General features: G+C 48.0%; 1 protein-coding gene and 10 non-coding genes across 11 annotated transcripts; all 11 read right to left on the reverse strand.

Annotated features, from left to right (window-relative positions):
• Positions 1-16208: 16208 nt before the first annotated feature.
• LOC120973061 (small nucleolar RNA Z107/R87) lies at positions 16209-16312 on the reverse strand. Its single transcript, XR_005767184.1, has one exon. It is a non-coding gene; the product is annotated as a small nucleolar RNA Z107/R87 (small nucleolar RNA).
• A 128-nt stretch (positions 16313-16440) lies between these two features.
• LOC120973098 (small nucleolar RNA U31b) lies at positions 16441-16526 on the reverse strand. Its single transcript, XR_005767218.1, has one exon. It is a non-coding gene; the product is annotated as a small nucleolar RNA U31b (small nucleolar RNA).
• Positions 16527-19974: 3448 nt separating this feature from the next.
• On the reverse strand, positions 19975-20151 carry LOC120973029 (small nucleolar RNA Z112). The gene has a single exon (XR_005767156.1). It is a non-coding gene; the product is annotated as a small nucleolar RNA Z112 (small nucleolar RNA).
• Positions 20152-20209: 58 nt separating this feature from the next.
• LOC120973066 (small nucleolar RNA snoR77Y) lies at positions 20210-20290 on the reverse strand. Its single transcript, XR_005767189.1, has one exon. It is a non-coding gene; the product is annotated as a small nucleolar RNA snoR77Y (small nucleolar RNA).
• Positions 20291-20331: 41 nt separating this feature from the next.
• Positions 20332-20427, reverse strand: LOC120973047 (small nucleolar RNA snoR31/Z110/Z27). The gene has a single exon (XR_005767170.1). It is a non-coding gene; the product is annotated as a small nucleolar RNA snoR31/Z110/Z27 (small nucleolar RNA).
• A 41-nt stretch (positions 20428-20468) lies between these two features.
• Positions 20469-20561, reverse strand: LOC120973102 (small nucleolar RNA snoR31). Its single transcript, XR_005767221.1, has one exon. It is a non-coding gene; the product is annotated as a small nucleolar RNA snoR31 (small nucleolar RNA).
• A 50-nt stretch (positions 20562-20611) lies between these two features.
• On the reverse strand, positions 20612-20707 carry LOC120972935 (small nucleolar RNA R30/Z108). Its single transcript, XR_005767068.1, has one exon. It is a non-coding gene; the product is annotated as a small nucleolar RNA R30/Z108 (small nucleolar RNA).
• An 89-nt stretch (positions 20708-20796) lies between these two features.
• LOC120973059 (small nucleolar RNA Z107/R87) lies at positions 20797-20899 on the reverse strand. Its single transcript, XR_005767182.1, has one exon. It is a non-coding gene; the product is annotated as a small nucleolar RNA Z107/R87 (small nucleolar RNA).
• Positions 20900-21087: 188 nt separating this feature from the next.
• LOC120973097 (small nucleolar RNA U31b) lies at positions 21088-21170 on the reverse strand. The gene has a single exon (XR_005767217.1). It is a non-coding gene; the product is annotated as a small nucleolar RNA U31b (small nucleolar RNA).
• A 7072-nt stretch (positions 21171-28242) lies between these two features.
• Positions 28243-29223, reverse strand: LOC120972801 (uncharacterized). Its single transcript, XM_040398325.1, has one exon. It carries the CDS (start codon positions 29221-29223, stop codon positions 28243-28245), a length of 981 nt encoding a protein of 326 aa, XP_040254259.1.
• Positions 29224-29511: 288 nt separating this feature from the next.
• Positions 29512-29607, reverse strand: LOC120973027 (small nucleolar RNA Z43). The gene has a single exon (XR_005767154.1). It is a non-coding gene; the product is annotated as a small nucleolar RNA Z43 (small nucleolar RNA).
• Between the last annotated feature and the right edge of the window lie 41879 nt (positions 29608-71486).

The following is a 71486-nucleotide window of genomic DNA, read 5'->3' on the forward strand; positions in this document are numbered from 1 at the left end:
GACTATCGGTTTGTCGAGTCTTTTCTTGAAAACTCTCAGCTCACGTGGTGTATACATTCGACCGTTGGTGATGGTCGCTCCTCCCTTTGTCCCGTGTGCATTACACCAAAATGTCTAGCACACGGGAACAAAGGAGAAGCGACCCCCACGACAACAGTCGGGATTCTTCGTCCTCTCATATATATATGGTGGAACTCTCCCTCACTGATTCCTCTCTGACATTTGCGACCGTCGGTGATGGTAGCTCCTGTTGGGAATCGTAGCATAATTTAAAATTTTCCTACGCTCACCAAGATGCATCTATGGAGTGTACCAGCAACGAGGGGAAGGGAGTGCATTTACATACCCTTGTAGATCGCGAGCGGAAGCGTTCCAATGAACGTGGATGACGGAGTCGTACTCGCCGTGATCCAAATCACCGATGACCGAGTGCCGAACGGACGGCACCTCCGCGTTCAACACACGTAAGGTGCAGCGACGTCTCCTCCTTCTTGATCCAGCAAGGGGGAAGGAGAGGTTGATGGAGATCCAACAGCACGACGGCGTGGTGGTGGATGTAGCGGTTCTCCGGCAGGGCTTCGCCAAGCTTCTGCGAGAGAGAGAGAGAGGTGTTGCAGGGGAGGAGGGAGGCGCCCAAGGCTGTAGTTTGCTGCCCTCCCTCCCCCCCCACTATTTATAGGACCCCTGGGGGGGGCGCCAGCCCTTGGGAGATCAGATCTCCAAGGGGGGCGGCGGCCAAGTGGGGGGGAAGGGGTGCCTTGCCCCCCAAGGCAAGGGGGAAGCTCCCCCCTAGGGTTCCCAACCCTAGGCGCATGGGGGGCGGCCCAAGGGGGGCGCCCCAGCCCACTAAGGGCTGGTTCCCTTCCACTTTCAGCCCACGGGGCCCTCCGGGATAGGTGGCCCCACCCGGTGGACCCCCGGGACCCTTCCGGTGGTCCCGGTACAATACCGGTAACCCCCGAAACTTTCCCGGTGGCCGAAACTTGACTTCCTATATATAATTCTTCACCTCCGGACCATTCCGGAACCTCTCGTGACGTCCGGGATCTCATCCGGGACTCCGAACAACTTTCGGGTTTCCGCATACATATATCTCTACAACCCTAGCGTCACTGGACCTTAAGTGTGTAGACCCTACGGGTTCGGGAGACATGCAGACATGACCGAGACGCCTCTCCGGTCAATAACCAACAGCGGGATCTGGATACCCATGTTGGCTCCCACATGTTCCACGATGATCTCATCGGATGAACCACGGTGTCGAGGATTCAATCAATCCGTATGCAATTCCCTTTGTCAATCGGTATGTTACTTGCCCGAGATTCGATCGTCGGTATCCCAATACCTTGTTCAATCTCGTTACCGGCAAGTCTCTTTACTCGTACCGCAATTCATGATCCCGTGACTAACGCCTTAGTCACATTGAGCTCATTATGATGATGCATTACCAAGTGGGCCCAGAGATACCTCTCCGTCACACGGAGTGACAAATCCCAGTCTCGATCCGTGCCAACCCAATAGACACTTTCGGAGATACCCGTAGTGCACCTTTATAGTCACCCAGTTACGTTGTGACGTTTGGCACACCCAAAGCACTCCTACGGTATCCGGGAGTTGCACGATCTCATGGTCTAAGGAAAAGATACTTGACATTGGAAAAGCTCTAGCAAACGAAACTACACGATCTTTTATGCTATGCTTAGGATTGGGTCTTGTCCATCACATCATTCTCCTAATGATGTGATCCCGTTATCAATGACATCCAATGTCCATAGTCAGGAAACCATGACTATCTGTTGATCAACGAGCTAGTCAACTAGAGGCTTACTAGGGACACTTTGTGGTCTATGTATTCACACATGTATTACGATTTCCGGACAATACAATTATAGCATGAACAATAGACAATTACCATGAACAAAGAAATATAATAATAACCATTTATTATTGCCTCTAGGGCATATTTCCAATAGTCTCCCACTTGCACTAGAGTCAATAATCTAGTTACATTGTGATGAATCGAACACCCATTGCGTCCTGGTGTTGATCATGTTTTGCCCTAGGGAGAGGTTTAGTCAACGGATCTGCTACATTCAGGTCCGTGTGTACTTTACAAATATCTATGTCTCCATTTTGAACACTTTCACGAATGGAGTTGAAGCGACGCTTGATATGCCTGGTCTTCCTGTGAAACCTGGGCTCCTTCGCAAGGGCAATAGCTCCAGTGTTGTCACAGAAGAGAGTCATTCGGCCCGACACATTAGGAATCACCCCTAGGTCGGTAATGAACTCCTTCATCCAGACTGCTTCCTGTGATGCCTCCGAGGCTGCCATGTACTCCGCTTCACATGTAGATCCCGCCACGACGCTTTGCTTGCAACTGCACCAGCTTACTGCTCCTCCATTCAAAATATACACGTATCCGGTCTGTGACTTCGAGTCATCCAGATCTGTGTCGAAGCTAGCGTCGACGTAACCCTTTACGACGAGCTCTTCGTCACCTCCATAAACGAGAAACATATCCTTAGTCCTCTTCAGGTACTTCAGGATATTCTTGACCGCTGTCCAGTGTTCCTTGCCGGGATTACTTTGGTACCTTCCTACCAAACTTACGGCAAGGTTTACATCAGGTCTGGTACACAGCATGGCATACATAATAGACCCTATGGCCGAGGCATAGGGGATGACACTCATGTTTTCTATATCTTCTACCGTGGTCGGGCATTGAGCCATGCTCAATTGCACACCTTGCAATACAGGCAAGAACCCCTTCTTGGACTGATCCATACTGAACTTCTTCAATATCTTGTCAAGGTATGTACTCTGTGAAAGACCAATGAGGCGTCTTGATCTATCTCTATAGATCTTGATGCCTAATATATAAGCAGCTTCTCCAAGGTCCTTCATTGAAAAACACTTATTCAAATAGGCCTTTATACTTTCCAAGAATTCTATATCATTTCCCATCAATAGTATGTCATCCACATATAATATGAGAAATGCTACAGAGCTCCCACTCACTTTCTTGTAAACACAGGCTTCTCCATAAGTCTGTGTAAACCCAAACGCTTTGATCATCTCATCAAAGCGAATGTTCCAACTCCGAGATGCTTGCACCAGCCCATAGATTGAGCGCTGGAGCTTGCACACTTTGTTAGCATTCTTAGGATCGACAAAACCTTCCGGCTGCATCATATACAATTCTTCCTTAAGGAAGCCATTAAGGAATGTCGTTTTGACATCCATCTGCCATATCTCATAATCATAGTATGCGGCAATTGCTAACATGATTCGGACGGACTTTAGCTTCGCTACGGGTGAGAAAGTCTCATCGTAGTCAACCCCTTGAACTTGTCGATAACCCTTAGCGACAAGTCAAGCTTTGTAGATGGTCACATTACCATCCACGTCCGTCTTCTTCCTAAAGATCCATTTGTTTTCTATGGCTCGCCGATCATCGGGCAAGTCAGTCAAAGTCCATACTTTGTTTTCATACATGGATCCTATCTCGGATTTCATGGCTTCTAGCCATTTGTCGGAATCCGGGCCCGCCATCGCTTCTTCATAGTTCGAAGGTTCACCTTTGTCTAACAACATGATTTCCAGGACAGGGTTGCCATACCACTCTGGTGCGGAACGTGTCCTTGTGGACCTACGAAGTTCAGTAACTTGATCTGAAGCTTCATGATCATCATCATTAACTTCCTCCCCAGTCGGTGTAGGCACCACAGGAACATTTTCTCGCGCTGCGCTACTTTCCGGTTCGGAAGGGGTGACTATCACCTCATCAAGTTCCACTTTCCTCCCACTCAATTCTTTCGAGAGAAACTCCTTCTCCAGAAAGGACCCGTTCTTGGCAACGAAGATCTTGCCTTCGGATCTGAGGTAGAAGGTATACCCAATAGTTTCCTTAGGGTATCCTATGAAGACACATTTTTCCGACTTGGGTTCGAGCTTTTCAGGTTGAAGTTTCTTGACATAAGCATCGCATCCCCAAACTTTTAGAAACGACAGCTTAGGTTTCTTCCCAAACCATAATTCATACGGTGTCGTCTCAACGGATTTAGACGGAGCCCTATTTAAAGTGAATGCGGCAGTCTCTAAAGCATAGCCCCAAAATGAGAGCGGTAAATCGGTAAGAGACATCATAGATCGCACCATATCCAATAGAGTGCGATTACGACGTTCGGACACACCATTTCTCTGAGGTGTTCCAGGCGGCGTGAGTTGTGAAACTATTCCACATTTCCTTAAGTGCGTACCAAATTCGTGACTTAAATATTCTCCACCACGATCTGATCGTAAGAATTTTATTTTTCTGTCACGTTGATTCTCTACTTCACTCTGAAATTCCTTGAACTTTTCAAAGGTTTCAGACTTGTGTTTCATTAGGTAGACATATCCATATCTACTTAAATCATCAGTGAGAGTGAGAACATAACGATATCCTCCGCAAGCCTCAACACTCATTGGACCACACACATCGGTATGTATGATTTCCAATAAGTTGGTTGCTCGCTCGCTCCATTGTTCCGGAGAACGGAGTCTTGGTCATCTTACCCATGAGGCATGGTTCGCACGTGTCAAATGATTCGTAATCAAGAGACTCCAAAAATCCATCTGCATGGAGCTTCTTCATGCGCTTGACACCAATGTGACCAAGGCGGCAGTGCCACAAGTATGTGGGACTATCGTTATCAACTTTACATCTTTTGGTATTCACACTATGAACATGTGTAACATCACGTTCGAGATTCATCAAAAATAAACCATTGACCAGCGGGGCATGACCATAAAACATATCTCTCAAATAAATAGAACAACCATTATTCTCGGATTTAAATGAGTAGCCATCTCGAATTAAACGAGATCCAGATACAATGTTCATGCTCAAAGCTGGCACTAAATAACAATTATTGAGGTTTAAAATTAATCCCGTGGGTAGATGCAGAGGTAGCGTGCCGACGGCGATCACATCGACCTTGGAACCATTCCCGACGCGCATCGTCACCTCGTCCTTTGCCAGTCTCCGTTTATTCCGTAGTTCCTGCTTTGAGTTACAAATATGAGCAACCGCACCGGTATCAAATACCCAGGAGCTACTACGAGTACTGGTAAGGTACACATCAATTACTTGTATATCACATATACCTTGGGTGTTGCCGGCCTTCTTCTTGTCCGCTAAATATTTGGGGCAGTTCCGCTTCCAGTGACCACTTCCCTTGCAATAAAAGCACTCAGTCCCGGGTTTGAGTCCATTCTTTGACTTCTTCCCAGTAACTGGTTTACCGGGCGCGGCAACTCCCTTGCCGTCCTTCTTGAAGTTCTTCTTACCCTTGCCCTTCTTGAACTTGGTGGTTTTATTCACCATCAACACTTGATGTTCTTTTCTGATCTCCCCTTCCGCTGATTTCAGCATTGAATATACCTCGGGAATGGTTTTTTTCCATCCCCTGCATATTGTAGTTCATCACAAAGCTCTTGTAGCTTGGTGGAAGCGACTGGAGGATTCTGTCAATGACCGCGTCATCCGGGAGATTAACTCCCAGCTGAGACAAGCGGTTGTGCAACCCAGACATTCTGAGTATGTGCTCACTAACAGAACTGTTCTCCTCCATTTTACAGCTGAAGAACTTGTCGGAGACATCATATCTCTCGACCCGGGCATGAGCTTGAAAAACCAGTTTCAGCTCCTCGAACATCTCATATGTTCCATGTTTCTCAAAACGCTTTTGGAGACCCGGTTCTAAGCTGTAAAGCATGCCGCACTGAACGAGGGAGTAATCATCAGCACGTGATTGCCAAGCGTTCATAACGTCTTGGTTCTGTGGGATTGGTGCATCACCTAGCGGTGCTTCTAAGACATAATCTTTCTTGGCTACTATGAGGATGAGCCTCAGGTTCCGGACCCAATCCGTATAGTTGCTGCCATCATCTTTTAGCTTGGTTTTCTCTAGGAACGCGTTGAAATTGAGGACAACGTTGGCCATTTGATCTACAAGACATAGTGTAAATATTTAGACTAAGTTCATGATAATTGAGTTCATCTAATCAAATTATTTAATGAACTCCCACTCAGATAGACATCCCTCTAGTCATCTAAGTGAAACATGATCCGAGTTTAACTAGGCCGTGTCCGATCATCACGTGAGACGGACTAGTCAAGATCGGTGAACATCTCCATGTTGATCGTATCTTCTATACGACTCATGCTCGACCTTTCGGTCCTCCGTGTTCCGAGGCCATGTCTGTACATGCTAGGCTCGTCAAGTCAACCTAAGTGTATTGCGTGTGTTCCGAGGCCATGTCTGTACATGCTAGGCTCGTCAACACCCGTTGTATTCGAACGTTAGAATCTATCACACCCGATCATCACGTGGTGCTTCGAAACAACGAACCTTCGCAACGGTGCACAGTTAGGGTGAACACTTTCTTGAAATTATTATAAGGGATCATCTTACTTACTACCGTCGTTCTAAGCAAATAAGATGCAAAAACATGATAAACATCACATGCAATCAAATAGTGACATGATATGGCCCATATCATCATGCTCCTTTGATCTCCATCTTCGGGGCACCATGATCATCTTCGTCACCGGCATGACACCATGATCTCCATCATCATGATCTCCATCATTGTGTCTTCATGAAGTCGTCACGCCAATGATTACTTCTACTTCTATGGCTAACGCGTTTAGCAACGAAGTAAAGTAATTTACATGGCGTTATTCAATGACACGCAGGTCATACAAAATAATAAAGACAACTCCTATGGCTCCTGCCGGTTGTCATACTCATCGACATGTAGGTCGTGATTCCTATTACAAGAATATGATCAATCTCATACATCACATATATCATTCATCACATCTTCTGGCCATATCACATCACATAGCACTTGCTGCAAAAACAAGTTAGACGTCCTCTAATTGTTGTTGCAAGTTTTTACGTGGTTTGTAGGTTTCTAGCAAGAACGTTTCTTACCTACGTATGACCACAACGTGATTTGCCAATTTCTATTTACCCTTCATAAGGACCCTTTTCATCGAATCCGTTCCGACTAAAGTAGGAGAGACAGACACCCGCTAGCCACCTTATGCAACTTGTGCATGTCAGTCGGTGGAACCTGTCTCACGTAAGTGTACGTGTAAGGTCGGTCCGGGCCGCTTCATTCTACAATGCCGCCGAAACAAGAAAAGACTAGTAGCGGCAAGAAGAATTGGCAAACTCAACGCCCACAACTACTTTGTGTTCTACTCGTGCATAGTAACTACGCATAGACCTGGCTCATGATGCCACTGTTGGGAATCGTAGCATAATTTAAAATTTTCCTACGCTCACCAAGATGCATCTATGGAGTGTACCAGCAACGAGGGGAAGGGAGTGCATCTACATACCCTTGTAGATCGCGAGCGGAAGCGTTCCAATGAACGTGGATGACGGAGTCGTACTCGCCGTGATCCAAATCACCGATGACCGAGTGCCGAACGGACGGCACCTACGCGTTCAACACACGTACGGTGCAGAAACGTCTCCTCCTTCTTGATACAGCAAGGGGGAAGGAGAGGTTGATGGAGATCCAACAGCACGACGGCGTGGTGGTGGATGTAGCGGTTCTCCGGCAGGGCTTCGCCAAGCTTCTGCGAGAGAGAGAGAGGTGTTCCAGGGGAGGAGGGAGGCGCCCAAGGCTGTAGTTTGCTGCCCTCCCTCCCCCCCACTATTTATAGGACCCCTGGGGGGCGCCAGCCCTTGGGAGATCAGATCTCCAAGGGGGGCGGCGGCCAAGTGGGGGGGAAGGGGTGCCTTGCCCCCCAAGGCAAGGGGGAAGCTCCCCCCCTAGGGTTCCCAACCCTAGGCGCATGGGGGGAGGCCCAAGGGGGGCGCCCCAGCCCACTAAGGGCTGGTTCCCTTCCACTTTCAGCCCACGGGGCCCTCCGGGATAGGTGGCCCCACCCGGTGGACCCCCGGGACCCTTCCGGTGGTCCCGGTACAATACCGGTAACCCCCGAAACTTTCCCGGTGGCCGAAACTTGACTTCCTATATATAATTCTTGACCTCCGGACCATTTCGGAACCTCTCGTGACGTCCGGGATCTCATCCGGGACTCCGAACAACTTTCGGGTTTCCGCATACATATATCTCTACAACCCTAGCGTCACCGGACCTTAAGTGTGTAGACCCTACAGGTTCGGGAGACATGCAGACATGACCGAGACGCCTCTCCGGTCAATAACCAACAGCGGGATCTGGATACCCATGTTGGCTCCCACATGTTCCACGATGATCTCATCGGATGAACCACGGTGTCGAGGATTCAATCAATCTGTATGCAATTCCCTTTGTCAATCGGTATGTTACTTGCCCGAGATTCGATCGTCGGTATCCCAATACCTTGTTCAATCTCGTTACCGGCAAGTCTCTTTACTCGTACCGCAATGCATGATCCCGTGACTAACGCCTTAGTCACATTGAGCTCATTATGATGATGCATTACCGAGTGGGCCCAGAGATACCTCTCCGTCACACGGAGTGACAAATCCCAGTCTCGATCCGTGCCAACCCAACAGACACTTTCGGAGATACCCGTAGTGCACCTTTATAGTCACCCAGTTACGTTGTGACGTTTGGCACACCCAAAGCACTCCTACGGTATCCGGGAGTTGCACGATCTCATGGTCTAAGGAAAAGATACTTGACATTGGAAAAGCTCTAGCAAACGAAACTACACGATCTTTTATGCTATGCTTAGGATTGGGTCTTGTCCATCACATCATTCTCCTAATGATGTGATCCCATTATCAATGACATCCAATGTCCATAGTCAGGAAACCATGACTATCTGTTGATCAACGAGCTAGTCAACTAGAGGCTTACTAGGGACACTTTATGGTCTATGTATTCACACATGTATTACGATTTCCGGACAATACAATTGTAGCATGAACAATAGACAATTACCATGAACAAAGAAATATAATAATAACCATTTATTATTGCCTCTAGGGCATATTTCCAACAGCTCCTCCTTTCGTTCTCGAGTGCATTACACCAAATTGTCTAGCACACGGGAACGAAGGAGAAGCTACCCCCACGACAACAGTCGGGATTCTTCGTCCTCTCATATATGGTGGAGACTCGACAGACTTACAGTCAACCCGAAATATCGTTTAATTATCTTTCTAAAAGAGGATTTGGCTGGTCTCACCTCGATGTCGGAGGGGGCGGTGACGGGGACGACGGCGGGGATGATGGAGGGGCCGGGGGCTCCTAGATTTCCGCGAAAACAAAAACCCTATAAGTTATCAACTAATCATAGTGCTCTCCAATTTTAGCATTCAAAGTAGGATCGGAGTAGTTTTCCACTTTGAGCATTCAATAAGCAAAATCAAATCACAAAGTAAAGTAGTATTCAAATTAGGATGCATTCAATTATAAGCAAAACTACATCATCTTCATGCGTCCGTACATCGTCGAATATTATCACTAATACACCTCGAATACTATCATACATATAGCATCGCTAGTACAGCTAGAACAGTAGAGCCCGACGGGTATCGGCGCGGGCGGTGGACACCCAAAGGGACGGAACCATCACAGGATCATGGCTCCAGTGAGATCCCTGAAGAACCTGCCAGGTATTGTCGAACCTGCCCTCCAACGCAACCATGTAGCGACGGACGTGCTGGTCCTCCTCGCTGACACGGTGACGTACCACCTCTGCGGTGTCCGGAAGCCTCGGCACCGTCACTGGCCCACGCGAGCGCCCCCAAACAAGGATCGGGTCAACGACGGGCTGGTTCCTCACCAACCTACGCCCACCGGAAGGTAGCACCTCCCAAAACCAGCCCGGCGGAGCCCAGTCCCGGACATGGCCCCTCTGATCAAGCCGGCCTCCTCCGCCGAGTCGACGACGAGGATGCGGGATAGGCATCGTCGACGTCGATGCGGGAATAATTGCTTTAACTAAAAAAACAAACTAGTTCTATTAATTTCCTTGCTAAAAATAAACTACTTCTATATAGTAAAATAAACTAGTTTTGTTAAATCAACTAGTTCAACTACTAATTAAGCACTTACTATAAATAAAATAAAGTAGTTTTATTAATTAATCAACTAGTTCAACTACTAAGCACTTACTATAAATAAATAAAATAAAGTAGTTCTTACTAAAAATAAACTACTTTTATATATAGTAAAATTTAATAAAATAGTTCTATTAATTAATCAACTAGTTCAACTACTAAGCACTTACTATAAATATATAAAATAAAGTAGTTCTTACTAAAAATAAACTACTTCTATATATAGTAAAATTTAATAAAATAGTTTTATTAAATCAACTAGCTAGTTCAACTACTAAGCACTAACCTAAAATCATATAGCTACATTATATTCATACATACATAGTTCTATAAAATTGTATGAACATTATATTCATACATACATAGCCACATCCATTCATCATATAGCTACCACATACATATATATATATATATACATTATATATATGAAAAAATGCAATGAACAAAAAAATAATACAAATTATATGAAAAAAAATAAACAAAGCCGTGGCGTGGCGGCGGCTCACATCGGGCCACGGAGGGCGACGACGTGGGCGGCGGAGGGCGACGGCATGGGTGGCGAAGGGCGACGGCGACTGCGGCGGGCCGGGGGCGGAGGGCGACGGTGACGTACGGGCGACGGCTCGGGGGCGCGCGGCGGAGGCTGACGGCAACGGCGGCGGGGGGCTGAGGACGACGGCGACGGGCGATGGCGTGGGCTCGGGGGCACGGGCGACGGCGGCGGGGCAGCCTGGCGGCGTAGATCGAGCTCACGGCGTCGTCGGGCGGGGGGAAACTGGCGATGGAAATCTGAAAATTTCCTAAGTGCTGCTTATATAGCAAAGGCTTTGGTCCCGGTTCAACGCACAAACCGGAACCAATACCCACCCTTTAGTCCCGGTTGGTGGCACCAACCGGGACCAAAGGCCTCTTTTCACCAGCGCTAAGGGCGGGAAGCAGAGGGCTTTGGTCCCGGTTGGTGGCACCAACCGGGACCAAAGGGGAGCATTGGTTCCGGTTGGAGCCACCAACCGGGACTAATGTGCTGGCGCGGTGCGGTGGGAAGTTTAGTCCCACCTCGCTAGCTGAGAGAGCTCAGCGCCTGTTTATAAGCTGCGTTGCAGCTCAGGTGCTGAGCTCCTCTCTAATATGCAGGCATTACATGCCTACCTTTGTCACTGCCATGTTGGGCCTATTGGGCCTGCGGGCCTGCATCCTGGCCCATGTGCAGATGGGTTTCTAGTCGTATGCAGCCGTGTGGCCCATTAGGCGGCGTTTTTTTATTTTTTCCAGTATTTTTTTTGTTTTTTGAATTATTTATTTTCTTTTGATTTTTGCTTTATTTTTTATTCCTTTTGCTTTTAGCTCAGAATAATTATAAACTTTCTGTTACTCCATTAGTTTCCAAATTTAAATAGTTTAAATTTTATACGAAAACTCGTCTGTTACAAAGGGATTTCGTTTTTTAAAACTTATTTGAACTCCTTACTTTCAATTGAACTCTGAAAAGGTTGAAAGTTGGCATGATATCATCATTTCATCCACATAACATGTGCAAGAAAGTTGAGAGGGTTACGGCAAAAACTGGATGCACTTCGTGTACAAAACGGACAATCTCTTTCAAAGTATCAGGATTTCATCCGGAAACTCGTCTGCTACAAAGGGATTTCATTTTTTAAAACTTATTTGAACTACTGACTTTTTGTGTGTTCAAAATGCACCATTCAAAGCCACATCATCATTTTTCAATCCTTTGTGACTTCATTTGTTATTTTTCATGCATTTACTAATTATTTTGAGCTATAAGACCCTAAAATTGAAAAGCATTTCAAATGAACTCTGAAAAGGTTGAAAGTTGGCATGATATCATCATTTCATCCACATAGCATGTGCAAGAAAGTTGAGAGGGTTACGGCAAAAACTGGATGCACTTCGTGTACAAAACGGACAATCTCTTTCAAAGTATCAGGATTTCATCCGGAAACTCGTCTGTTACAAAGGGATTTCATTTTTTAAAACTTATTTGAACTACTGACTTTTTGTGTGTTCAAAATGCACCATTCAAAGCCACATCATTATTTTTCAGTCCTTTCTGACTTGATTTGTTATTTTTCATGCATTTACTAATTATTTTGAGCTATAAGACCCTAAAATTGAAAAGCATTCCAAATGAACTCTGAAAAGGTTGAAAGTTGGCATGATATCATCATTTCATCCATATAGCATGTGCAAGAAAGTTGAGAGGGTTACGGCAAAAACTGGATGCACTTCGTGTACAAAACGGACAATCTCTTTCAAAGTATCAGGATTTCATACGGAAACTCGTCTGTTACAAAGGGATTTCATTTTTTAAAACTTATTTGAACTACTGACTTTTTGTGTGTTAAAATGCACCATTCAAAGCCATATCATCATTTTTCAGTCCTTTCTGACTTCATTTGTTATTTTTCATGTATTTACTAATTATTTTGAGCTATAAGACCCTAAAATTGAAAAGCATTTCAAATGAACTCCAAAAAGGTTGAAAGTTGGCATGATATCATCATTTCATCCACATAGCATGTGCAAGAAAGTTGAGAGGGTTACGGCAAAAACTGGATGCACTTCGTGTACAAAACGGACAATCTCTTTCAAAGTATCAGGATTTCATACGGAAACTCGTCTGTTACAAAGGGATTTCATTTTTTAAAACTTATTTGAACTCCTGACTTTTTGTGTGTTCAAAATGCACGATTCAAAGCAGAGACTGATTTTGAATGGTGCATATTCAACACACAAAAAGTCTGTAAAGATCGCCAACCCCAACATAAAAAAATGAGCATAGATGCGCTTATAGAGAAAATTCAACCTAGATTCATAATAAATTTCTATTAATTTCAGAGAAACTCACTGTGAATTTAGGCCAAATTCCCTGTATAAGGGCATCTATTTTCATTTTGAGAGGGGCTCAACAAGGCAGAGAGGGACGTGTTTTTTTTTTCTCTTTTGCTTTATTTGTTTTGTTTTGTTTCTACTTACAACAAAAAACTTATTTATTTTATTTCTAATTACTTATGTATTTTACTTTAATTATTTTATTTTTATTTATTTTACTGCTGCTATTTTTACTTAATTTATTACGGTTTATTTATTGTAGTTACTATAGTTTATTTTATTTTATTTTATTAAGGTTTATTTAGTTTTATTTATTTTATAAAGGTTTATTTATTTTATAAATATAAAAAAATGAACATAGATGAGCTTATAGAGAAAATTAAACCTAAAATCACAGTAAATTTCAATTTACTGTGAATTTAGGTGAAATTCCCTGTATAAGGGCATCTATTTTCACTTTAAGAGAAGGTCAACAAGGCATAATGGGACGGGCTTATAAACTGGTGTGAGCGCCCTTCGGTTGGCGAGGTGGGACTAAACACTGGCCGCAACTAGGACCAGCCCTTTAGTCCCGGTTCATACCACAAACCGGAGCTAATGTTTGTGATCCAGGAGCGTGGCCCATTGATCCCGGTTTGTACCACCAACCGGGACCAAAGGGTCCGGACGAACCGGGACCAATGCCCCCACGAGGCCCGGCAGGCCCCTGGCCGCACGAACCGGGACCAATGCTCACATTAGTCCCGGTTCGTGACTGAACCGGAGCTAATGTGAAAACTGTCCTGTGACCTAAGCCCTGTTTTCTACTAGTGCTTCCCCCTCTTGTCGTCTCCAGAAGCGCCTGGTAACGAAGGTTGACATGCTTTGTGTATGGTGGAGGGGCAATTCTCCGGTTGCTCTGCATGGCCGTGGTGTTGGGGGTCGGTGGCGGGCACACATCTTTGTGGCTATGGGTTGCACAATGGAGGTTCAGGCAACGACATGTTTGTGATCTCCTATGGGCGAGCGACAACAGATGCAGTATGCGGGGCCTGATTTGTACCCGTTCGAGCCGGTGCATGGTATGGCCTCCGACTCGTAGGCGTGACCTTGGTGCTTAGATACAAGTGAATAAGACATGTCGTACTATGCACCACTCTAAGTGAATATTTGAAATAAAGTCGCACCTACTATTTACTCTATATATACCAGATGTGTTAGTGGTGACATATGACCCATGTATCCAAGCAAACAAATATATGTTGTTTCATTATCTGTTCATCCAAACTTCATATCTCTAAGTGAGAAAAAACTTGTTGTAGTTTCTATTCTTATGTGGTCATGCTTTAGGGATGAGCGGCACTGGGAAAAACAAGTCGATTATGTTTCTTTAGTTTGCTTTACACCGTGGTGCATTCTTTCACCACTACCTGCAGCCTCTAAGCACTATAGAAAATGGGGAGTTCTGACTACTACTCATGATTTGCCGTAAGTGTACTAGCCTATTGAGTGATTATCATCTATCTCACCCACCTAATTGTCAGAAGCTGGCACACAATAATAATAGACCGTGTGATCGAGTTTTACAAATGTCAAAACAATGGGATCCCATAAGAAAACACCATCTACGATTTATTATGAAGCAAAAAAAAAAAAACCAAACTCAACCCACTAAAACGAAAAGGTGAAGAATAGCCCATATCAAACTCACAATCAAAATGGTTAGATGGAGAAAAATGACATGGCAAGGCGCACATACCCATGGTGCTGGAATGCTACAACCATCCTTGATTGTCAACGATTGCAAGAGTTCCACGAGAATCCTGAATTTCTTGAAACTGATGCAAGTCATACTATTTTTCCCCTCTTTACACGCACTAGAGATGTGAGTGGTGACATGACCAATGTAGCCAAGGAAAGAGACAGAGACATGCACATTATTTCTTTGGCTTCACAGACATGCTTCGTATCTTTAGGTGAGAATCACAATTGTTATTCTGACGTGATCATATTCTGAGGTTATGACATTAAGAAAAGTAGTTCAACTGCAAGAGGATCACACATTGTGCAACTTGATTATGTTTCCATGATTCACTTCACTCCTTGATGGATCCTTGGACTAATCCTACAACCTCTAAGTTCCCTAAAAATGGGGGGTTGTGGTTGATCCTCATATTCTTCACTTGACGCGGACGCCTATCATTGAGTGATTGTTGTCTGTCTGCCTACAAAACCATTAGAAGCCAACATGCAATCAGTATGTGTAAGGGCCTATTTGGTATGCAAGATTGGTAGTAATATAAAAACCATAGGATTGGATGTCATTGACTCATTGTCATATTGAATCTTACAAGAATTGAAAACACCATGAATCTATAATACATCTTATTTTGTTGCTCTGCTGAGAAAACACAAGAATTCTTGTTGTTATGGAAATAACCTTCGACGTGGGGTATCTTTCATATCCTGTGTTTTGTGTTACTTCGCTCAATTTTTTAGAGTATTATTATTGCCTTGTTTGATTTTAGTGTTTCTTTTAATTGTTTTATTTGGTGTTTCCGTTGGATCTTAAGTCATAGAAAGTCCTCTAGCTATCCTCTTCCAATCATGTGGCCCAAATATTTAAATATTTTCCAACTATCATGTCATGTGGGTAGATTCCAAAAATATTTTTTTCAATTTAAAAAAAAGAGGTTTGAAATAAAAGTATTTATATTTTCGAAACAATAGTTAATTAAAAATTATTTCTGAGGTATATTATATATAAGATTACTATTCCTTAAAAAAGTAAGTTTTTAAATTATTTATTAAAGTTCCTTTTTGAAAAATCCAGAAATGGTATTTATAGGGTTAACATATTTATTTTCCTCTAAAATTTCCTTAAAAAATTTACAAACATTATTTATGCATTTTCGACACCCACATGAGTTTTAGTTTTACCCCATTGTCATGTCAAAAAATATAAACAACTAATTCACCCTCTCTTTTTTCTCTCGCGACCAAGACTTCAATTTTTTTGCTTACTCAATAAATCTGCACTGAATTAAATCATATTCCGATCATGTGCCATGGTTGCATGATAAGGAGATGACGGGCCATGATCTTCAATGCTAGAGGATGAGGAGCCAACTACTTTCCTACGTGACATCTTGTGTTTCTGAGTTGTCATCATTCCATGTATTTGTGGTTTGTGCTTTATCTATAAAGTGGGGTGAAAGTCTTTTTCGTGAACTATATATGTCCTCCAAAGCAAATAAACAAATAAAATACAAAAAGGCGCATGAGATATTAGATGTCTCTGTTCAGCGGGATAAGCTGCATCAAAATCAACTCCTGAGAGAAAACTTGTGATTTGGAATGTTGTGCTTGAATATTTGCAAATCATCACTGTCAACATCCAAGGAAAAGAACAATTCATAAATAATACACGATATCTTAAAATAAAATCCCTATTTTATTCTGATCAACTAACAGTATAGAAGTTAGCATAGCACCCTACTGTGTAGTCATATTTTCATCTACACAGTCAGATACATAAGTATGTCAATCAGCACAGATCCACCCAGGCAGAACCTAAGACTGGGCGACAAATATGAACTCGTCATTCTCATATTTTCATCTACAGAGTGAACATCTTTTTATTCAGACCCATCGCTCCCGTGTCGCTCGAGGGCGACACCAGGGCGCCCCCAACCCTAGCCGCCCGGATCCCATCTATCACCACTGCGCCGCCGCCGCCGGCAGCCGTAGCCGGCGGCGGCGACCGGACGGGCGCAACTCCTTCTTCCTCTTCCTCTCCAACATCCATGGATCTGATGAGTCAATCTTGGTGGTTCTTCATCTCGTTCTCACGGGCCTAGTGCTTGGGGCGCCGCCAGCGCTGATCTGCCGCTGCTACAAGGCTGCCCTTGCGCTGCCGCTCCAGGAGAGGCGACCGGAGCTCCGCCACCTTTTCGATCTGCCCCAACACTACCTGCCCGTCCATGTGCTCGCGCTAGGCCTCCGTTGGTGGCGTGCTGCACTTGGCTCCCACGGTGCTGCCGACAATGGGCCGGTCTTCCGCACATGAGGTGGCCGCCGGCGGCGCTACGGTCCGTGGCTTGGTGGTGGCGATCTAGATTCGATTGGCCGAATGATGGTGACTGCAAAATGCAGGGACTTTCTATGGCTCCACGACGGTGGTGATCAACAAAAGATTTTTGGGAGGTTCATCTCTTGATCCGGTATTCGCCGGTGAGATATAAATTATGGACGATGACTTGAGCAAAGGAATGGTTGTACAGTGGTGGCGATCACATTGCATGTAGCCGCTGAGATAGTGAAAAAGTGATGGCGACAACACATGAGTGATTTCGATGGTGGTGCTACTCGAGCACCTGGTCTTGAGCTTGGGGGCGAAATCCTAGGTCAACCGAGAGTGGTTATGCCTGGCAATTGCGATGTTTTTTTACGTTGTTACCTTGTTGAAGGCATTGCTCGAATATGCTCGGACTGCTTCTTCAGGGTGAAAACCTAGATTCTGACTTTATGGTTGGATCCGGTGACGGCGACACTTGAGTGTCTCTCCCTTCCTGAAGGCGTTGCTGTTGAAGAACCGCGTTGTCCATGTGATGTCATGAGATAGTTGGTGCGGATATGGTTGTTGTTGTAATTTGTGGATCGCACATCAGATCGCTTTGGGTTTTTTTTTCTCGCCTACACATAGCTTTGGTCTTATATGACTTTGCTAGTTGTGGGCGTGTTTTTTGCGTGCGTGTGCGTTGGTGTTGGCTGTGTGCATCCTAGCTATAAAGAGACCGAGTGTATGCTCATTGTTTTATGTATCTTCTTGATGCTTCATTTTGAGCCAATAAAATTCACTCGTCATTCTCATAACTACAATATAGCCAATTCACAATCGGGTAGCTATGTTCCTCTATCATTCCAACCATATGTACTATGTTTTATCTCAATCTGTGTCATCTTATACTCTACGTAATGGTTACAGCCGGCGTGACATGAAAGTTCTGAACGGATTTTAGTTGTCCAACAATTTGCTAAGAACTTATCTCTTGCAAACTGACTCAATAATATCAAGGTTAGAGCATCTCCAACAGCCGCCCAAAAAGAGCTCCGCGCGCAAAAAATTTATATTTTTGGGCGCCGAACAGCTCCAACAGATACTGCAAAATATTATGCGGCTAAAAAGTTTTGAGCACACGCTGAAAAACGCTATTGCGCGCAGCATATTTTGGGCTCCGGATTGCGCGCGCTTCATAATTTGCACTGCGTGCTTTTTTGGGCGCGCGTTTTTGGGCGTCTGCTAAAGCAGTGTTGGTCCCGACGCAATAAAAGTGCTACAGTGGCGCGCTATAATTTTTATTGGGCACGAATTTTTTGTGCGGCTATTGGAGATGCTCTTCGCGAGGTTTCAGTAGCTAGACAAGTGATGATGGTTGAGGCGGCTTCAACGACGAGCATGCGCACTCCGATGAAAACACTAGATCTCTGATCAGGCTATGTCGACACATGTCTGCGTCGTTTTCTTCTGTTGGTGGTGGCTTGAAGCTTGGCTTTGGGAATGAAAATCCTGAGATCGACCTAGGGTTGGACTCATCATCATCGATGCACTTGCGGCGATTCCTTCTTCAAGGCTTAGCGTAGGAGTTGTGTATTTCCCGTTTTGTTTCGGTTATTTACCTTAGGGTTAGTGGTTGTATGGTGGAGTTACCGTCACGAGGCATGTCGGGTTTCTTTTCCAGGTCAAATGAGTAATATATGGTTGTGTAGATCTCCCGATGTAGAGGTCAGGGGTTATCCTCCTTTTCGAAAAAAGTAAGAACATAAAGTTTGATGATGACAACTGATATATCATGTTGAGTGAATTTTCGCAGGATTGCTCCAAATCCGAGGAAAAAAATCTTCAATTTGGGATATAGTTTCTCATATGCAATTAGAATTGAAACTACACAATCAAGCCATGCTAAAGACTTTTGTTCAAGTTCGCAGTTAGTCATCCAAACTACAAAAGGGGGAGAGACAAAACCTGTCAGTGCATCCACGAGCCGGCTATAAAGATAGCTCGAACCAAAACGAGCTTGGCCATCCACGGCTGAGGCGTAATGTCCACACCATCAACACCATAGTACAAGCGTGAAGATCCATGTAAATTGACTAGCTTATAAATATGCAAAACCAGCACGATGTACAAGCGAAGCGCCCAGTGCATACAAGTTCACGCCAAATACAAAAAAAAACACAGCACATTAAAGTACCAGCGAAGCACCGCGCAAGGACCCACTAGTCATATTCTGCTCACAAAAGAAATCGCAATCACATCGCTCAAAAGACCGCACAACACAGGAAGTGCCTAGTCTCTTCCATTGCTATTGCACGTCTCAACCCAGCATCTCCAAGATAATGTAAAGTCTCCTAATACCCTTATTGCTTGCCTCAGATAGCTATCCTGCAATTACTAACATTAGCTCCCTTGGAATAGTCCACTGAATGAATTCTTACGGAAGGGAAGAATATCAAACAAATTACTCCTGACAAGTCATGGGGCTTGTTTGGTCCAAGGTCCCCATCTCCCCCTCCCTCTGTTCTTTTCTGGACACGGGCTGGAGTAGCGCCCCCATCTTTCTCTATCTCTTATCACATCTGGACACACGTTGGCGTAGTGCCCCTTGCTCCTACACTTATGGCAAGTAACTAAAGCCTTTCTCTTCATGATGATTTCCTGGACAACCTTCTTCATTCCTTTCCTCTGTTGCTGAACCACTTCTTGTGTCGTGGTGAGTAGACGACACTGGGCTGGATTGTGGTTAGTCCCTTCACACATGAAACAGGTGACTTGCGTAGTGGGACATTCTTCACCCAAGTGACTCGCTTCACAATAGGGGCATCCATCTTGGTGTTCCTTATCGGTGTGTCCTATTTCTCCACAACTTGTTAGCTAGTCGTAACAAAATTTAATCACAATAAACAATTCAGTAGACCGACCAAAATACAGTCTCAGGTTACTACTAACAAAAAATGAGATACGATGCAAAAAACAGAGCAAACAAGATCAAAGAGAATCCCTCAGAGACCCGCTTAAAATCACGCACACAGCTCAACCAAACCAGCTGCAAATGGATATTCCAGCCCACAACCAACAAAGGTTATGGGTGAAGGACACTTGCAGTGGAGAGAAGCAGCTGTTGTTTACAGTGTCATACGACACTTCCTATGGTCTGAGAATCTTCACCAGGATAATTTAAGAACGGACAAAATTAACTATATAAACTATACTAGGACCAGAAGGTATTGGTATTAAGCCTCAGAAAGCCGCAAAAATATCGTCATTCAGAATCTGACGGTAATTCCAACAAAAAGCTAATCATCATGTGCTTCAATTGCATTATAGCTCAAAATAAAATCGATGGAAACAAGACGTATCATCAGAATATAAATGCCTTCGCATTCACAGGTAAATAAGCACTGTTTCAGAAGGTGTCCTAAGATTGTTTCAGTTTCATCCCATGATACTAACGGAATAAAGAAACAAAACAATGGAAAAGCTGATCTCTAATGGATTCAGTTGCAAAGATGACATCATACGGGTGGCTCAAGCAACCCTCGGATCAAGTGTTGGATTATGCATCAATACCTCCTCACAATCCAAACAGATCTTGTAAGAAGCAAACGGAATAACAGTGAAGAAAGATACATAGTTGCTCAGTGGTGGCAATGTTTAATTGGTTCGATTCTGCTAGCGATGTCGTCAATGCTTTCAGAAGAGGGGGCTTGTTATCCTCATCGCAACTAAGTCCTCCAAAGCAAACACACACATCAAACACAAAAAGACACACGAAAGGGGAAAGAACAATGGAGGGCAGACTAACAAAATCAGGTATCAGATGGCTCAGTTCAGTGGGATAATCGGCATACAATCAACTCCTGAGAGAAAACCTGCAATTTGGTCTGTTGAGCTTGAAAATTTGCAAATCGTTACTGCCATCATCCGAGGAAAAGAAATATCCAGAAAGAATATCGAACCAAATGAGAAAGGTTCACACTAATCATCAAGGCTTCACGAAAGCACAATATCTCAAAAATAAAATTCCTGTTTTATTTTGAACAACTAACAGTACCAAAGTAAGCATAGCACCATACGACCACTATGCAGTCAAATTTTCATCTACAAATTGAGATTCACAAGTGTGTCAATCAGCACAGATCCACCGAAGCAGATCCTAAGACTGGGGCGACAAATATGAACTCATCATCCTCATAACTACAACATAGCCAATTCAAAATCAGCTAGCTATGCTCCTCAATCATTCCAACTATACCTGCTCTGTTTTATCCCAATTTGTATCATCTTGTACTCTACATAATTATTACAGCTGGTACTACATGAAAGTTCTAAAAGGATTTCAAATTGTCCAACAATTTGCAAATTGCTATCTTACAAACAGGTTCTTAGTTTATATATTTAAAGAATACCCAGAAGACATCTCACAATGACGTCAAGCAAAAGTCAACGGAAAGGAGCTCATTAAGGAAGTAGCGATTGACGATCATATTGAGCGAATTTTCGCATCAATGCTCAAAATCCAAGCAAAAACAAGAACTGCAATTTTTTTTTGAAATGGTCACCGGGGGGGGGGGGGGGGGGGGGGAAGGCTCCCCACCTGAATATATTTCAAACATAGCAGAAGAGTACAGAACTCACATGTTTTGTGAGGAGAGGAAGTCACGCCACAGCCCTGCGTGTTCCTTTAGGCTCTCGGTTTTGAGCCGAGGAGCCCATATAGTTATGTCATCAAGAATAGCTCTAATGGAATCAGCAGTGGGAAGGTCTATTCCTTGGAAGACTTTTTTGTTCCGTGCGTCCCAGATCTTCCAGAGGATGATTAGGAACATGAAGGAGCGGACTGAAGTTGGCAATGCAATTGGTAACCTCGTAGAGAAAAGGTCACTAATAGGCGTAAAGCACGGGCGAATGGAGGTAGCCTGCCAAATGCCCCGAGCAGCCGGGCATGAAAAGAACAGGTGCTCGCGATCTTCAACCTGGTGAGAACATCTTGGACAAGCTTCAGAATCGAGGATGCTTTTTTTATGCAAGTTCTTCCGGGTGTTGAGGCGGTCGAGGTAGAAGAGCCATCCGAAGATCATAACCTTTTTTGGCACTTTTGAGTCCCAGATGGCGGCAAGCATGGGATCGGAGAGATGATCCGAGAGAGCCGCATATGCACCCCGGGTTGAGAAGGCGGACCCGTTGAGCAAGCGACGAGTGTCCGGAACCTGCGAGAGAGCATAATCCTGCAACAAAGAGTTTAGAGAAGCAAGTTCTGCGATCGCAGTAGTGGTTAGCCGATTACGAAGAGCAAGTTCGATCCCTTCCTGCACAATTGTAACTACCAAGGCATTTTGATTTGTATGGTGGGAAAAAAGGGCTAGGTAGACTATAGCCAGAGGTTCTGGCTTTAGCCATCGATCTAACCAGAAGAAGGTGGAGCAACCGTCTCCAACAGTACACTGGGAAATCTCTCTCAAGCTCTGTAGGTGTTTGTAAATAGTCTTAGCAAGAAAGGAGCTGTTCTTGCCAAAGCCAATGTGAAGAGGTGAGTGGTACAAAACCCAGTCCTTCCAAGGGAGGGAGGTGGAGTGTAAAAACTTGTAAGCAAATTTCAGCAGTAAACAAAAATTTTGTGCGCGAAGGTTTTTAACACCCAAACCACCTGCATCTCTAGGAGTGCACACTTTATCCCAAGCAACCAAGCATTTAGCTCCAGAGCAGGTTTCATCGTTGGACCAGAAGAAAGTGCGTCTACGTTTATCAATTGCTTCAATAACCTGGACGGGCAGAGAAAAGCAAAGCATAAAATACGTGGGGAGACTGTCTAGGACGGCAGAGAGGAGAACTAATTTGCCACCACGCAAGAGGAGTAGGGCACACCAGCCAGCCAGATATGTGTCGCATCGGTCGATGACAGGCTGAAATGCAGAGGGCGGCAGCTTATGCTGGGAGAGGGGTAGACCTAGGTAGGTTTGAGGAAAGGAGGAGATGTTCGTTCCAAGGTCAGAGGCCATTAGAGCGGCATCCTGCGGATCCACATTAAGGGGGATGAATGTCGTTTTGGTGAAGTTGATTTGAAGGCCAGTGGCTGCGGCAAAGGCGTCTAGGATGTGTTTGAGGTGCTTGGCTGCGTTCGTGGTAGCTTTAACGATGATTAGAGTGTCGTCCGCATATTGCAGAACAGGGCACGGGAGGTGGGGACACAGGGGGTGTAGAAGAGTACCATCCTTGTGAGCGTGAATGATCATTTGTTGTAGAATGTCGGCCATAATGATGAACAGGTAAGGTGATAGGGGGTCACTTTGCCGGAGTCCGTTCTTGCATTGGATCCACTTCCCTGGGATGCCATTAAGCATAACAGCGGTCGATCCAGTGGTAAGCAGAGATCGGATCCAGTCACACCAGCGAGGTGGGAAGCCCCTAACCTGTAAGGTGTGGAGGAGGGAGGACCAACAGATTGAATCGAACGCTTTTCGAAAGTCCAGCTTGACGACGATGGCTGGAGCCTTTTTCTTGGCGCAGCAGTGAAGAATGTCAGCGGCGTAGAGGAAGTTTTCCGAGATATTGCGACCAGACAGGAAGCCAGTTTGGTCGGCGTGGACCAGAAGAGGGATATGGGCTTTAAGTCTGTTGGTAAGGAGTTTGGCAACACCTTTAATAGGGCAATTTTGGAGGGAGATGGGGCGAAAGTCATTTGGGGACCTGGCGTCATTATTCTTCGGGAGAAGAATAATGAGGGCTCGGTTGAGGCAGGAGATGTCCGAACTCAGGGCATGAAAATCAACGAAGAAGTTGCGGATTTTTCCTTTAAGAATATGCCAAAATTTCCTGTAGAACCCAGGGCCAAAACCGTCCGGGCCAGGGCTAGCATTTTTATTCATGGATAAGAAAGCCTCAGAAATCTCGTCATCTGTGAAAGGGTCATCGAGAGAGCGAAGTTGGGGAATAGGTGACGGATAAAGATCTAGGAGGGAGAAGGACCAAGTAGGTTGAAAGGCAGTGCCGAGAAGGGAGGTGTAGTAGTCAGAGAGGATTTTTGATTTAGCGTCATGAGAAAAGGACTCAGAGCCGTTCGCCTCCAGGACCGTGATCTTATTTTTGCGAAGACGGGCAGAGGCCGAGGCATGGAAGAATCGAGAGTTTTCGTCTCCTTCCAGCGCGGTTCGGACTTTCCCACGTTGGATCCAGTACAACGCCTTTTCACGAAGAGTGCGTTGTAGAACTTTGATGATAACCCGGCGAAGCGCAAGCTCGAGGGGTGATAGAAAGCGGGATTCTTCAATGATATCGAGAATAGATATAACTGTTTTGCAATTCTTTTCACGAGTGTTCAGAGGAGTAGCAGAGCGTCTCCACCTTTTAAGATCGGAACGCATCCGTTTGAGGGCGGCGGCAAGGTTCAGGGCGTGGTTGGAACGAATATGGGTCTCAGCCCAAGCTGTTTGAACGATGGTAAGGCAGGCCGGTCGAACGGCCCAACTATTTTCGAAGCGAAAAAGAGCGGGACGAGGGATGATGGTGTCTATCGTGATTAGAAGGGGAACATGATCGGAGATATAGCGGGTTAGTGAAGCGATTGTGGTGTTTGGGAAGAGGAGATCCCAGTCAACATTAATGAAAACTCGGTCTAATTTTTCGATGGTGGGCTGATCCCTCTTGCTCGACCAAGTGTAACAGCGGTCAAGGAGAGGAAGCTCGATTAGCCCATGAAGGTGGATAAAAGCGTTGAACATGTCAGCTTCAGATTGCTTGAAGTTATGCGTGTTTTTGTCCGATGGGCGCCGTAGGAGGTTGAAGTCGCCCAAGGTAAGCCAGGGGGTGGGCGAGGGGGGTACGAAGGAGGCAAGCTCAGACAGAAAATCCTGTTTGAGGGCATGGTCAGTGGGAGCGTAGATGTTTGTTACGGCGAGCTTTTGAGGGGAGGCAAGGCAGGAGATCGTAGAAGTTTGGGAGAAGTGGCCGGCGTCCGAAGTGAGGAGAGTAAACTGCGAGGATGAGAAGGCCGAGAGAATGCCTCCGGCCGAGCCCGTAGCCGGTAGGGTGTGGGTAAGATCGAGGTGCTTTGGGAGAATTTTTTTTGTAAGGAGTTAGTGATAGAGCTGAGTTTAGTTTCCTGAAGGAAACACGCATGAGGGTTAATGGCGATGAGCTCAGAGAGGACGTCCGAGCATTTTTGACTTTGGCCAAGACCACGAACATTCCAACAGCAAAAGTTAAACTTGAGGCCATTCATTAGCTAAAGGTAGGCACCAAAAGTCCAGGTTGCGAACAAATGTAACAAAAGGATCGAGAATCAGCTCGCCCATGCATCCATGGGATCGAGTGAGAAGTGCTGGAAAGGGAAAGCTAGGAATTAAAACATTGCCTAAAGGGCAGATACGGCCATAACAGGAGGGGACTAAGCGGTTTTGGCGAGGAACCGGAGTCCATGGCAGTGCAGCGTCGATCACGGCGTCGGGGAGGACACCTCATCGAGCTCCTGCTGCTCAGCACCGCAAATGAGCGCAATCTGGGCAAGGAATGCAGCATCGTGCACCGGCTCGTCCGGCGTGCTGGTGAGGCCGGACTCGTCGAGGGCCACGACGAGCTCGGCCGTGGCCTGCTGCAGGTCGAAATGGCGAGCCTTCGCGCGCATGGCCTTGGTTGTCATGTCTACGAACTGGCCCCCTTCCTTCTCGGCGAGGCGACGACTCCTACGAAGCTTGGCAGCATCGGTAGCCCTCTTGCCAACACCCTGGGTGCGGTGGACGGTGGCCTCGTGGTCGTCGGAGTTAAGCGCAGCAGAAGCCGTGCCTGAACAAGGAGTGCAAGTAAGTAAGATTGGGCGGGGGGGGGGGGGGGGGGGGGGGCGTGGGAGTGGGAATGAGCGAGTCTAGGAGGTTACCGGAGAGTTGAGAGAATTCTCCTTCGTCAAGGGCCAACGAGGAGAAAGAGTTGGACACCTCCATAGTGGGCGAGAAGGAGTCGTCAGCGTTGCCGGCCAGGTGGTCGTCAAGGCCGGTCTCATCGTCGTGCACCGCAGCAGGAGGCAGCAGCGGCCCACCGACGAGAGGCTGGAGGAAGTTAGCTCGAGCATGCAGAGGCTGGTCAGCGGGGGGTGGTGGTGATGGCTCGCGAGGCGATGGGGGTGGCATGGCGTTGACACCATGCAGACCAGCGCAGGGGCCGATGTGACCGCGGTTCCAACGCCAGGCGCCGTGGACATGCGGCTGGCTAGGAAGTTCGTCGTCGCCGTCGGCATCAAGGGGGACCGGTTGGTCGTCGAAGATCGCCCAGGTTTTGACAACCCGGAGCTTGACGTCGACGACTTGAGCGGGCGGAAGACGGAGGATGCATCCTTCCGGCGTGACGTGGTCGCCTTCCACGCGGAGGAAGGCCCGCATCACCGTGAAGTCTCCGGCGTTGAGGCAGTTGTTGTCGACGCAGCAAAGCACCCCAAAGTGGCCGAACACAAAGTTCGCGCCGTTTGGGTGCCAAAGCTCGAGGGGGTAATTCTTGGCCTCGAGCTCGACCAGGCGGTCGTAGCGGGTGGTGGCGCGGTTGTCGGTTTCTTCGGGACGGAGGAGGGTGATCTCGATGCCGGCGTACTTGGCGGGGAAGTGCGCCATGGTCACCTCTCGTTCATCGTGGGAGTCGAAGAAGAGAAGGGCCGCACAGCCGGTGGTGGCTGCGAAGTGGAAGGAGGGGTGGCCGGCATGGTGCTCGATGGCGAGGCGGATGAGGTCGTACGGCTCGAGCATGACGTGATCCAAGTGGGCAAAGGCGAAGTGGCCCACGTCGTGAAGGAGGCCGGACGGGACGAAGATGTCCGGGTACGTGGAGTGCGCGCAGCCGGGCGATGATGCCGAGGAGGACGAGGGCGAACTCGAGCGCACAGGCCACGAATGGCGGAGGCAGCATCGGAGACGCCGTCGCCAGCACCCTCGCCCGGGATGGAGGTGTGCCTCGGAGGGGGGGAGCCGCGCTGAGACGGCGGGGCGGAGTCGCCGTCGGAAGACGCAGAGCGGGGGGAGCGGGGCGAGGTCGAGATGGGGCGGAGGAGGTTGAGTCGGTACGAGCCGATCCAAAGGACGTCGTCGTTGTTGTCGGCCATGGCGGTGCGGCGGTTAGGGAGGCGGAGGTGTTGGAGTGTTAGTGGGAGGTTTGAGGAGCACTGGAAGCTGCGGTGGCCGGAGCAACCGCAGCGAGAGCAGCGAATTGGGTCTCTGCAGGTGTTTACAAGGTGGTCTCGAGCGAGGCAGCGGAAGCAGAGAGGCCGGGAGCGGATGCGGGCTTTGGGCGTGAAGCGGGGGGGGGGGGGGGGGGGGGGGGGTTGAAAAAGCAAGGGCGGGGGGGAGGGCATGCTTGAGAAGTGGCTACGGCGAGCGGCGTGCGGGGCCATTTTTCGGGGAGAGAGCAAGGCTTCGCGATAGGAGAGAGCAGGCCCTGGCGCCGCGGCGATGGGACTTGGGTCAACGGGCGTGATCGTGGGTGAGGGCGGAAGCGGCGGATGCTCGAGGGGGCTGGGCGTAGGGGTTATGTAGGGCGGACGGCTAGCAGGCGGGTGGTGCACACCAAAAGGCTGGTGGACTGGCGCTGCTGTGAGGGGGGGCGCATGGAGCAGGTCCATGCAAGGCGTAGCTGGAGTTAGGTTTGCATTAGATGGTGGCAGGGGAGGGGTATGGGGAGCAGCAGTGTATGCATCGATGTTCGCTCTGCAGGGGGGCGCGAGCGGCGGGGATTGTGACCGCGCATGGGAGAGCGGGTGCGGGACAAGACCGAGCATGGCAGTGCCGCTCTCGTTGTCGCGCGTGCTCGCCATGGCAGTCCGCAGCGATGGAGAAAACAGCTCGGCAAGCCATGGAGCGGGGGGTAGGGGAGGTATAGCCGGGGGTGGGCCCAGGATGGATGGAATGGAGATAGTAGTGACCAATTCCGTGGCAACCAAGTCGACGGGAGAGAGGGATTCAAAATTTGAATCGGTGGCCTCTTTGGCCGCCTGGAGGGAGGAGGTGAGGGCCAGCTCGTGATACCCTGGCAGGTGAGCGGAGACTTGTCTACTAACTTATCCCTGATATCCACCGATGAGACGAGTGCTAGGAAAACGTTATCTTGGTAAAGCAGAACGATAAAACGAGCAACCCCAGAGAAAAAGTGGTCAAGTGATAGTTTGACCAAGCACGCACTAGGTTTTGCAACTGCTGAAATGAAACTTATCCAAAGTAAAGAGTGTTTAGTAGGATCTGGTGGGGTGTTGGGTGGTGGAACTAGATCAGTATTGACTCTACGCAGGATGGAGGATCAAAACTTAAACCCATGTCGTAATGGACTAACCTTAACTGACGAACGAGGCGAGCGACTCGGGGCCCTAGGATGCAGGAGCGCGCAGTCGGCAGGACTAGCAGCCGTCGCCGTCGTCCGAGGTGCGGCGCTCTGCCCAGTCGGGATGAAGAAGCGTAGGTCGATCCCTGGCCTTCTCAGGTCACCGAAGGAAACGACCAAGTCGGCGACGCCGCGGTTGGCGACGGAGAAGGAGAATTCGTCCTCCGTCTCCACGGCCGCATGGAAGTGCGAGGGATCACTGCCGAACAGACAGCCCAGAATGAGCTCGCAGAGACTTGGTGTCACCGGGAAAGGGAATTGGAAGAAAGATACGAGCATGCGGCAGGCCGGCGGCGCCGGCGCGGAAGGCACCGTAACGAAGGATTTAAGCCTGGCCCATGCAGCGTTTTCAAACTTGGTAGCAGCGGCATAGTGGAGCAGCAGTAGGTCAGACAGAGACTTGCAGGCAAGCAAAGTTGGCGTCGACGTCGGGCGTTGCGGAGCCGGCAAAAACTTACAGAAGGAGATCGAGAAGAGCCTGCGGTGGAAGGGGCGGAGCTTCAAGAGCAGGTTGACATGGCGGTGGTGCGCAACGGAGAAGACGAAGGTTTGGTCGTAGAGATGTCGCACGTTGAACTGACTAGCCGCCCCAGCAAGGAAGGCTTGCAGGAGGGCACTGGCCAGCAGCTCATCGAACCGGAGTTTTGAGGAGGAGATGCTGAGGCAGACTAGGTGTTGGTCCGCCCCGGGAGTGGGAGCAAAGCTAGTCGAGTTTGAGGAGCGAAGGAGGTCAGTGGCAAGGCGAGAGTCTTCGTCGTCGATGCCCAAGAAGAGGCGGAGGGAAGCCTGGGCGCGCTGGACGTAGCGAGGGCAAGATTGAATGGGGGCTTGGCCGGCCGGAGGAGCGGCCGGCGGCGGTGGTGCAAGGGTGGGTGGGAGGGTGGGAAGGGGAGGAGCCATCTCCATCATGTAGGATGGTGGTTTTGAATTCCACATTGATCATGTAGAACTGCAATTTAGGATATGGTTTCTCATGTGCAATTAGAATTGAAACTACACAGGCAACCTAAAGGTCGTCAACTAGGAGCTAATAAAGACTTTTGTTTAAGTTCACAGTTTGGTCATCTGAATTTAAAAAAACAAACAGATTTTGGCCTCATCATTAATTATACTTTCCTCATGAAGGGAATTGAGTTGAGACAAACAATAAAAAGAATCCACATGTTAACCTAGAAGACAGTAATAAGAAAATTCAGAATATGGGCGGTTATACAGCGGGATGGTCGGCAAGGGAAATGAATGCCAGTTACGACGAACGAGACCAAATATCAATCGTCACCGACCTCAAACCGGATGCAAAAACAAGTAAAATCCCTCAAAGTAGAACGCAGAGAGAGGAGAGGGGGGAGGGAACCTGTTGAGACGGGAGGTGGCGGCGTGGGGAAGAAGGTCTCCTCGCTGGTGGTTAGGGTTTCGCAGAGGCGCCCGGCCGACCCGTGCCGTTGGATCGCCGTGGCTCCCCTTCACGTGGGCTCTAGCCTGTCACGGGCGACGTGGTGTAATCTACTCGGCCCATAGACCACGACCGATGGGGCCCACGAACTCATCGCTTTTATTTATTTTTAAATGCGATTGTGGCGCATTCTCAGCCGCCGTCACGTGTCTCGTGCTGGGCGCTCCCTCATGATTTTACTTTTTTTTTTACCTTTTCGTTTTTAGATGAGTTTATTTTTAGCGTTTGGGTTTCTACACAAGTGTCAACATGGCAGGTTGGTTACTTAGGTCGGAGTAGACTGTGCGGCTCGACTCTGCCCGGGCACAACTATCTTTCTGCTCGCGGGATAACAGCCTGTCCGGGGTAACCGCGCCGCACGAAAATTTAGCCTCGTGGTAGAAGAAAATTAAGGGATACGACGGTCAAAAAGCTAGGAGGAAGAATCGGTCATCCCTTTAATAGTAGGCATAGAGGATCGGCTTCTGATTCCACACACAAACATTATGTACTATGGAACTCTGGTCGGGATCTTGCAGTTCAGACTACATCTCCACGCGGTGACGACCAAACGAAATGCTAGCAGGCGCTGCCGTTGGTGGGCCGGCCCATGAAGCTTCCGCTTTGTCGTCTCTCTCACTCCTCGCTAGGCTTGCTCTTTTTGCCCAGGGAAAAATGGCTACCAATTTTTTTAATTTAGAAAAATATGATGAAATTTAAAAACTTGGATTTAATAAAATGTTCATGAATCACAAAATTACAAATTTTACAAATTTCAGGGATTTGAAATTTTGTTCACGACATCAATAAATGTTCACAAATTTTGAGAACAATTACGAATTTGATAAAAAGTATACAAAAATTATGAATTAAAAATTATTCACAAATTTAGAAAAATCCATGAATTCAAAAAACATTCACGAAAGGAAAAATATCTGCAAATTTTAAAAATGTTTGTGAATTTAAAAATATGTTCAAAAATTTAGAAATGTGTTCATGAATGAAAAAAGGAAAAAAGGATAGAAATGAAAAAATAAAAATAAAGAGGAAATGAAAGAAAGAGAAAAAAACTGATGAGAAACCAAAAACCATCACAAAAACACATAATTCAAAAAAAAATCAATCGAATGCTTCCCAAAGCTTCCAAACCGGTGAGAGAAGCTCACTTCACTCTTGATAATGGGCCGGCCCACCAAGACTAGTTTAGTGAGCCTGTGCCATCATACGGGTTGCTATAAGCGATATTTAGCAATTGAAAAATGCTACTCCGGTAAAGCATAACCGTACTCCTTGGGACAAAGTCCAAAGGTATCTTATGAATCATTTTGTGAGGAATGGTAGAAAGAAGTGCTTCTTGAGAGCTTCTATCCCACCCGTAGGGCGCGTGATAGCGAGCAAACTCATGGGTTCCTGTGCTAGAAGCCAAAATAGGTCAGGCACATCCCTAAAGCATGATCAAACCAGAATAGCAATTACAACAATTTTTTCTGACTTAAAGATACGAAGTTTGGATGAGTAGACAATGATACGACCTATATTTGTTTGCTTGGATACATGGGTCGTGTCACCACTCACATCTTAGTATATATAAAGAGTGAAAATATACCACGGTAAATAGTAGGTGCAGATTTATTTCAAATATTCACTTACAATGGTGTCACTTCTCACTCCCGTGTCGCCCGACGACAGGGGGGCTCCCCCTTTCTCCTCTCATCGCCGCCAGAAGCACCTGCTGACGAAGGCCGACATGCTTTAAGGATAATGGTGACGGGACACTTCTCTGGCTGCTTTGCATGGCGGTGGTGCTGGGTGTGGCGGCGGGCACACATGTTGTGGATGTGCGTTGCATAGTGGAGGTTGAGGCAATGCCATGTTTGTGATCTCCGATGGGCGAGCAATGGTTGATGTGCCCTGCAAGGCCTGATTTGGGCCAGTGCATGGTTTGGCCTCCAACTCGCAGGCGTGGCCTCCGTGCTTAGATCTAATGAATAAGACATGTTGTACTATACACCATTGTAAGTGAATATTTGAAATAAATCTGCACCTACTATTTACCGTGGTATATTTTCACTCTTTATCTCTACTCCTATAAAAAGCTGAGTTGGTGATGATGGTGTGCCTGCCATCCTTCATTTACAACCGTTCGATTTACATCCAACGCATCTGAGACAAACTATGTCAGTTTTACAAAAAGACCCCCGCATTCCACTACTCGTTTGTAGACAACTCCCTACCCCTCACCTCATCTAGCCATCTCATGACAAAATAAGAAGAATCTGGAGAGGTCGCTGCTCTTGGTGTCGTCTGCCCCCAACGCCTCTCAATGCCTTTGCTTGGGCCACATTGCCGACCACCACCACGACCCCCTCCTCCTCGCCATCTCTTCTGCCCCCTTCCAAGTCATCCTGAGTTACATTCATAGCTGTCTAGAAATAATAAACAAAATCGATACTCAAAAAATATTTTTGGAAGATCATTTTTTGCAAAGCACAATAAGTGTTATTTCTTCAGGAAGTTTTGGATGCAGGTTGAACACTTGAACGCTTTTGTTTGCAAAAGATATTTTTTTTTTATCTATTTTCCTACATTTACTATTCACCCGTATGCTTGTGAGCTCTAGAGAAGAATGAATATCCGAAGAAACCTATCGATATTTGTTAAACATGAGATGACCCGAATCAATGCATTTTGATGTTGCATGCAACGCACTGGCATCTTACTTGTATATACTAAGATGTGAGTGGTGACACGACCCATGTATCCAAGCAAACAAATATAGGTCGTATCATTATCTATTCATCCAAACTTCGTATCTTTAAGTCAGGAAAAATTGTTGTAATTGCTATTCTGGTTTGATCATGCTTTAGGGATGAGTGGCATTGGGAAAAAAAATTCAACTGACCAAGCCCCGCTCACAAGTCGATTACGTTTCTTTAGTTTGCTGTACACCATTGCTAGCACTATTACCTGCAGCCTCTAAGCTCTATAGAAATGGGGAGTTCGGACTGCTTCTCTTGATTTGCGGTGAGTGTCCCCGTCTCTTGATTTACTTGGTGATTCTTGCCCACGTAATTGTCAGAAGCTGGCACGCAATAATAATACACGACGTGACAGAGTCGTACGAATGTCGAAGCAACGAGATCCCGTAAGGAAGCACCATGCACGGTCTTTTATGAAGCAAAAAAAAAAAAAATCAACCCAATAAAAACACCAAAAGGTGAAGAATACCCCACATAACTCACAATCAAAATGGTTAGATGGAGAAAAATGACACTGGAAGGTGTACATACCCTTGGTGTTGGAATGCCACAAGGGCCACAACCATCCTTGATTGTCAATGACTGCAAGAGTTCCACGAGAGTCCTAATTTCTTGAAACATTTTGCATGTCATACTATTTTTCCTCTTTACACACACTAGAGATGTGAGTGGTGACATGACCAATGTAGCTAAGGAAAAAGACATGCACATTATTTCTTTGGTTGTCTAGACATGCTTTGCTTCGTATCTTTAGGCGAGAATCACAATTGTTATTCTAACGTGATCATATATTGGGATGTGTGGCATCAGGAAAAATAGTCCAACCGCAAGAGGATCACGCATTGTGCAACTCGATTATGTTTTCGTGATGCGCTTCACTCCTTGATGGATCCTTGTACTAATCCTACAACCTCTAAGCTCTAAAATTGGAGACTGTGGTTGATCCTCATATTCTTCAGTTGATGTCGGTGCCTATCAACGAGTGATTGTTGTGTCTCCGCCTAGGAAACTAAGAAAGCCGACATGCAATAGCAGTATGTGTAAGCGCCTCTTTGGTATGCCAGATTGGTAGGAATATAAAAATCGTAGGATTAGATGTCATTGACTCATTGTCGTATCAAATCTTGTAAGAGTTGAAAACACCGTGGACCTATTATACACGGTGTTTAGTTGCTATACAGAAAAACATAAGTATCTCTACTTCTAATGGAGCAGTTGATAGCCTGGTATGGTTTATTTTCGTCCGGTTTTACTTCATCCCACCTCCCACCAGCCCCTCCCACTGGTTTTTCTCCCTCCCATTAAAAACCAAATCTCGGGAGATCTTGTTTCGTGTTTCCTTTGGTAGGTGCTGATTCAATTCAATCATGTAAACAATAAGTAATTATGAGTTCAGAAATTGCACCATATATGTGAGACCACCTTCCTAAAAGACAGACATAAGGATTTTCTCGATAACCTTCCATAATAAAATAAGATATTCCTTCGTAACAAATCACAAATCCCGCGCGCTATGCTTGATAATCACAAGTTTCATATGGGCGTACGCATCCGCGCGCCCCTGCTGAGGGATGTGATGCACGACACCGTGGAAGATGTCTTGGCTGGGCCGAACTCTCGAGAATGCTAGGGCATGAATCACGGCGTCAAGGACGACCGTGGCAGGAGGCAGGTCGTCAGACTGCCACGTGGACACGGTCATATTATATTTTTTGTCAGTCAAACAAAGAGCCAGACAGGCTACATTCTCAAATCAAGTGTGTCCATTTAAATGTCAAGAAATTTGTTAAGGGAATGTGTCATACATTACTCGGTAGTCGTCGTCATCATCGTTTGTAGCAGTCATTCATGCGAAAATAATTTAGAAATCGAGCACTAAATCAATTTGGAAATCAAACCATTGATGCAATTATTTAGCTAGACAATTAATTACGTATGCAATTAATTATGTCCATTTAAATAGAATTTTTTCACGCCAAATCAATTTGGAAATCGAGTCATTAATGCACATGGTAGCCTGGTACGGTTTATTTTCATACGGTTTTTCTTTGTCCCACCTGCCACCACTCCCTCCCACTGGTTTCCCCCCCTCTCATTAAAAAATTAAATCCTATTAAGGGATCTTGTTTTGTGCTTCCTTTGGTAGCTGCTGATTCAGTTCTATCATGTAAACATTAAGTAATTAATAATTCAGAAATTGCACCATATATGTGAGATCACTTCCCTAAAAGACAGACATAAGATTCAAAACCTTACATAATAAAATAAGATATTGCTTCATAAAAATTGTTAATCCCCGCGCTATGTCATTTATTATTATCATTATCTCCACTATTAATTGACAGTCACAAGTTTCCTATGGGCGTACGCATCTGCGCGCTCCTGTCGAGGGACGTCGTGCACAACACCATGGAAGATGTCGTGGCCGGGCCTAACCCTGGCGCGATGCACGAGAATGACAGGGCGTGGATCACGGCATCGAGGACGGCTGCGGCGGGAGATGGGGTCGTCAGACCGCCATGTGGACGCGGTCATATTACATTTCTTGTTAGTCGAATAGAGAGCCAGACGGCTACATTCTCAAATCAAGTATGTCCGTTTAAATGCCAAGAAATTCGTTAAGGGAATGTGTCCTACATTACTCAGTAGTCGCCGTCATAGTTGTTTATAGAAGCCATTCATGCGAAAATAATTTAGAAATCGAGCACTGAATCAATTTGGAAATCAAACCATGACGCAATTAATTAGCTAGACGGTTAATTACATATGCAATTAATTAGGTCCATTTGAACAGGAATTTTTTCGCACCGAATCAATTTAAAAATTGAGTCATTAATGTAATTAATTAATTTGTTAGACAATTCTTTATGCCTACAAATAATTAGAAGTAGGGATTTTTTCCAATTAGTCATTTTGAAAGCGCTCGTGGGCAAGAACGATCAACGAGCACCGCTTGCCAACATGGACAATGGCCACCACGCGCTCGCGACATGGGCGACCTAGCTTTCACCAAGACGGATGAAGTCTATGCTCCGCAGGATGTCCACATGCCGACGGTTGCCAAAATGTTTGCGGGTGAGGACAACACTGGCCAGGTGGTTCATGTTATAATAAAAAGGAAGAGTGTTCCAAGAACAAGAAGGAAAAAAGAACTAAAGCCACCAAGTGGTGCATGGTATTGGAGAAAGAAAGAGTGTTCCAAATAATAAGAGAAAAGAAAGAAAGAAAGAGTATGCTAGGTGAAAGGACATGCGGTGCCCCCATGTGTGGTTTTGGTAATTGATGACATTCTCTATGGACTAATGGTTGCATTGAGTTATATTTGAAGGATTTGTCCATAGGCATTTCTTGAAGTCCATGTGTTGGTTTCAAGGAGTTTATGAGTTGACCAAGGTGCTATTAAGGAATTATCCAAAGATTGGTCATGTGAGTGTTGAGCTTATTGCAAGCATGTCTTGAAGAAGAAGATTGTGTGATCATTCATGTTTATCTTCAAGGCATCATCCAAATGAAGGAGAATTGGAAAGATTCAAGGTTGATCAAGACTAAGTCAAGAGTGAATCAAGTTGATCAACTCACAAAGCGTAGAAGATGTACCGAGAGGGATCAAGTGATCCCATGGTATGGTAAGCACTGTCCATTACGCTTTGTGTACTAACCCATGGTCTATGTGAGAGTTGTATGTAGGGTTAGGTATGTGTCCATGGGTTTGCGTCAAGAGGAAGACATCATACAACCCATGGAGAGGATGACACCAAGTGGTGATCGTCATCAAGATTTCCGTGTGCAAGTTCAAGTGGAGCATCATGAAGAGATCAAGTGCTTGAAGATTTCCGTCCATAGTGGTGACAATGGACTTGTGAAGATGTGCGGAAGAGTGGCTCGCCCATAGTGGAGTATGGGGGAGCAATCAACTAGTCTTCATCGAGCCAACGCCATCAAGAAAGGTGGTCCAACTTGAGGGAGTCAAGATCGTCATCATCTAGATCAAGTGGACCTTGTGCAAGGCAAAGGTTTGCCCTTGATAGGTTTTCTATTTTACCAGTCTCATGGTGGTAGTTGGGAGACCGGGTTATAGGATCGATTGCCGTACTATCAAGGGGGGCTCTCGATGCGTAGCTTGATCGTATCATTTAGAGAGCTCAAACCATTGCATCCTAGCATCATCTTTCTTGGTTCTTTTTTGGTTTTATCCTTGTGAGATTTGGAGCTTTTGGTCATCTTCGTGACAAGCTTGATTCCATCGAAAACGGAGTTCATATGCTTCTTCTATTGCGTTTTCGGTGTTGGAGGTTTTATCGGTCTTATTCGAGGAAGGGTTCTCACAATTTTCTCTTGGGACTTCTATAATTTCCTTCTTATTGTTTTTTCTATCAAGATTGTGTTAGCCCTTTTCTCTAGCTTTCCAACAAACTTGGTTTCGTTGAATTCGGAGTCCGTTTGCAGAAGTTGTGTCAGTTTTGGTGTTCTTAAAAAAGCTGCAGCGGTACTACCGCTCATGGGAGCGGTACTACCGCTTGGAGGGGATGTAATTTTTTAGTACCGCTCCCTGTGAGCTGTAGTACCGGGCCGGATTTTTGCACTGACCGGCGGAAGTAGCCACGATGTTTTTTTAGTACCGCTCGCAAGCAGTAGTACCGCTACCCCTAGCGGTAGTACTGTGAGGACGAGCGATAGTACCGCTCCGGCGGTTCTACTGGCATTTTGCCTCCTCGCTATTGTTTTTCAAAGGGCTTCCATCGCCCTAGTGGTAGTACTGCTCCCATGAGAGGTAGTACCGCTCTGTGCGGGCTGTGAGCATAACGGTTGGATTTTTCCCCACCTATAAAAGGGGGTCTTCTTCCCCAATGAACCTTATCTCATGAGCTCGTGTTCTTCCCCCATTGTTGACCTTCTTCGAGCTTGCTAACTCTCAATCCCTCCATGGATTCTTGATAGTTTTTGAGGGAAAAGAGAGAGGAGATCTAGATCCATATTTCCACCAATCACTTTCTCCTCTATGTGAGGGGAACCCCTTGGATCTAGATCTTGGAGTTCTTGGTGTTCTCCTTCTTGTTCTTCCTCTCATTTTTAGCATTAGTTGCTTTGGTGGGATTTGGGAGAGAAGGACTTGGGCACTCCATGTGCCCTTGCCATTGCATTTGGTGCATCGGTTTGAGTTCTCCACGGTGATACGTGGAAGTTACAGTTGAGAAGCTTATTACTCTTGGGTGCTTGGTGCCCTTGAGCTTGTTCCTCTTGGGTGCTTGGGTGCCCTAGACGGTTGGTGGTGTTCGGAGCTCAATCATTGTGGTGTAAAGCTTCAGGCAAGTGTCGGGGTCTCCAATTAGGTTGTGGAGATCGCCCCGAGCAATTTGACTGGTACCGGTGACCGCCCCAAAGGGTTGCCAAAGTGTACGGGTTCGGTGACTGCCCCCAAGGGTTGCCATTTGTACGGGTTCGGTGACTGCCCTCAAGGGTCCCTTAGTGGAATCACGACATCTTGCATTGTGCGAGGGCGTGAGGAGATTACGGTGGCCCTAGTGGCTTCTTGGGGAGCATTGTGCCTCCACACCGCTCCAAACGGAGATTAGCATCCGCAAGGGTGTGAACTTCGGGATACATTGTCGTCTCCGCGTGCCTCAGTTATCTCTTACCCGGGCCCTTTACTTATGCACTTTACTTTGTGATAGCCATATTGCTTCTTATCATATATCTTGCTATCATCTAGTAGTTTATCTTGCTTAGCATAAGTTGTTGGTGCACATAGGTGAGCCTAGTTGTTGTAGGTTTTGTGCTTGACAAATTAACCGCTAGGTTTATTACGCATTTGTTCAAGCCTCAACCGTAATTATTTTAAAGCGCCTATTCACCCCCCTCTAGGCAACATCCACGATCTTTCAATTGGTATCAGAGCCTCGTCCCTCTTTATTAGGCTTTACTGCCTAGAGAGTAAAGATGTCGACTAGGGGATTAGGATTCTCTGACACTCTTAGTTTCGATGGCACAAATTTTGATGTTTGGGTAATTCGCATGCTTAATCTCTTTAGGGTCATGGACCCAACACTGGTGCGCGTCTGTCCTAAACAAACAGTTTTTAACCCTTTCCGCGACGGCATTTGGAACCATCGCCAAGTGAGTGTGGGCGATAGGGGGGTCCTTCCCACATGACCCAGAAACCGTCGGGAATAGGGAACCTTGATGCATACATTTGTTCCTATATAACCGTTTCCGATATCTCGAATATCCCAAATGCTTCATCCTTGCTACTCGTTTGTGCTCGCATTGCCATCACAGTCGGAGTTTTGTGGTTCTGCCTAAAACTGTTGGGGAACGTAGTAATTTCAAAAAAATTCCTACGCACACGCAAGATCATGGTGATGCATAGCAACGAGAGGGGAGAGTGTTGTCCACGTACCCTCGTAGACCGACAGCGGAAGAGTTATCACAACGCGGTTGATGTAGTCGTATGTCTTCACGATCCGACCGATCAAGTACCGAACGTACGGCACCTCCGAGTTCTACACACGTTCAGCTCGATGACGTCCCTCGAACTCCGATCCAGCCGAGTGTTGAGGGAGAGTTTCGTGCACGACAGCGTGGTGACGATGATGATGTTCCACCGACGCAGGGCTTCGCCTAAGCTCCGCAACGGTACTATCGAGGTGTAATATGGTGGAGGGGGGCACCGCACACGGCCAAGAGATCTCAAGGATCAATTGTTGTGTCTCTGGGGTGCCCCCCTGCCCCCGTATATAAAGGAGCAAGGGAGGAGGAGGCCGGCCCTAGGAGGGGGCGCACCAAGTGTGGAGTCCTACTAGGACTCCCTAGTCCTAGTAGGATTCCACCTCCCATATGGAATAGGAAAAGAGGAAGGGAAAAAGAGAAGGAAGGAAGGGGGCGCCCCCCTTCCCTAGTCCAATTCGGACCAGACCAAGGGGAGGGGTGCGGCCACCCTTGAGGCCCTTTTCCTTCTTTCCCGTATGGCCCAATAAGGCCCAATACGTATTCCCGTAACTCTCCGGTACTCCGAAAAATACCCGAATCACTCGGAACCTTTCCGAAGTCCGAATATAGTCGTCCAATATATCGATCTTTACGTCTCGACCATTTCGAGACTCCTCATCATGTCCCCGATCTCATCCGGGACTCGAACTCTTTCGGTACATCAACATACATAAACTCATAATAAAACTGTCATCGTAACTTTAAGCGTGCGGACCCTACGGGTTCGAGAACTATGTAGACATGACTGAGACACGTCTCCGGTCAATAACCAATAGCGGGACCTGGATGCCCATATTGGCTCCCACATATTCTACGAAGATCTTTATCGGTCAGACCGCATAACAACATACGTTGTTCCCTTTGTCATCGGTATGTTACTTGCCCGAGATTCGATCGTCAGTATCTCGATACCTAGTTCAATCTCGTTACCGGCAAGTCTCTTTACTCGTTCCGTAACACATCATCCCGCAACTAACTCATTAGTCACAATGCTTGCAAGGCTTATAGTGATGTGCATTACCGAGTGGGCCCAGAGATACCTCTCCGACAATCGGAGTGACAAATCCTAATCTCGAAATACGCCAACCCAACAAGTACCTTTGGAGACACCTGTAGAGCACCTTTATAATCACCCATTTACGTTGTGACGTTTGTTAGCACACAAAGTGTTCCTCCGGTAAACGGGAGTTGCATAATCTCATAGTCAGAGGAACATGTATAAGTCATGAAGAAAGCAATAGCAACATACTAAACGATCGGGTGCTAAGCTAACGGAATGGGTCAAGTCAATCACGTCATTCTCCTAATGAGGTGATCTCGTTAATCAAATGACAACTTATGTCTATGGATAGGAAACATAACCATCTTTGATTAACGAGCTAGTCAAGTAGAGGCATACTAGTGACACTCTGTTTGTCTATGTATTCACACATGTATTATGTTTCCGGTTAATTCAATTCTAGCATGAATAATAAACATTTATCATGATATAAGGAAATAAATAATAAATTTATTATTGCCTCTAGGGCATATTTCCTTCAGTCTCCCACTTGCACTAGAGTCAATAATCTAGTTCACATCACCATGTGATTTAACATGAATAGTTCACATCACCATGTGATTAACACCCATAGTTCACATCGTCATGTGACCATCACCCAAAGGGTTTACTAGAGTCAGTAATCTAGTTCACATTGCTATGTGATTAACACCCAAAGAGTAATAAGGTGTGATCATGTTTTTGATTGTGAGATAATTTTAGTCAACGTGTCTGTCACATTCAGATCCGTAAGTATTTTGCAAATTTCTATGTCTACAATGCTCTGCATGGAGCTACTCTAGCTAATTGCTCCCACTTTCAATATGTATCTAGACCGAGACTTAGAGTCATCTAGATTAGTGTCAAAACTTGCATCGACGTAACCTTTTACGACGAGCCTTTTGTCACTTCCATAATCGAGAAACATATCCTTATTCCAGTAAGGATAATTTTGACCGCTGTCCAGTGATCTACTCCTAGATCACTATTGTACTCCCTTGCCAAAATCAGTGTAGGGTATACAATAGATCTGGTACACAGCATGGCATACTTTATAGAACCTATGGCCGAGGCATGGGGAATGACTTTCATTCTTTTTCTATCTTCTGCCGTTTTCGGGTTTTGAGTCTTACTCAATTTCACACCTTGTAACACAAGCAAGAAACTCTTTCTTTGACTGTTCCATTTTGAACCACTTCAAAATCTTGTTAAGGTATGTACTCATTGAAAAAACTTATCAAGCGTCTTGATCTATCTCTATAGATCTTGATGCTCAATATGTAAGCAGCTTCACCGAGGTCTTTCTTTGAAAAACTCCTTTCAAAACACTCCTTTATGCTTTGTAGAATAATTCTACATTATTTCTGATCAACAATATGTCATTCACATATACTTATCAGAAATGTTGTAGTGCTCCCACTCACGTTCTTGTAAATACAGGCTTCATCGCAAGTCTGTATAAAACTATATCCTTTGATCAACTTATCAAAGCGTATATTCCTACTCCGAGATGCTTGCACCAGTCCATAGATGGATCGCTGGAGCTTGCATATTTTTTTAGCACCTTTAGGATTGAAAAAACCTTCTGGTTGCATCATATACAACTCTTCTTTAATAAATCCATTAAGGAATGCAGTTTTGTTTATCCATTTGCCAGATTTCATAAAATGCGACAATTGCTAACATGGTTCAGACAGACTTAAGCATCGCTGCGAGTGAGAAAATCTCATCGTAGTCAACACCTTGAACTTTGTCAAAAACCTTTTTCCGACAAGTCTAGCTTTGTAGATAGTAATACTACTATCAGCGTCCGTCTTCCTCTTGAAGATCCATTTATTTTCTATGGCTTGCCGATCATCGGGCAAGTCAACCAAAGTCCACACTTTGTTCTCATACATGGATCTCATCTCAGATTTCATGGCCTTCAGCCATTTTGTGGAATCTGGGCTCACCATCGCTTCTTCATAGTTCGTAGGTTTGTCATGGTCTAGTAACATAACCTCCAGAACAGGATTACCGTACCACTCTGGTGCGGATCTTACTCTGGTTGACCTACAAGGTTTAGTAACAACTTGATCTGAAGTTTCATGATCATCATCATTAACTTCCTCACTCATTGGTATAGACGTCACAGTAACCGTTTCTTGTGATGAACTACTTTCCAATAAGGGAGCAGGTACAGTTACCTCATCAAGTTCTACTTTCCTCCCACTCACTTCTTTCGAGAGAAACTCCTTCTCTAGAAAGGATCCATTCTTAGCAACGAATGTCTTGCCTTCGGATCTGTGATATAAGGTGTACCCAACTGTCTCCTTTGGGTATCCTATGAAGACACATTTCTCCGATTTGGGTTTGAGCTTATCAGGATGAAACTTTTTCACATAAGCATCGCAACCCCAAACTTTAAGAAACGACAACTTTGGTTTCTTGCTAAACCTCAGTTCATAAGGCGTCGTCTCAACGGATTTTGATGGTGCCCTATTTAACGTGAATGCAGCTGTCTCTAATGCATAACCCCAAAACGATAGTGGTAAATTGGTAAGAGACATCATAGATTGCACTATATCCAATAAAGTACGGTTATGACGTTCGGACACACCATTATGCTGTGGTGTTCCAGGTGGCGTGAGTAGCGAAACTATTTCACATTGTTTTAATTGAAGGCCAAACTTGTAACTCAAATACTCTTCTCCACGATCAGATCGTAGAAACTTTATTTTCTTGTTACGATGATTTTCCGCTTCACTCTGAAATTATATGAACTTTTCAAATGTTTCAGACTTCTGTTTCATTAAGGAGATATACCCATATCTGCTCAAATCATCTGTGAAGGTCAGAAAATAATGATACCTGCTACGAGCCTCAATATTCATCGGACCACATACATCTGTATGTATGATTTCCAACAAATCTGTTGCTCTCTCCATAGTTCCGGAGAACGGCGTTTTAGTCATCTTGCTAATGAGGCACGGTTCACAAGCATCAAGTGATTCATAATCAAGTGATTCCAAAATCCCATCAGTATGGAGTTTCTTCATGCGCTTTACACCAATATGACCTAAACGGCAGTGCCACAAATAAGTTGCACTATCATTATTAACTTTGCATCTTTTGGCTTCAATATTATGAATATGTGTATCACTACGATCGAGATCCAACAAACCATTTTCGTTGGTGTGTATGACCATAGAAGGTTTTTATTCATGTAAACAGAACAACAATTGTTCTCTAACTTAGATGAATAACCGTATTGCAATAAACATGATCAAATCATATTCATGCTCAACGCAAACACCAAATAACACTTATTTAGTTTCAACACTAATCCCGAAAGTACAGGGAGTGTGCGATGATGATCATATCAATCTTGGAACTACTTCCAACACACATCGTCACCTCGCCTTTTACTAGTCTCTGTTTATTCTGCAACTCCCGTTTCGAGTTACTACTCTTAGCAACTAAACCAGTATCAAATACCGAGGGGTTGCTATAAACACTAGTAAGTACACATCAATAACATGTATATCCAATATACCTTTGTTCACTTTGCCATCCTTCTTATCCACCAAATAGTTGGGGTAGTTCCGCTTCCAGTGACCAGTCCCTTTGCAGTAGAAGCACTTAGTCTCAGGCTTAGGACCAGACTTAGGCTTCTTCACTTGAGCAGCAACTTGCTTGCCGTTCTTCTTGAAGTTCCCCTTCTTCCCTTTGCCCTTTTCTTGAAACTAGTGGTCTCGTCAACCATCAACACTTGATGTTTTTCTTGATTTCTACCTTCGTCGATTTCAGCATCGCGAAGAGCTCGGGAATTACTTTCGTCATCCGTTGCATACTATAGTTCATCACGAAGTTCTACTAACTTGGTGATGGTGACTAGAGAATTCTGTCAATCACTATTTTATCTGGAAGATTAACTCCCACTTGATTCAAGCGATTGTAGTACCCAGACAATCTGAGCACATGCTCACTAGTTGAGCGATTCTCCTCCATCTTTTAGCTATAGAACTTGTTGGAGACTTCATATCTCTCAACTCGGGTATTTGCTTGAAATATTAACTTCAACTCCTGGAACATCTCATATGGTCCATGACGTTCAAAACATCTTTGAAGTCCCGATTCTAAGCCGTTAAGCATGGTGCACTAAACTATCAAGTAGTCATCTTATTGAGCTAGCCAAACGTTCATAACGTCTGCAGCTGCTCCTGCAATAGGTCTGTCACCTAGCGGTGCATCAAGGACATAATTTTTCTGTGCAGCAATGAGGATAATCCTCAGATCACGGATCCAATCCGCATCTTTGCTACTAACATCTTTCAACATAATTTTTCTCTAGGAACATATCAAAATAAACACAGGGAAGCAACTACGCGAGCTATTGATCTATAACATAATTTGCAAAATACTATCAGGACTAAGTTCATGATAAATTTAAGTTCAATTAATCATATTACTTAAGAACTCCCACTTAGATAGACATCCCTCTAATCATCTAAGTGATTACGTGATCCAAAGCAACTAAACCATGTCCGATTAACACGTGTGATGGAGTAGTTTCAATGGTGAACATCACTATGTTGATCATATCTACTATATGATTCACGCTCGACCTTTCGGTCTCTGTGTTCCGAGGCCATATCTGTATATGCTAGGCTCGTCAAGTTTAACCTGAGTATTCCGCGTGTGCAACTGTTTTGCACCCGTTGTATTTGAACGTAGAGCCTATCACACCCGATTAACACGTGGTGTCTCAGCACGAAGAACTTTTGCAACGGTGCATACTCAGGGAGAACACTTTTATCTTGAAATTTTAGTGAGAGATCATCTTATAATGCTACCGTCAATCAAAGCAAGATAAGATGCATAAAGGATTAACATCACATGCAATCAATATAAGTGATATGATATGGCCATCATCATCTTCTGCTTGTGATCTCCATCCCCGAAGCACCGTGCTCGTGATCTCCATCTCCGAAGCACCGTCATGATCACCATCGTCACCGGCACGACACCTTGATCTCCATCGTAGTATCGTTGTCGTCTCACCAACTTATTGCTTTTACGACTATCGCTACCGCTTAGTGATAAAGTAAAACTATTACATGGCGATTGCATCTCATACAATAAAGCGACAACCATATGGCTCATGCCGGTTGCCGATAACTCGGTTACAAAACATGATCATCTCATACAACACATTATATCACATCATGTCTTGACCATATCACATCACAACATGCCCTGCAAAAACAAGTTAGACGTCCTCTACTTTGTTGTTGCATGTTTTACGTGGCTGCTACGGGCTTAGCAAGAACCGTTCTTACCTACGCATCAAAACCACAACGATAGTTTGTCAAGTTGGTGCTGTTTTAACCTTCGCAAGGACCGGGCGTAGCCACACTCGGTTCAACTAAAGTGAGAGAGACAGACACCCACCGGTCACCTTTAAGCAACGAGTGCTCGCAACGGTGAAACCAGTCTCGCGTAAGCGTACACGTAATGTCGGTCCGGGCCGCTTCATCTCACAATACCGCTGAACCAAAGTATGACATGCTGGTAAGCAGTATGACTTATATCGCCCACAACTCACTTGTGTTCTACTCGTGCATAGCATCAACGCATAAAACCAGGCTCGGATGCCACTGTTGGGGAACGTAGTAATTTCAAAAAAATTCCTACGCACACGCAAGATCATGGTGATGCATAGCAACGAGAGGGGAGAGTGTTGTCCACGTACCCTCGTAGACCGACAGCGGAAGCGTTATCACAACGCGGTTGATGTAGTCGTACGTCTTCACGATCCGACCGATCAAGTACCGAACGTACGGCACCTCCGAGTTCTACACACGTTCAGCTCGATGACGTCCCTCGAACTCCGATCCAGCCGAGTGTTGAGGGAGAGTTTCGTCAGCACGACGGCGTGGTGACGATGATGATGTTCCACCGACGCAGGGCTTCGCCTAAGCTCCACAACGGTACTATCGAGGTGTAATATGGTGGAGGGGGGCACCGCACACGGCCAAGAGATCTCAAGGATCAATTGTTGTGTCTCTGGGGTGCCCCCCTGCCCCCGTATATAAAGGAGCAAGGGAGGAGGAGGCCGGCCCTAGGAGGGGGCGCACCAAGTGTGGAGTCCTACTAGGACTCCCTAGTCCTAGTAGGATTCCACCTCCCATATGGAATAGGAAAAGAGGAAGGGAAAAAGAGAAGGGAAAAAGAGAAGGAAGGAAGGGGGCGCCCCCCTTCCCTAGTCCAATTCGGACCAGACCAAGGGGAGGGGTGCGGCCACCCTTGAGGCCCTTTTCCTTCTTTCCCGTATGGCCCAATAAGGCCCAATACGTATTCCCGTAACTCTCCGGTACTCCGAAAAATACCCGAATCACTCGGAACCTTTCCGAAGTCCGAATATAGTCGTCCAATATATCGATCTTTACGTCTCGACCATTTCGAGACTCCTCGTCATGTCCCCGATCTCATCCGGGACTCCGAACTCTTTCGGTACATCAACATACATAAACTCATAATAAAACTGTCATCGTAACTTTAAGCGTGCGGACCCTACGGGTTCAAGAACTATGTAGACATGACCGAGACACGTCTCCGGTCAATAACCAATAGCGGGACCTGGATGCCCATATTGGCTCCCACATATTCTACGAAGATCTTTATCGGTCAGACCGCATAACAACATACGTTGTTCCCTTTGTCATCGGTATGTTACTTGCCCGAGATTCGATCGTCGGTATCTCGATACCTAGTTCAATCTCGTTACCGGCAAGTCTCTTTACTCGTTCCGTAACACATCATCCCGCAACTAACTCATTAGTCACAATGCTTGCAAGGCTTATAGTGATGTGCATTACCGAGTGGGCCCAGAGATACCTCTCCGACAATCGGAGTGACAAATCCTAATCTCGAAATACGCCAACCCAACAAGTACCTTTGGAGACACCTGTAGAGCACCTTTATAATCACCCATTTACGTTGTGACGTTTGGTAGCACACAAAGTGTTCCTCCGGGAAACGGGAGTTGCATAATCTCATAGTCAGAGGAACATGTATAAGTCATGAAGAAAGCAATAGCAACATACTAAACGATCGGGTGCTAAGCTAACGGAATGGGTCAAGTCAATCACGTCATTCTCCTAATGAGGTGATCTCGTTAATCAAATGACAACTTATGTCTATGGATAGGAAACATAACCATCTTTGATTAACGAGCTAGTCAAGTAGAGGCATACTAGTGACACTCTGTTTGTCTATGTATTCACACATGTCTTATGTTTCCGGTTAATTCAATTCTAGCATGAATAATAAACATTTATCATGATATAAGGAAATAAATAATAAATTTATTATTGCCTCTAGGGCATATTTCCTTCAAAAACCAGGCAGATTCTAGGCACGGGAGCTTTCCAAGCATATTCTAGGCAGACTCCAGGCACGGGAGATTTACGATGCCTGGCACATCACAAACAGTTCATGATTATAAAGCGTGTACGATAGGTAGACAATCACACACATTTAGTTTTCCTGCACCATATGTGATAGTGTCTGACATCACACACGCTTTGCGAATGGCAACTGTGTGCATGCTTGCACACCTTTCCTCTCTGTGAACCGTCTCGGATTATGGTGTATATCGCAAACGTTTGTGTTTTACTAACCGTGTGTGCCGTAATGACCTGCACAACTTAATTTCGCCCTAATTTAATTGCTGCTATTTAAAATTGTACCTAATTTAAACTTGAAAGTAGGCTATGGCTTTATTCATATCCGTCAGGTTCAAACAACCAATGCATTATTCGATTCACAGGTACATATGTTTAAGAATTACAGAAGCACCAAATAAAGAATGATGTACCAGGGTTCTATACTTGTACTATTACAGATGGTAAAGAAAGAGGCGACAGACATTCCAGTTGCTGAACAAGGTGAAGCGGAATGGCCCTATTGTGCTCTCCTGGATGCAGAAGGCATGCAGGACTCTAGTCCAACCCCTTGTGATGGCCGGCCGCCAATCATGTAGTTTGAGAGGTAATCTTGAGTAAACTGCTTCAGGATCCACTGCAAAAGAAAACTTACCATCCTGCAGTTCACTGTTGTCTTGCATAAAGTGTAAACAAATAGTTCGATTGACATCTTTTGACCCATTTTAGTAACAATCTTTATCAGTTTCCTCACTTGATGCTGGTTCATGAATAGCTCATTGCCCCATATGCAGAAAGGGTCGAAGTGTGGATCTTTGGTAATGATATATGTACCTAAAAGGACCAAGTTAATATTGGAAGCTAAACAACAATTGAAAAATGATGTAGTACAACACTCCATCCATCCCATTATATAAGATTTTATTACATGTATATCTTGACATCATCAGAGCATTAAGGTAACACTCTTCCTTGTTGCTATGTAGCCTGGGATTGCATATTTAGTCATTCAGTACAATGCATGTTGCTAAACAATAAGTGAAAAACGAAAAGGCATGTTAACTGCAATATCCTTAACAACAACCAAATATCATAATTCATAGTGGTATTGTTGAAACTGTTATTGATGAAATTGAACCGCACAGCAAATAGTTGCACATATAGAGCATCACATTGTGAAGAACTGAAATAAACAAGTCATAAGGACATCTCTAGGTGATCCTTAAAAAGTTAAAGGACTAAAACCCTTAGTGGATATATATATACTCCAGCAATTTTTGGCATTTTCTAGTCGGTCCCCTAAACTTAAGGTTGTAAACTTCAATTTGATCAAGTTCAAAGCAGGTTCAACCGAAAGTAGCATGCATTCAAACATAAACATAGATAGTTTTGCATAACCGAACATAAAACATATATTTAAACTAAGCTAAACTACTTTCAGTCGAAGTAGAGGTTGGGCCAATCCTTCCTCGTCATGTACGGTGTGCCGCGAGCCGGGTCCAGGCCAGTACCATCGTCGGGGTCATTGGGGAAGGCACTCCTCCACTTGTCGACGTCGATCTACCCGTCCTCGGGGCCCACCTCGACGCCCTCCGCGCCGCCGTCACCGCCGCCTTTGACCTCGTCATCAGAGGAGAGCGCGATAACCTCACCGCCCCCCGCGCCACCGTCCTCGCCGCCTTCGACCTCATCATCGGAGGAGAGCGTGATAACCTCGCCGCCCTCCGCGCCGGCAAAGATCGCCTGCTCCGCCGCCATGAGCTCCGGGTGCTACTGGCGGAGCTCTTGCATGTAGGTCTCATCGGCGGCCTCGGCCTCGAGACGCTCCCACGCCATAGCCGAGCTCACCACCCCTGGCTCCGGCGGAACGAGGTGGACCGGACGTGTGCCGAAGGGGAAATTGAGCCTAGCTCCGCGCAGTGGTAGCGGACCTGCCAGCGGTCGTACTCCATGGCTGCGAGCTCGGCCGTGTGGAAGCGACCGAGCCACCGGCGGGTGTGGGTCTCTCGATCTGTAATCTCGGCGACCCACGTCGCCCACCGCCGCTGCCGGACCCCGAGGTAGGACTTCATCGGCTGCCGGGTCCAGGGGAGGACGGGGAAGTCCTCGACCGGCGTAGGGGCGTGGCGGCGGTCGGATCGGGGGACCGGCGACGGCGGATCGGGCCCGCGGAGGACGACGGGGACACCTCGGCGGCCACCTCGCCGGCGTCGGGCGAAAAGGCCGCGATAAACCTCTTTTTGGCCATTGGCTACTCAAGCTCTCGGGCACACAGGAAGAGGTTGAGGATGGAGGCGCCAGTGATGGCGGCGACCTACCAATGGTTTCGAGGGTTGTGTGTGTCTGTGTGAGCGGAGGTTGTGTTTGAGGAAATACTGCGGCAACTGAAAATTTTACTAGGCGGGAGTAACAAGGCGGGGCTATTGAAAATTTGGATCAAGGGCGAGCAGATATTTTTGAGATTGTGAGGGATGCAGAGGCGGGAGTAAAATGCTGGGGCTACTGAAAATTTGAATCAAGGGACTGAAGCAGAGCGGGAGTAACAGACATCGCACACGGTCCGCACCTACTAATCGTGTGCTATCAAACATTAAAACCTTCCAGGCGGTAGATATTTTTGAGATTGCGAGGGATGCAGAGGCGGGAGTTTTGGGGGAGTGAGCTAGTGTGCTTGACACGCCGGCTGTGGACTGTAGCCGACGCACCTTCTCGCGCAAGCCATAGGCGTACTGTACACCGACGGTGCTCCAAGATATTTTGTACTACATCTCACACGGTTGGTGAGAATAAACTGTGTGGGATCTACTTGATTTGAATTACAAAATGGGGTCACAACGGCAATGGACGGTGTTTGAATTGCTAGACCTTTTATCTGTAGTGAACATGCAACTGTATGTGTGTCGTAAAAGAATTGGAATTATTCAGGGTTCATTTGGACATTTCATACATTAAACTGGTTTTCTAGCCATTTCAGGTGCATAACTCAAAATTAAACTACATGCACATGCTCCGGTGCATACAAATTGGTTGAAAAATAAAATCTGTGTCCTTCAGTGCATGCTTAGGTCCCGTGGAAGAAATGGGAATGAATTTTTCAGGGTTCGTTTGGCCTTTTTTATACATTAACTGGGTTTTCTTTTATGTGCATAATTCAAATTTGAACTACAAGCACATGCTCCAATGCACTAAAGTTGGTTGAAAAATCACATGTGTGTCCTTGGGTGAATTTCTAGGTCCCATGCAAGAGATGGGAATGAATATCAAACACCAGGGCACTGTTGATTGCCGGCAATACGTTGAGATACCTGGTTTTTAAATTCTAGTAAATCCAAAACTCGTCTGAAATTCATGAAACTTGGCATGCTATCACGGAGCGGCATCAACATGCCGTGGTGAAAATTTTGTCCCATTTGGGGCAGGTTTGGGTATAAGCTTCTCACAAACCAGAGCTTCTCACAACAAGCATGATGGTTTCGATAGGGAATGTACCACCTTTGGGGACGAGACGATATCCGTTGCCTCTTATTGCTTTCAAAATTTTTGTAGTGTCAACATAGAACAACAGGAGTGTTGTGTTCAATCTTTGAATTTTTCGCGGTTTGTTTGGCCTTTTTTATACATTAGCTGGGTTTTCTAGGCATTTTATGTGCATAATTCAAATTTGAACTACAAGCACATGCTCCAGTGCACCAAAATTGGTTGAAAAATCACATATGTGTCCTTGGGTGAATTTCTAGGTCCCATGCAAGAGATGGGAATGAAATTCAAACACCATGGCACTGTTGATTGCCGGCAAAACGTTGAGATGCCTGGTTTTTAAATTCTAGTAAATCCAAAACTCGTTTGAAATTCATGAAACTTGGCATGCTATCATGGAGCGGCATCAACATGCCGTGGTGAAATTTTTGTCCCATTTGGGGCAGGTTCAGGTATAAGCTTCTCACAAACCATAGCTTCTCACAACAAGCATGATGGTTTCCATAGGGAACGTACCACCTTTGGTGACAGGACGATATCCGTTGCCTCTTATTGCTTTCAAAAAATTTCCAGTGTCAACATAGAACAACACGAGTGTTGTGTTCAATCTTGGAATTTTTCGGGGTTCGTTTGGCCTTTTTTATACATTAATTGGTTTTTCTAGGCATTTTATGTGCATAATTCAAATTTGAACTACAAGCACATGCTCCAATGCACTAAAGTTGGTTGAAAAATCACACGTGTGCCCTTGGGTGAATTTCTAGGTCCCATGCAGGAGATGGGAATGAAATTCAAACACCAGGGCACTGTTGATTGCCGGCAAAATGTTGAGATGCCTGGTTTTCAAATTCTAGTAAATACAAAACTCATATGAAATTCATGAAACTTGGCATGCTTTCATGGAGCGGTATCAACATGCCATGGTAAATTTTTTGTCCCATTTGGGGCAGGTTCGGGTATAAGCTTCTCACAAACCAGAGCTTCTCACAACAAGCATGATGGTTTCGATAGGGAACGTACCACCTTTGGGGACGAAATGATATCCATTGCCTCTTATTGCTTTCAAAACTTGTCTAGTGTCAACATAGAACAACAGGAGTGTTGTGTCAATTTTTGTGATTTTTTGGGTTTGTTTGGACATTTTTATGCATTAACTGGGTTTTCTAGGCATTTTATGTGCATAATTCAAATTTGAACTACAAGCACATGCTCCAATGCACTAAGGTTGGTTGAAAAATCGAATATGTGTCCTTGGGTGAATTTCTAGGTCCCATGCAAGAGATGGGAATGAAATTCAAACACCAGGGCACTGTTGATTGCCGGCAAAACGTTGAGATGCCTGGTTTTTAACTTCTAGTAAATCCAAAACTCGTCTGAAATTCATGAAACTTGGCATGCTATCATGGAGCGGCATCAACATGCCGTGTTAAAAAATTTGTCCCATTTGGGGCAGGTTCGAGTATATGCTTCTCACAAACCAGAGCTTCTCACAACAAGCATCATGGTTTCGGTAGGGAACGTCCCACCTTTGGGGACGAAACAATATCCATTGCCTGTTATTGCTTTCAAAAAATTTCTCGTGTCAACATAGAACAACAAGAGTGTTGTGTCAATTTTTGGGATTTTTCGGGGTTAGTTTTGACATTTTTATGCATTAACTGAGTTTTCAATGCATTTATGTGCATAATTCAAATTTGAACTACATGCACATGCTCCAGTGCATCTAAATTGGTTGAAAAATCAAATCTGTGTCCTTGGGTGCATGCTTAGGTCCCATGCAAGAAATGGGAATGAATTTCAAACACCAGGGCACCGTTAATTGCCGACTAAACATTGAGATGCCTGGTTTTTAAATTCTAGTAAATCCAAAACTCGTCTGAAATTCGTGAAACTTGGCATGCTTTCATGGAGCGGCATCAACATGCCGTGGTAAAAAATTTGTCCCGTTTGGGGCAGGTTTGGGTATATGCTTCTCACAAACTAGAGCTTCTCACAACAAGCATCATGGTTTCGGTAGGGAACGTCCCACCTTTGGGGACGAAACGATATCCACTGCCTCTTATTGCTTCCAAATTTTTTCTCGTGTCAACATAGAACAACAGGAGTGTTGTGTCAATTTTTATGATTTTTGGGATTCTTTTGGACATTTTTATGCATTAACTGAGTTTTCATTGCATTTATGTGCATAATTCAAATTTGAACTACATGCACATGCTCCAGTGCATATAAATTGGTTGAAAAATCAAATTTGTGTCCTTGGGTCATGCTTAGGTCCCATGCAAGAAATGGGAATGAATTTCAAACACTAGGGCACCGTTGATTGCCGACAAAACATTGAGATGCCTGGTTTTTAAATTCTAGTAAATCCAAAACTCGTCTGAAATTCATGAAACTTGGCATGCTATCATGGAATGGCACCCGACATGATGTGATATTTTTCGTGTCCATTTTGAGAGAAGGCGCACTCGAATAATGACAGCCAACAAAGGCATTTTGAAAAAAATAGCTGCCACTTTAATATCTCAAATGTTTGTATAACTCAGAATGTGTGCGTTCTGTTAGCCATTCACGTGACGCTACGTGTCTTGGTTTTAATGGCTGTAGGAGGTGCCGTGCGGACAACTGCTTGACCTTGACTAAACGGGAGGTGTGCGAGCGCAGTCTTGTGCACAGGCTGACCGAGAGGCGTGCAAGCTGTCCTCCAATGCGCAGGCTCACCGGGAAGCGTGTGAGCTGTACGCTGCGCAGGCTCACAGGGAAGCGAGCCCTTTGACTTCCATGGCCACCCGCCTTCCTCTCCATTAATGGCGCCCGAGCCGCTGTTTAATACGGGCGGCCTTACTGTTCGCCTCCCATTCCCCTCCCCCCGCGGACCTCCACCGCTATGGTGCAGAATGATCATCTGGCACTAGTGTTCAAGTTTGGTGAAATCGACTCCGAGCCGGAGGAGATAAAAAATAAGGAGGAATGGGGCCTCATGGACATGGCCCAGAACGAGCTGGCCGCGGCGGTTGCTACCCCCGCTCCCATCCCAGCTCCCATCCCCGTGCCAGCGACCATCCCCGTAGCATTGACGGGCTGATCGCCGAGCACTATCGCAGAGCTGGAAGCTGCGGGCGTCAGCGAGGTCTCCGCGGACCCGCGTGAGCTCGTGTACATGCCAGCGCCCGTGCCCGTGCCCGTGCGCGCCCCTCCACCCACCGTGGCGCCGACCCCCGTGCGTTTGGCTGCACCCGCCGCGCCCGTGCGCGCCCCTTGACCCACCGCGGTGCCGGTCCCTGTGCGTTTGGCTGCACTCGCTCTGCCCGTGCCCGTACGCTGCCGTCGACCGCTACCTCTCAGCAGCGCCAGTTGCTGTCCTCCCGCGCCCCGCCCGTCCATCGCGCGATGACATGCTGTTTGATTTACAAGTGAAGAACATTTTGTGCTGCCTTGAAGACTTCAACAACGGCGTCCCGGAGGATGACAACAACAACAACGGCGCGGCACGCCGCCTCCGCCGCCGCCGGAAATAATTTTTTTGGGTTTAATTCTGTATCTCGAATCCTCGATCATATGAATATAAATTCGCAGTGTGACTGAATGAAAGATATGGTTTGAACGAACTTGCGTTTTTCTCTCTTAATGTACAGACTTATCAAACGATTTTCTTTTAAAAAACATCAACGGTTTTTAAATATAAAACACTCATCGCAAACGTTTTAGTTAGAACACCCGTATGCAAACCGACAGCTTCGCCAGGAAGCCAAGGGAAAATGTGCCGAGCAGGATTTCTACATCCCTTCAACGCAAACGTTGTTTTGCATGACCCGTGTGCAACCACGTACAAACAATTGGGTAAGATTTGCATATCTGTCATTTTGGGTATGTTGCCATTTCTCAAACTGGAAAGATTGACATTTGTTTATCTAGTAACATTGCCATTTGTCAACCTTGTAACACTGTGATTTGTCAAAATATGCAGCTACAAATCACTAGCACTATCTAATTTTTGCAACTAAAATCACTAGCACTGTTCATATGGACACCACTAGCAGGCGTGAGTTCATGGACGCATATGCAAATGTACCATTGATTACATACAACAAGTCATCAACCCACAACGACAACGAGGATACACGTTGGATTATAGATAATTTCCAACAAAACATTCTAGTAAAGTTTTCTCACACAACAAATAACAAAGCGATGAAATGAACTTCAGCTCAACCACTCGTCGGTGTTGGAAACGCTTGCTTTGAACCAGAAGTGATTCTCTGGGAAGGGCCAGCTATTGCCAATCTCGAGACCAACGCAGGATTGATCATCGAGGCTGAAGCGGCCTATGTCAGGACCATATTGGGACGGTAGGGAAGCATAGTAATGTCCGAGGTATAGATACAGTTGCTTCTCATAAATGGTAGTAACGGTGTGTCAACAGCAGCTGGATCGCCTTCCACCATCATTGGATAGTTTTGTCCAAGGAAGAGCGAGTTTCCTCCAAGACTTTCAATACTGAACTAGGGAGAAGGTGTTGGCGCTAGTACACTAGTATCCATCCCGAATACCCTGCAACGGATGTTGGAATAGGTCCGGAGAGTGCGACCATACGAGACAACACCTGCTTCCTTAGTAACATCAGCAGTGCCCCGTATACAGACAAGAAGAGGTGATCCATCGGAATAAGTTGCCAGGCGCCACTTAGTATATGGGTCCTGCTCGTCCTCATGCTCGTGAATAAAATGTTCAAGTATAGGTGGTGGAATGTTCACAGGACCTTGGAAACACAAGAAGGTTAATTAGTAAAGGGAAACTAGCTAACCCGCATGCATGTGGATGAAACAATAATAATTACGGTGGAAGACAAACGTACCGAAATCATAAGGATTCCATGCAAAAACAGTGCCACGAGTGGTGGCAGCAAACACAAGACCCTCGTATTGAATTGCATCAAAGTACTGATCCGTGTATAGAAACTGATTTTTGAGCAATATCCATCGAGTCGAACCATGAAGGACGACAACAAGCTTGTTGAAGATAGCGACAACATAAGCATTCCTATAACCCCAAGAGAGGTTGGGAACTCGACAAGTTGCTATCTTCCGTAGACAACAGTCAGCATGATCGTATTTGAACTCATGTAGAATACCGGTGTTCTCAACCTCTGGGCAGTCGTCTCAGATTTTTCGAAGTGGAACCCGGTGACGACTGTACACATTCACAAGTTCCCACTCGCAGTTGTACCCAATATAAACAACCCAATCTCCATTTGCGCCTGCCCAAGCCTTGCCCTCAAGCGATGGCATCTTAACATCATACGTATCATTATCAAGCGGCATCAACTTACACAAGGCGAGGCTTCCCTCGTCCCCACGCCAGTCAGCAGGGTCATGGCGAAGAAGATAGGGGAGATCAAACCGCTCCTGGACCCTCGGGTTCCTTGTAATGATGTTATTAGTTGAGTCGAGAATGGTCTTGAACGAACCTGCCATTCTAGCCGAGGTGATGACGTCACACTGATCAATGAGTTCCTCCACCGTGTCATCATTCAGATCGGGGCAAGAATAACGGGGTCGTTTCTGGCTTGTTCCCTCCATGGAGAAGACGATCAAACAATGGCAGAAGGAAGGGTGAAGGCAAATGGAGGAGGGAGGAAGAGCTAGCGTGCGACAGCAGTTCCAAATCGAGAGGGAAAGGTGAAGAGTCGGTGGACGGTTGCCACGGTACACGAAGAGGCGCCTGGGGAGCGAACTATTGCCACAGAGGTCACACACTGACGACAAGGGCCGACTGAACCGCATGCAATCCCATCGCACAACACACATGTCTTGTTAAGTTGAACCGTTTCTGTTCTCTTGTGTCAACACAAACAGTTCATCCGAGTGAACCGCATGCCGTATATCGCACACACCTAGATCTGGCTGACCATTTCTTTTGTGCTGCCTAATCACAAACAGTTCATCCGAGTGAACCGTATGCTGTATATCGCACACACCTTCATCTGGCTGCCCGTTTCTTTTGTGTTCATCCGAGTGAACCGTATGCTATGTATCGCACACGCCTTCATCTGGCTGCCCATTTCTTTTGTTCCTCCTCACCGCAAACAGTTAATTAAACTGAACCGTATGCCCTTCATCGCACACGCAACTACAATATGAAACATGTTTGATGCATCCTCCATCGCAAACATTTTCACCTTTTTTGACGGTTTTCATACACCACCGTTTGCAATTATTGCATCGCACACAGTTTCTCGAAGGGTATCTGATCGTAGTGTCGCGTTAGCAGCATCCTGCAGTAGTGCAAATTTAGAGCGAATTGTAGATATGGGTTTTTCTCCTCCAAAGGATGCCAAAGATTATCTTTAGAGGATGAGAAAAACTCTTATCTCAATCCTCAAGCTTCTAATGTGCTTTTCGATGCTTTGAGCAATGTAGTTATATTTCAACTCATGTCGTTCCGGGATGATCATGAGTTGTGGAGAAAGCTTCAAGATAAATATGACGTGTCCAAGTTTTGTGAGGATGATTGTTCTCCCTCCACCTCCATGAAGGAAATATGCCCTAGAGGCAATAATAAAGTTGTTATTTATATTTCCTTATATCATGATAAATGTTTATTATTCATGCTAGAATTGTATTAACCGGAAATTTAGTACATGTGCGAATACATAGACAAACAGAGTGTCACTAGTATGCCTCTACTTGACTAGCTCGTTGATCAAAGATGGTTAAGTTTCCTAGCCATAAACATGAGTTGTCATTTGATTAACGAGATCACATCATTAGATAATGATGTGATTGACAAGACCCATCCGTTAGCTTAGCACGATGATCGTTTATTTTGTTGCTATTTCTTTCTTCATGACTTATACATGTTCCTATGACTATGAGATTATGCAACTCCCGAATACCGGAGGAACACTTAGTGCTATCAAACATCACAATGTAACTGGGTGATTATAAAGATGCTCTACATGTGTCTCCGATGGTGTTTGTTGAGTTGGCATAGATCGAGATTAGGATTGGTCACTCCGATTTTCGGAGAGGTATCTCTGGGCCCTCTCGGTAATGCACATCACTATAATCCTTGCAAGCAATGTGACTAATGAGTTAGTTGCGGGATGATGCATTACTGAACGAGTAAAGAGACTTGTCAATAATGAGATTGAACTAGGTATTGAGATACCGACGATCGAATCTCGGGCAAGTAGAATACCGATGACAAAGGGAACAACGTATGTTGTTATGCGGTTTGACCGATAAAGATCTTCGTAGAATATGTGGGAGCCAATATGAACATCCAGGTTCCGCTATTGGTTATTGACCGGAGATGAGTCTCGGTCATGCCTACATAGTTCTCGAACCCGTAGGGTCCGCACGCTTAACGTTCGATGACGATCGGTATTATGAGTTTATGTGTTTTGATGTACCGAAGGTTGTTCGGAGTCCGGGATGTGATCACGGACATGACGAGGAGTCTCAAAATTGTCGGCGTTTTGGGAACGGGGGTCCCCAGACTTGCCTGCCTGCGGCCCATGGCGTGGATCCACTAACGGCCTGGTATGGCCCATCTTCATCAGCAAACCACTCAAGACCCTCGCGAGGGGCCAAGCCTCGCGAGGCGGAAGACACAAGACCTCCTCAGGGGCAGCCTCACTAGGCTGGCTCGCGAGGAGCGAGAGATCAAGGCGAGGGGTACCTCGCGAGGTTCTCGTGACGCGAGCCATGACGACCAAGGCCAGGCGGGCGCCAGCGGGCGCAGCGTATCAGTTTCCTCTTTGGTGCTAAAGAGGCAGGCGCAGGCGAGGAGTCCCGAGGCATCAGGCAAAGGTTTCCATATAGGTAAAACAAGACCAAGACCAGCTGGACGGCAGGACGGAGGTCATCGCGAAGCCCACAGCTACATCACCACCAGAGCCTTTGGCAGGCGAAGACCACCTTTAGTCAGGATAACTTGTACTAGTTGTCTCCCTTCAAAATTGGCCGTTGTGGGATCCCTTCCCGCCTACATTTGGGAAGAGGACCAGGGCCTCTATAAATAGGACTAGCCACCATCACAGATAGGCAACTAATCTAGACGAGGGGACAGATCATTAAGATCATCCTCAACCACACAAGCTCACCGAGCTCAAGAACACCTCTCCTCAGGAGGTCGTTCTTCCCTTGTACTTGTTCATCCTCAGCCTACAAGGCAATCCACCACACCACACTGGAGTAGGGTATTACACCACCACGGTGGCCGGAACCAGTATAAACTCTTGTGTCCCTTGTTCCTTGGGTTCGACGAGCTAGGCCTTGAGATTGTTGCGAGAGTGGGATAGGGGGAGAGAGTTCTTCGTGCGCACCCCAGTGTTCGAACCTCAAGGGTTTGTCGGAACCCGTAATCTGACATTTTCCGCGCCAGGTAGGGGCGCGCTGAAGCCTTTCTTCCGTCTATCCATGCTCCACTGGTCCACCACGTCCATGGCGGATGATGTCCACTACGCAACCTTCTTCTCGTAGACGTTGTTGGGCCTCCAAGTGCAGAGGTTTGTAGGACAGTAGCAAATTTCCCTCAAGTGGATGACCTAAGGTTTATCAATCCGTGGGAGGCGTAGGTTGAAGATGGTCTCTCTCAAACAACCCTGCAACCAAATAACAAAGAGTCTCTTGTGTCCCCAACACACCCAATACAATGGTAAATTGTATAGGTGCACTAGTTCGGCGAAGAGATGGTGATACAAGTGCAATATGGATGGTAGATATAGGTTTTTGTAATCTGAAAATATAAAAACAGCAAGGTAACAAGTAATAAAAGTGAGCGTAAACGGTATTGCAATGCTAGGAAACAAGGCCTAGGTGTCGGTGTGGAACAACACCTATGGGATCACAAGAATCCCTACTACGGTTGCCGGGGCGCGGGGTTGCGAGAAGAGCAGGGCTAGTAGACAGCACAAGGATTGTTTACCCAGGTTCGAGCCGTGAGGATGCGTAAAACCCTAGTCCTGCTTTGGTGGGTGTATTTCAGAGAGTTCTTGAGCTCTCGAACTAGCTGTGGTCAGTGCGTGGTTCGAAAGAGCCGAATCCTTCTCCAGTATGCCATGGGCCTCCTTTTATAGTCGGAAGGGGCTGCCACAGTGGCACACAGGAGGTGGAAAGGCGTACAGTGCCCGGAGCTTATCGCTCGTATTACAGGACAAGACGCATTTAATGCGTAGCTTAGGTGTCCCCTTGCTTTATTGGGGACGGGGGCGAGGCCCGTCCCATCCGTCGCCGCTCCTCCTCGCTTTGACACGCGCCCTGGCCAGTGAGGCGCGTGGTGCCATGTAGGCAGGCAGGCAGCTGAGGTGGCACAGTGGCGGAGCCTTCACAAAGATCTGCATGCCGCCACGCAGGTGCTCGATGAGTTGGCCTGGGAGTTGCATGTTGCCACGCAGGTGCCCGCACAGCTGGTTGGGCTGGCAGCTGCATGTGAACGACGGTGGAAGCTTGGTTGGCGTGGGCCTGGCGGTGGCCCTGCTGGCGTCCTTGGTGAGGGCCTTGCCGGGTGGCCCGGCAAGGGTCTAGCCATGGCGCGCTGTCGTCCCCGGCAAGGGCCTTGCCGGGGGTCTGGTGGCCTTCCTCGGCAAGGATCTTGCCGAGGATCATCGTCTTCTAATCCTCATCTGATCTTGAATATGTCTTCACAAAGATCTGCATGCCACCACGGAGGTGCCTCCCGAGCCCTGGCCCAACGTGATGTTGGAGACCGTGGGCTCAAGGGTGGCCCGCTCTGTTGGTGCTGGGCGAGCTGTCCCGGCAAGGATCTTGCCGGGGCTGCTGAGGCTTCCCCGGCAAGGGTCTTGCTGGGGAACCTGCTTTGTCCCTCTGCTCTTTGTGGTCTTGGCCTTGGCGTTGCTCTTATTATCTTGGGCTTTGGTCTTACCTTGCCTCACCTCCCCTGTTCTGCTTGGCGTGACCGTAGGCGCGGCTCCGACTGCCCGTGCATAGGTATAGGGGTGCAAAAACGCACCCCGCTTTTTGTACACCGACAGGAGCCCCCGGGCTTGGGCCATACATAAGCGCGACACGTTGTTGTGCCAGGCCCAAAACGGTGCGCGAGCAGGCGGGGCGGTTTTTACCGCGGTAAAACTTTTCACGCGTTGCGCTTCCCACGACCCGCGTGCCGCGCGGCGTGGAGGGGTGTGCGTGACGTGGGCGGCATGCGTGGGGCGGTCTCCACACGCATGCGTCACATCATAGTAAAGAGGCGGCTCGCGCCTTCCTCGTAAAAAGAGGGAGGCGTGGAGGCGCGAATCATTTACTGAACGGGGCTAGGGCACGGTCTTCAAGGCATCCACTCCCCATGATCACGGGGTGGGGAGAGGTCGCTTCGCCCGTCCCCTCGGTTCTGCACGTGCCACGCGTCCTCCATGCACCTGGGGTGGCAAGCGGTGGAGGCGGGAAACCGGGCCGTCGCTGGTTGGGGCAGCGGGTCGGTCCTGATTCCCCGTGCCTTTGGTGGCTGGATTGGCCGAGCGGGGCGGCCGAGCCCCGTCCCCGCCTCCTTATAAAGAGGGGAAGGGGGGGATGGCGTCCCACACTCTTCTGTCATCTATCTCCTCTCGCTTCTGCTTCTTCCTTTCACTCGCCATGGAGAAGGGGAATCCTGGTCCCTCGACGGTGGCGGCGAGGGTCGCCGCCCGACAGCGCGTCCCTCCTCCTCCTGAGCCCGCGGTGGTGGAACCGGCCGCGAGGGGAAGGGTGAGGGGGCGAGGTCGTGGGAGAGGCCGGGGCAGAGGTCGTAGTGCTCGGGGAAGAGGAGGACGGGGCGGGGCACCGACTTCACCCCCGCCAATGATGCCTTTTCGAATGGAAGGCCTTGTTGGAGACCAGCCCCATGAGTTTTTCATCAGGCTGCGTCGGCCTCCGCGTCGCCGTCTTCGTCTTCCCGCCCCGTTCGATCGGGAGATGGAGCATGACCCGCCCCAGTCCCTCAGATTGCACATGAGGGGTTGTGGGAATGGGGGCACGCGGGTCGACGTCGACTTCCCAGCTCCTCGGGTCATGTACCTCCGTCGTGGGTGGAAGACGTTCGCTCGCATCCACAGCCTGACGGCGGGGCTCGTACTCTACTTCAAATTAATGGAGGACGGCCTGCTCTCCGTCAAGGTCTTCGGCGACTTCGGGACTCGCCTGAAGTGCTGCGTGGAGAGCTCCTCCTATGGATATTCCGACGATGGAAGCTCTACCTCGGGCGAAAGTGATGAGGAGGACAGCGGGGCAGACGGCGGGGACGAGTCCGACTAGGCGTCGGACGACCCGCGCCTGGGCGGGTGCGGCAGCAGCAACATCTGCACCTGGCCGCTCCTCCGGCAGAGTTTTGCCGGGGGTGGGGCCAGCTCCTTGAACTTCTCGAGGCCGTCTCCTTGGGCGGCTGGCGTCGGGAGGCTGCGGAAGAGGAAGAGGGCGGGTGGCAAGGCTATCAACTCGGAGTATGCGGGCACCGACGCCTTTGTCGCGTACTGCTGGTCCTGCCGCCTCATCTTCCAGCTCCTTTCCCGGCACCGTCATCACCGGCCTGCCCCTGGGTGGTCACCGAGGTGTTCTCTTGGTGCTTTCTGTCGCTCATAGCTTGCCTAGGCGCCCCTTTTGTCCTCTCGCCTCCTTGACTTGCCTCCTGAGGAGAGGGACAAGAAAGGGATTACGGGCATCTTATCCTTCTTCTTTAGTTTGTAAGCCTGCGGGCCTTTGTTAAATTTAGAACTTGTAATCCCCTTGCTCATGTTTTTCATTCCGTACGAACTGTACCTGTATGGGATGTTTTTAATGAAAAAGGGATGCTTGCCGGGTTTTTCGTTCGTGGGTAAACCCCGCGACAAGGAGCGAATCCTGGTTATTATTTAAGATAAACGTTTTTTGCCCGGCAACAGGCCTTGCCGTCCCCCCCACTCCACTCGACCGTTCTCGCGCTCTTGGCGGAGGCAGGGATGAAGTGGGCTTTAGGCTCCTCGTTCTACCTCCTTGCCACCGCAGCTACAACCAAATCCGGAAATAATCCTTAGGTATAGGAAAAAGGGGAGCACGACAGCCTAGAGATAAAAACGAGGTTTCACATGCCCCAGTCCTGTTCCGAAATGCATGACAGAGGATAAAAGACTTATCTGGATCTGCAGCCCCCCGGCAATCTCATCTTGCCGCGGTTGGATCCTTATGCTTGCAGCCCCGGCAACTCTGGTTTGCTGGGGTCGGGACGCCGGTCCATTTTCTTTCTTCCAAGTAGCTTGGCAGAAGTGCTCATGTGCCCTGCGAACCAAAAGAGGACAAAAGAGAAACAGATAGACGCGCACTCGACCTCTAAGCTAGGGGTTAGTCACTGCTGAGCACTATCAACCCTAACCAAGGAAGAGACTCGACCTAGCATGCATGCTATGACTTAGGGCGCCAACGCTTCATTTATTTATGCTCAGGGTCTGCACCTGGCTTTGTACAAAGGGTTACATGCCTTGCCGGCAAAGCTTGTACAAAAGGTGGCTTGCCGGGAGGCCCGGCAAGCCGCGCCATATGGGTAAAACTTGCGAAGATGCTTGATGTTCCAGGAGTTGCTCACTGGGACGGCATCTTCGGTCTCCAGGCGGACTGCGCCGGGCCTGGTGACTCGTATTACCCGATAAGGGCCTTCCCACTTCGGCGTCAACTTGTTGGCATTCTTGGCCGACTGAATGCGCCGAAGAACAAGGTCGCCTTCCGTAAAGGTTTGGGCATGAACCTTGCGGCTATGGTAGCGGCACAAGGCTTGCTGGTAGCGCGCTGCTCTCACAGCCGCCCGTAGATGATCTTCCTCAAGGAGCGTCGCGTCATCTTGGCGCAACTGCTCTTGCTCAAGCTCATCATAAGCGAGCACTCGAGGTGACCCGTATATGAGTTCTGTGGGGAGAACTAGTTTTGCCCCGTAGACCAGGGCAAAAGGTGTCTGGCTGGTGGCTTGATTTGGCGTCGTCCTGATCAACCATAGAACCGCCGGCAATTCATCAATCCAGCGCCTTCCGCTCTTGCGCAGCTTGTCAAAAGTCTTTGTCCTTAGGCCTCGCAACACTTCAGCATTCGCCCTCTCCGCTTGGCCGTTGCTCCGTGGGTGTGCCACGGAAGCAAAACAGACCTTGTTGCCGAGGTCTTGAATGTATTGCATGAAGGTGTGGCTCGTGAACTGCGTGCCGTTGTCGGTGATGACTCTATTTGGCACACCAAAACGGCAGACCAGTCCTTTGAAAAACTTGACAGCTGACTGAGCAGTCACCTTTCTCACTGCTTCCACCTCCGGCCACTTTGTGAACTTGTCGATTGCAACGTACAAGTACTCAAAGCCCCCGACAGCGCGGGGGAAAGGGCCCAGTATGTCGAGCCCCTAGACCGAAATGGCCAGGAGAGAGGGATTGTTTGAAGGGCTTGGGCTGGTTGATGAAGCTTCTTTGAATGGAACTGACACACTTCACACCTGGTTACTAGTGCCGTCGCATCTTGAAGGGCGGTGGGCCAGAAAAAACCTTGTCGGAACGCCTTCCTGGCAAGGGCCCTTGACCCTAGGTGGGAGCCACATATGCCTCCATGTATCTCCGCCAACAGCTCCAGTCCTTCCTCCTGGGGGATGCACTTCAATTTCACGCCGTTCGGCCTTCTCCTGTACAGGATGTCATCGATGAACTGGTACAGGGCGGACCGACGGGCTACTTTCTCCGCTTCTTCCTGCTCCTCAGGAAGCTCCCCTGTTTGGAGGAATCGGACGGTATGCTGCGCCCATGCCGGAGCCTGGGGCTCGACGGCAAGGACCAAAGGCATTTCTTCCACCGTGGGAGCGGCTGTCTCTATGGCTAGGGCTTGACGCCCTGCCGGAGGTAGCTGCTCTTGGGCAGGCTCAGCGTCCGCGGCGGCACCCTTGCCGGCAGCCCCAGAGGGCTCGGTAGGAAAGTACTTGGCGGGACCCAACTTCCTTCGCTTGTTCTGCCCCGTTCATGGTTTGACGGATGGTTGAGTTAGCCGGAGCAAAAAGGTACCCGGTTCCATAGGTAGCTTGAATGCGACACGCTTTGACAGGTAATCGGCAGTGTCATTCTCCATGGGGGGGATGTGCTCCGCTTGGATACCGTCAAAGCGCTCCTCCAGCTTCCTCACTTCATCTACGTAGGCTTCCATCAATGGGCTTTGGTAATCCTTGTTGACCTGCCTGACAACAAGCTGCGAGTCACCCCTGACGATGAGCTTCTTAACCCCGAGGTCTGCCGCGATCCTGAGACCGGCAAGGAATCCCTCGTGCTCAGCAGTGTTGTTGGTGGACATCTCTCGGGGAAAGTGCATCTGGATCACGTACTTGAGGTGCTCCCCGGTAGGTGCGACGAGTAGCACAACGGCACCGGTGCCTTGCAGCGAGAAAGCCCCATCAAAGTACATGATCCAGTCGCAATCTTCCTCCTTGCCGGGGAGAGTGGTCTCCTGGATTTCTTTGTCAGGTGTTGAGGTCCATTCTGCAATGAACTCTGCCAAGACTCTGCTCTGAATTGTCGAGGTACTTTCAAACTTCAAACCGAAACTTGACAACTCCAGGGCCCACTCCACAATCCTCCCGGTTGCATCCGGGTTATGCAGTATCCGTTGCAAAGGGAGGCGGGTGACGACAGTGATCTCGTGGGCTTGGAAGTAATGACGCATCTTCCTCGAGGCCATAAGGAGGCCGAAGAGCAATTTCTGCACACCGGAGTACCTCGATCTAGCTCCCTGCAAGAGGGAGCTGACAAAGTAAACCGGGTGCTGCATCATCTTCTTCTTCTGCACCACCTCACTTGACTACGCGGGCACTGCCTCGGTGGCATCAGACTCTGCCGGAGGCCTCGCCTTGCCGGCACCAGGCCCTGCCAGGGGAATCTTGGGCTTGCCATCCGCTGGTTCTGCCGCCGTCACTGCCTCCTCGTTGACCTCCCTCTGTGCCACTAGCGCGGCGCTGACCACTTGATTCGTCGCCGCCAGATACAGCAGCAACGGCTCTTGTGGTTTAGGCGCAACCAGTATTGGCGTGGAGGAAAGGTAATTCTTCAGATCCTGCAATGCTGCCTCGGCTTCTCGGGTTCATTCCATTGGGCCTGCCTTCTTCAAGATTTTTAAGAAAGGAAGGGTGTGCTCGGCGGACTTGGAGATGAATCGGCTCATGGCGGCAACGCAGCCGGTGAGCCGACGCACATCCTTGATCCGCTTGGGTGCCTCAATCTGCTCAATAGCCTTGATTTTGTCTGGGTTTGCCTCGATTCCGTGCTGCAACACAAAGAACCCGAGAAGCTTGCCGGATGGAACGCCGAAGACACACTTCTCAGGGTTCAGCTTGAGGTTGATCTTGCGAAGGTTGGCAAATGTCTCTTCCAGATCTTGCACAAGAGTTGGGCCGTCCTTGGTTTTGACCACTATGTCATCCATGTAGGCCTCCATATTTCTATGGAGCTGAGGTTCAAACCCAATTTGGACTGCTCTTGCAAATGTTGAGCCAGCGCTCTTCAACCCGAAAGGCATCCGTAAAAAGCAATACGTACCACATGGGGTGATGAACGCTGTCTTTTCTTCATCCTCTCTTGTCAGGAAGATCTGGTGGTAGCCCGAGTAGGCATCGAGGAATGACAACAGATCACACCCTGCCGTGGAATCAACAATCTGGTCGATGCGCGGCAACGGGAAGGGGTCCTTAGGACAAGCCTTATTGATATCTGTGTAATCAATACACAGCCTCCACTTCCCATTCGCCTTGCGCACCACTACCGGATTGTCCAACCACGTCGGGTGGAGCACTCCCCTCACCAAACCTGCCGCTTCCAACTTCCTGATCTCCTCCGTGATGAACTCCTGCCTCTCCAGAGCCTGCTTTCTGACCTTCTGTTAGACGGGCCGTGCATGGGGGCAGACAGCTAGGTGGTGCTCAATCACCTCCCTGGGAACACCGGGGATGTCGGATGCTTGCCATGCAAACACGTCGACATTCGCCTGCAGGAAGGTGACGAGCGCGCCTTCCTATTTGCTGCTGAGGGTGGAGCCTATGGTGAAGGCCCCTCCCGTGCCATCCTCCCTGGCGGACACCTTCTTGGTTTGCGGTGGCTCGGCTCTGGATCTCTTGCTCTTGTCGGTAGAGCTCTCTGGCACGTCCTCGACGGCAGCACAACACTTCGAAGAGGTGCGCTTGCCGGAGTGGGTGCGAGAGGTCTTACCGGGCTTCTTCCTCCCTCCCGGGGCTTCAGCGGCAGGAGCAGGTGCCTTGGCGGCAGCTGCTGCAACTGCCTCCCGGTAGAGTTGGTCGGCGCAAATCAGCACGTCCTTCTTGGCGGAGGGGACGAAGATGACGGTCAACGGCCCGGGCATCTTTAGCATGTTGTAGGTGTAGTGTGACGCCGCCATGAACTTGGCTAGTGTCGGGCGGCCGAGGATCCCGTTGTAGGGCAAGGGGATCTCGGCCACGTCGAAGACGATCCTCTCCGTCCTGTAGTTCAACTCTCCTCCAAATGTCACGGGCAGTGTGACCTTTCCCTTCGGCTGGCTCCTCCCCGGATTGACCCCTTGAAACGTGCCCGTTTCCTCGAGGTCTCCATCAGGGATTTGCAACCTTTTGATCACGACAGGCGAGATCAGGTTCAGGCCGGCCCCGCCGTCAACCAACAGCTTGTTCACCCAGAGGTTGCGTATCGTCGGTGAGACCAACAATGGCAAACACCCGACCGCGGTAGTGCGGTCAGGATGGTCCTCAGCATCAAAGATGAGGGGCGTGCTGGACGACTTCAGCGGCTTCTGAGTGTCGAACGACGGCTCTGCTGCTGTAATCTCACGCGCCCACTGCTTGAGCTGGCGGTGAGAGGTATGCAGTGAGGCGCCGCCATCGACGCACATGGCCTCCGTAGCCTTCTGGAACCCTTGCTCACTAGACTCGTCGTCCTTGTCATGATCATCGTCTTCTTGTTTCTTGTCGCGGCCCCGGGCGGGCCTCTCTTGCTGGTTGTCCTTGCCGGGGCGGCCTCCTTGGCCGCCACGCTTCTTGCCGGATCCCTCGGCACCGTCCTAGTCCTTCTCCTTGTCCCGCCTCTTGTACTCAGCCTTTTGCTTCTCAGCAAGCAGCTCGACTTGTCGGCACTTCTGGAGGTCGTGGCCCTTGGTGCGGTGGATCTTGCAGTATGGCTTGCCGAAGCTCCCTGGCTTGTCGGTAGCCGCCAAGGCTCAGCATGCGGCACACCCGGCAATCTCCTTGTCGGGAGCACCTGCCTTGACCTTCTTGCCGGCACCAGTGTCGTCAGACCCCTCAACGGCAAGCACGGCCTTGCCCTTGCGTTTCCTGTTCCGACGCCGGCCCTTCTTCATCGGGGTAACGGCGTCCTCATCGGTAGAGTCGGTTTCCGCATCGGCGTCTTCGCCGGGGTACTTCCTTCCCTCTTCAGGCTGGGCGCATCTATCGGCCAGAACGTAGAGCTCGGCCACATCCTTAACCTTGGTCATCGCCAGATCCTCGCACATCTTGTGATTGCGCACGTTCTGGTGGAACGCGCTAATCACAGCGGCGGGATGAACGTCGGGGATGTTGTACTGCACCCGGCTGAATCTCTGGATGTACTTGCGCAGGGTCTCCCCTTCCTTTTGGGGAATGATATGCAGATCACTGGCCTGACCATGAGCTTGGTGGCCTCCTCTGAAGGAGCCAACTAACTCATGGCACAGATCCGACCAAGAAGAAATGGAATCCACCGGCAAGTGCATCAACCAAGACATCACATTGGGCTTGAGCGCCAGCGGGAAATAGTTGGCAAGCACCTTGTCGTCGCGAGCCCCAGCAGCCTGCATCGCGATGGTGTAGATGCTGAGGATCTCGGACGGATGGGTCTTGCCAGTGTACTTCTCGCCGACGTCGGGCTTGAACGTGCGGTGGGACGGCCACTGGAACTGCCGCAGCTCACGGGTAAAGGCCGGGCAGCCCACCTCGTAACGTAGGGCGCCGGAGCCCCCTGGTGCCGAGTGGTCCATAGCGGGTCCCCCCGCTTGTCCGACTGGCGGTGCATTTCGCGTCGGCGTTCGATGGTGATTCGAGCGTCTTCGTGAGCTTGTTCCCGAAGGACCTGGCGCTGGTCGCAGAGGGTCCGCGGGTCGGACGACGCTATGGAGATGTTATCACAAGCGTCGTCACGACGGGCCGACGCCCGCGGCGGCTGGCGAGGAGGAGGAGAGTGCACCGTGGCCGCAACTCCCCCGGTCCTCCCAGCGCCAGCATGCGGTGGCTCGGTGGAGCACCGACCCGAGGGTGCCGCCAGTCGCGGGTCGTCTTTGTTGGCGACAGCGACGAGGCTCTGGATGGTGGCCCTCCACTCGTCAAGCTTCTCCGCAGCAGGAGGGAAATCGAGGAGCAGCTGCGCGCGCGCCACAGCTTTTGCCGGCGTGGGCGGCGGCGACAACTGCATGGATCGCGGCGTGCTTCGACTTCTAACTACGTTAGAAGGAGCTCCGTTACGACCCAGCGGCTACGTGCCATTTTCGCTAGCGCTTCGGCGGGCGTGCTGAACCCCTTCATCCCGCGGACGACGCACGGGGCTCTTCCCACGGTGGTGCCCAGGGTCACCCACGCGGTGACGCTGCTCGACGCGCACACCATGGGAACAACGCGCAGTGGTCGCCGGTGTGGGTGTCCTGGAGGCCGCTGCGCCGCCCGGAGGTGGCACAACGACACCCCTGGAGGGCCCCGCACCGCCTGTGGGGGGCCCAGCTCCGTCTTTGGATCCGGCGACGTGTATCCGGTCGTCTGGTGCGCGAACGATGCCGCTCGCCAGGCTCTGACTACCAGGGTGATGCTGGTGCTCACGGACCGTGGCCCGGGTCCTGTCCGCGACCGGTCCACTGCCCGCCCACACCGGCACGGGCCGTTCGGCTCCCAACGAGCCGACCGCCGTGGCCGTCTTCTTCTTAGGAGCCATGGTGGCGAAGAACTTCTAGGCTAACTACTAGACCAGATTCTCACAATTGTGCCCCCTACCTGGTGCGCCAAAGATGTCGGTGTGGAACGACACCTATGGGATCACAAGAATCCCTACTACGGTTGTCGGGGCGCGGGGTTGCGAGAAGAGCAGGGCTAGTAGAATGCACAAGGATCGTTTACCCAGTGGCGGGCCGCGAGGATGCGTAAAACCCTAGTCCTGCTTTGGTTGGTGTATTTCAGAGAGTTCTTGAGCTCTCGAACTAGCTGTGGTCAGTGCGTGGTTCGAAAGAGCCGAATCCTTCTCCAGTATGCCATGGGCCTCCTTTTATAGTCGGAAGGGGCTGCCACAGTGGCACACAAGACGTGGAAAGGCGTACAGTGCCCTAAGCTTATCGCTCGTATTACAGGACAAGACGCATTTAATGCGTAGCTTAGGTGTCCCCTTGCTTTATTGGGGACGGGGGCGAGGCCCGTCCCATCCGTCACCGCTCCTCCTCGCTTTGACATGCACCCTGGCCAGTGAGGCGCGTGGTGCCATGTAGGCATGCAGGCAGCTGAGGTGGCGCAGTGGTGGAGCCTTCACGAAGATCTAGATGCCGCCACGCAGGTGCTCGATGAGTTGCCTGGGAGCTGCATGTTGCCACGCAGGTGCCCGCCCAGCTAGTTGGGTTGGCAGCTGCATGTGAACGGCTGTGGAAGCTTGGTTGGCGTGGGCCTGGCGGTGGCCCTGCTGGCGTCCTTGGTGAGGGCCTTGCCGGGTGGCCCGGCAAGGGTCTTGCCGTGTGGCCCGGCAAGGGTCTTTCCGTGGCGCGCTGTCGTCCCTGGCAAGGGCCTTGCCGGGGGTCTGGTGGCCTTCCTCGGCAAGGATCTTGCCGAGGATCATCGTCTTCTAATCCTCATCTGATCTTGAATATGTCTTCACAAAGATCTGCATGCCACCACGGAGGTGCCTCCCGAGCCCTGGCCCAACGTGATGTTGGAGACTGTGGGCTCAAGGGTGGCCCGCTCTGTTGGTGCGGGGTGAGCTGCTGAGGCTGCCCCGGCAAGGGTCTTGCCGGGGGAACCTGCTTCGTCCCTCTGCTCTTTGTGGTCTTGGCCTTGGCGTTGCTCTTATTATCTTGGGCTTTGCTCTTACCTTGGCTCACCTCCCCTGTTCTGCTTGGCGTGACCGTAGGCGCGGCTCCGACTGCCCGTGCACAGGTATAGGGGTACAAAAACGCACCCCTCTTTTTGTACACCGACACTAGGGTTCATACTTTCACTAGTGCAAGTTCTCTCAACAATAATAACATAATTGGATCATATAACTATCCCTCAACATGCAACAAAGAGTCACTCCAAAGTCACTAATAGCGGAGAACAAACGAAGAGATTATTGCAGGGTATGAAACCACCTCAAAGTTATCCTTTCTGATCGATCTATTCAAGAGTCCGTAGGAAAATAACACGAAGCTATTCATTCCGTTCGATCTATCCTAGAGTTCGTACTAGAATAACACCTTAAGACACATATCAACCAAAACCCTAATGCCACCTAGATACTCCAATGTCACCTCAAGTATCCGTGGGTATGATTATACGATATGCATCAGACAATCTCAGATTCATCTATTCAAACCAAAACAAAG

The sequence above is a fragment of the Aegilops tauschii genome, chromosome 1, assembly GCF_002575655.3.
Source record: "Aegilops tauschii subsp. strangulata cultivar AL8/78 chromosome 1, Aet v6.0, whole genome shotgun sequence".
NCBI lineage: Eukaryota > Viridiplantae > Streptophyta > Magnoliopsida > Poales > Poaceae > Aegilops > Aegilops tauschii.

Bases quoted from the DNA above. Each gene is read 5' to 3' on its own strand.
- LOC120972801 (XM_040398325.1), bottom strand. From the start codon at position 29,223: ATGGCTCCTCCCCTTCCCACCCTCCCACCCACCCTTGCACCACCGCCG.